This window comes from Aulonocara stuartgranti (genome assembly GCF_965226115.1).
Source record: "Aulonocara stuartgranti genome assembly, chromosome: 14".
NCBI classification, from domain to species: Eukaryota; Metazoa; Chordata; class Actinopteri; order Cichliformes; family Cichlidae; genus Aulonocara; species Aulonocara stuartgranti.
Window position 1 is genome coordinate 9,817,263 of NC_138950.1, and position 60,948 is coordinate 9,878,210.

General features: G+C 40.6%; 5 protein-coding genes, 1 long non-coding RNA gene and 1 pseudogene across 7 annotated transcripts; all 7 read right to left on the reverse strand.

Annotated features, from left to right (window-relative positions):
- Nucleotides 1-3,820: 3,820 nt before the first annotated feature.
- LOC309688420 (olfactory receptor 52E8-like) lies at nucleotides 3,821-5,046 on the reverse strand (the record flags this gene model as incomplete). The annotated part of the gene is made up of 1 exon (XM_082504135.1): nucleotides 3,821-5,046. The coding sequence occupies exon 1, from the start codon at nucleotides 4,784-4,786 to the stop codon at nucleotides 3,821-3,823; it is 966 nt and encodes a 321-aa protein (XP_082360261.1). The 5' UTR covers nucleotides 4,787-5,046.
- A 2,038-nt stretch (nucleotides 5,047-7,084) lies between these two features.
- On the reverse strand, nucleotides 7,085-8,401 carry LOC309687797 (olfactory receptor 52E8-like). The gene has a single exon (XM_082502999.1). It carries the CDS (start codon nucleotides 8,398-8,400, stop codon nucleotides 7,435-7,437), a length of 966 nt encoding a protein of 321 aa, XP_082359125.1. The 5' UTR covers nucleotide 8,401; the 3' UTR covers nucleotides 7,085-7,434.
- A 4,237-nt stretch (nucleotides 8,402-12,638) lies between these two features.
- On the reverse strand, nucleotides 12,639-15,043 carry LOC309687806. Its single transcript, XR_014270867.1, has 3 exons — nucleotides 14,965-15,043; nucleotides 12,866-14,219; nucleotides 12,639-12,724 (listed from the first exon to the last, which is right to left on the reverse strand). It is a non-coding gene; the product is annotated as an uncharacterized lncRNA (long non-coding RNA).
- A 1,210-nt stretch (nucleotides 15,044-16,253) lies between these two features.
- Nucleotides 16,254-17,354, reverse strand: LOC309686964 (olfactory receptor 2AT4-like; the record flags this gene model as incomplete). The annotated part of the gene is made up of 1 exon (XM_082501635.1): nucleotides 16,254-17,354. Exon 1 carries the CDS (start codon nucleotides 17,244-17,246, stop codon nucleotides 16,254-16,256), a length of 993 nt encoding a protein of 330 aa, XP_082357761.1. The 5' UTR covers nucleotides 17,247-17,354.
- Nucleotides 17,355-21,925: 4,571 nt separating this feature from the next.
- On the reverse strand, nucleotides 21,926-24,155 carry LOC309686965 (olfactory receptor 2AT4-like; annotated as a pseudogene). Its single transcript has 2 exons — nucleotides 24,122-24,155; nucleotides 21,926-22,868 (listed from the first exon to the last, which is right to left on the reverse strand). The product of its transcript is annotated as an olfactory receptor 2AT4-like (transcript).
- A 1,769-nt stretch (nucleotides 24,156-25,924) lies between these two features.
- LOC309686966 (olfactory receptor 2AT4-like) lies at nucleotides 25,925-26,951 on the reverse strand (the record flags this gene model as incomplete). Its single annotated transcript, XM_082501636.1, has 1 exon — nucleotides 25,925-26,951. Exon 1 carries the CDS (start codon nucleotides 26,909-26,911, stop codon nucleotides 25,925-25,927), a length of 987 nt encoding a protein of 328 aa, XP_082357762.1. The 5' UTR covers nucleotides 26,912-26,951.
- A 3,641-nt stretch (nucleotides 26,952-30,592) lies between these two features.
- On the reverse strand, nucleotides 30,593-31,912 carry LOC309686967 (olfactory receptor 2AT4-like; the record flags this gene model as incomplete). The annotated part of the gene is made up of 2 exons (XM_082501637.1): nucleotides 31,879-31,912; nucleotides 30,593-31,596 (listed from the first exon to the last, which is right to left on the reverse strand). Exon 2 carries the CDS (start codon nucleotides 31,568-31,570, stop codon nucleotides 30,593-30,595), a length of 978 nt encoding a protein of 325 aa, XP_082357763.1. The 5' UTR covers nucleotides 31,571-31,596; nucleotides 31,879-31,912.
- Nucleotides 31,913-60,948: the final 29,036 nt, after the last annotated feature.

Here is a 60,948-nt window from a genome sequence, read left to right on the forward strand (position 1 = left end):
CAAATTCCAGGACCACTCTTACTTACCTATTCCTTACATGCAGTCAGTACACACAGGGTAGTAATGGCGTGGACACATCGGTCGACGGCAGACATGGCACCTGTATCGCGTCTTCCTGTCCAAGCCTGTGGGGCAGTGTTACGAGTTCAAATTGGGGATGGACACAAGAGAAAAACCACAATAACAACACTGGTCCGGCCGGGTTGAGTCAAACGATGATTTTAATGCACACACGCGTGGGAGATGGACACTGTATGCAGACAGCCTCAGATCTCAAAATGGTGGAGCATTACTCAAACTCTTATAGCCTCTGGTGCCTCCACCTTATCATAAAAAGCCTAAACATTCACACTCAAAAGCCTAAACACTCACATGCTTTTCTCTCACACGACGCCTAAGCTACAACCTTGGCTCCCTGTTTATCTGCTCCTGCTGAGATGGGGCAGAAAACTCCAGTATACTCTCTCTTCTAATCAGACAAACAAGGCGATGACTTTCTGCGAACAGTATTTCTTATAACTCAGCAGTATAATGCATCATAAAACAATATCATTCATTCACAATAAATCAGCAGTCTACTTTAATGCAAATCAGTTTAACTAATGCAATAGTTGTCAGCTTCTTCTAATTCAGGAGAATAATGCAAACTAAAACTACATAATAATTCACAATCTTTAATTAGGGGTATAACATGGCATAAAATAATATTATAATCTAACAGCAGTCAGCACACCTCACTAAGGGACCACTGCTTTCTGCTGCCACTGGTCCTGCCTCACCTTCAAGAGTGCCAGGGGTAGGGATGTCGAGCACGCTACAGATCAGGACTCTGAGTTGACGTGACAGATTTGAAGAGGGGAACCTCTGCTCTGCCCATGGTTTGATGAGTGCCAATGCCAAAGCCTCCTCTGCATTTGGTTTTCACCTGTCTTCATTGCATTCTCATTGTGAATGATCCATGAGTTTATCACACCAGCATTGATCATGCCATAGAACAAAGGGGCCATCTCTTGGTTTTTCTTCCATAACCATAGTGAGCGCACATCTGGTCAAAAGTATCGACACCTCCCTTTGTTTTGTTGTAAAATTCAATCACTTCGGGCTTACGAGTGGGTCTTATGCTTGGTTGTGTATGCATGGATGACAGGAGCAGTACAACCTTCTTTTTTGAAGCTTTGTCAGGGAGGAAGGACACCAAGGTTAGTTCTTTGGTAAAAAGAAATGCACTGGAGCCTGGCACGTGATTTTCTTTAACTTTCATCACTTGTGGGATCTCCCTTTTGTTTGCTTTTATTGTTCCCACTAAGGTCATGCCACAGTTCTGCAGCAGATCAATCGCCAGTGGCACAGAAGTGAACCAATTATCAGTGGTCACATTCCTGTTTGTATGGTGATATTGTTTGGTCAGCTCCTTGGTGAAATGCTGGCCAAGACTTTGTCCATCCTGTCGTTGTGTTACAAGTTTCCCCAGGTATGGTATTCCTGTCAGCAGGTACTTGCTTTGGGAATCATTGGCAAGGACAAGCTTGATACCATATTTGGCAGGTTTGTTGGGGATGCACATTCTAAATGGACACCTCCCTCTAAATCCAAGCAACTGTTCATCTACAGTTATGTTTTGACTGGGCACATATAAGTTTTTACAGTTGTCAATGAATATTTGCCATATATTTCTAATGGGAGCAAATTTATCCATGGCCTGTCTTTCTTGCCGTGTGTCAGGGTCATCAAATCGGAGACAGCTAAGGAGGAATGAAAAGCGGCCCTCAGACATAGCAGCACGGTACACAGGTGCAGCAGTAGCAGGGTTCCACATTTCTTTAGTAGACAAATGGTTGTCCATCTGGCAACCACTAAAGATACAAATCCCTAGCATTGCACGCACCTCTGCTGGGGTTGTTCTCTGGAAAGTACCTGTTATCTTCCGATACTTCACAACTTCAGCATCAATACGGATGTTCGTCCATGTCACAATTTCGTCGATGATTTGCTCCTCAAAAAATAATGTGAAACACTTCTCAGGGGTGTCAGCATTTGATGCTTCTGGTGTTGGTCCTGGTGTAAAAGCAGGCATCGTGCAGCTGTCCTGGTAGCTGCCAATGTCTGAGGCCGAGAACTCCCCTGGAAACCAGAAGTACTCCTGTAAGACTTGTTTTGGAGTCTCACAATATAGGCCATGTCATCATTCACATGGCGGTGTCCTCTCCCCCTGTGACCCACATCAGGCGTGGCAGGGACCGCATCAGGCGTGGCAAGAACCACATCAGGTGTGGCAGGGGAAGTAAGATGGGCAGTAACCCTAGAGGCAAAAGGTCCTGAGGTGGGAATTTGCCTGGTGGTCAGTCTACTTGAATCACGATGTCGCATTTTTTTTCTCCGATGACTTGAAGTGCTAGGCTCAAAGCCATCACTATCACTGTCATCATCACCCGGTTTTGGAATGTAGTCCACGTCACTTTCGCTGTCATACATCTCTTCTGCTTCCACATGATCAACATCTTCATCACTGCTTTCCCTGAATAGAATCTCTTCTATTTCTTTTTGGGTGAAGTACTTCAGTGGTTTCCTTTTTGGCATTTTTTTCCCTAGAGGACTGCTAGAACTTCACCAGCTAGCTATCTTGCTAGGTATTTGCTGAAAGAAATAATGTGCACAGTTATCTAGCTAGCTTTTAGAAAAGAAAAAGAAATCTAATCAGCTAACAATTGCCAAGTTAAACAAACCTTACCTATGTGTTACTCACTAGCTGGGATGCCAGAAACACTAAACCTGCAACAGGGTGACAGCTGTAGTTGAAGAGGGACAGTAAATATGGTGAGCCTGAATGTTGTCACCCTTGAAATGCGGCAAGCTCGCCTGATTTTATACACTAACACTATCACCGGGTGAAATCCACCCAAAACCTACTTTATCCTCTATCACTATTGCCGGGTGAAATTCACCCAAACACATGCCTGTAGGAAAAAGCGGGATTTGGGGCAGGGAAACACCCACGCCTTCAAAGACAATGCTGAAACTACCCAGAGACCCACCACACTCAGACAAACGCAACATATTGAAAATTATGTAAATACATTTGCTCGGGTGAAAATCACCCAGCGATAGTGTTCTAGGGTTAAAAATGATAAACCCTGTCCAGCATGTTACTTAAAGAATATGGAATCATAACAGAGACGCTGTACACATATGTCTGTATTTAATTCTTTGTATGTCTACCTAAATACACAGTGACACATCATAAACATATACAGCAATAGTTTAATAAGTTTCAACAATATACTGAGTCTATGTCTATAACATCACATACTATTTTATAATCATTACATCTTTATAATGAAAGCAAAAATTTAATTAGATTTTGCACATCTTAAAAATTAGATGACAGGATACTAATGAAGGCTTGACTTGAAAAACAAAACAAAGACAAGTTAAAAAATGTGTCTTGCCTACATGCAAATGTGTAACTGTGGTTACGGGTTCAAGGCAACAGCTTCAACAAAAACCATCCTGATATGTCTAATTACTAATATGTACTAAAGTAGGAATATGTATGTATTTTCAATGATAGCAAAATTTGATTGATTTCATACAACCTATGTTTAATATTGTGGGTAAACAGCATACTTTTACACTTTTACAGATTTTGAGCATTACACCTTAAAAGAGAAGTAACATTTTTCAGTACAATTCGCCATAATTATGTACAAAATATATGTACATAAAATAACATTGTGAAAAGCGAGTAGTCTACTTTCATAAAAGTGTCTGAGAAAGAGATATCCTGATTTTGGCTTATCGACTTATTTCTCAGAGTTACATATTAAAGGGCAAGCTTTATCTCTAATCCGATTTTAGTTTTCTTCAGCCTCTTCATCAGCATGTGTTTAATGTCGCGAGTCTTGAAACAGTATATGACTGGATTAACAGCAGCAGGAAAAAGACTGTACAGCAATATCAACCCAATGCGGACATCTAAACTGAAAGAAAATCCAAAAGCATTAGCCACATAAACAAAACATCTGGGTAGATAAAAAAGACATGTGATAAATATTTGTGAAGTACAAGTGGATAAGGTTCTTTTGCGCCCTGCAGAACTGGACATTTTCATAATAACCACAATAATAGAAATGTAGGAAAACAAAATGAATGCAAGAGGAAGCAAAAGACAAAACATGGCTAAACAGAGTGAAGTGACTACAACAATTCTAACATCGTCTCCACAAGCCTGGCTTACTATGGATATGTGGTCACAGTAGCACTGAACAATGATGTTTGATTTACAGAAAGGTAAAGTTAGGGCATGGAGTACAACAGCTATCATCAAAGGCAGAGGTATGAACCAAGCAAACCCACACAACACAGATATGACACTGTTTGTAATTAGAACAGGGTAACGAAGAGGAATACATATTGCAACAAATCGATCAAGAGCCATTACCAGCAAGATGAAAGATGTTACTGATCCCAAATAATGAACAAAGAACATTTGCGTAAAACAGCCATAAAATGAAATAACACTATTGTCAAACCAATATTTTGACATGATTTTTGGCAGTGTCACAGTGCCAAATGTCAAGTCATTCAGGGCCAGGTGACAAAAGACCAGATATGTTGGCTTTTGCAGGGACTTTTCATAGGCAACAAATGATAAAATGAAAATGTTCCCCAATGCAATTGCTAGGTAAACAAAAAAAAGAAAAGTTGATATGGGTCCATAATACTGTGGTGAAAGTCCAGGAAATCCAAGGATGAAGAAGCTTTTCATCCTTGTTACATTGGTGATCATAATTTCAGTAACAAATTTGATTAGAGCTTTGAAATATTGATATGAGAATATACTACTAACATGCACTATAACATTTATACATTAATCATTTTTCAGAAATCATTAAAAAAAAACCTATTTAAAAGGTGGTCTTAGAAAAAAGCAATTAATTAGATGATCTCTGTTACATACTTTGAGTATGGCTTTTGCTTCTGATTGCAGCTCTATATTCAAAAGAGTGTCTGGGTGGTAGGCAGCATCCATCTTTTATGAGGTCTGACCTGTTGTATCCTCAATGGACACCCTTCAGCACATCCTTCTCTCTTCCTGCTAAGCTAGCTTGTAATAAATTATTCTTGGTCAAAAAGTGCTGTTCCCTGAAGATTTGGCAGTGCATTGGCTGCAAAATTCCATGCCAATAACTGAAGTCTGGAGAAACGAGTACTAAACAAGAGTGTACATAAGTAAAGTAAGTCAGTAAAATTTTATTTATATAGCACCTTTCAAGATAAAATCACAAAGTGCTTCACCAAAGCTAAAACATAAAAACAAAAATCAGCCAAAGGCAAGTTTAAAAAGATGAGTTTTTAGCTGTTTTTTAAAAGAGGTGAGTGAGTCCACAGATCTCAAACTCAATAGGAGAGAGTTCCAAAGTCTGGGGGCCATAGTTACAAAAGCTCTGTCACCTTTTGTTTTCAGCCTCGTGTGCTGGACAACAAGCAAGCCCTCATCACATGACCTCAGGGGCCTGCTGGGGATGTAAGGATGTAAAAGATCACTGACGTATTTTGGTGCTTGTCCATGCAGAGTCCTGAATGTCAAAATCATAATCTTAAAGTGGACTCTGAATTTTATGGGGAGCCAGTGCAGCTGGATCAGCAGGGGTGGGGCATGGGAGTACTTGATAGACTTGGTCAAAGCCTTGCGGCAGCATTCTGAACATCCTGCTGATGTTCCAAGGAGGTATTACATAAACAGGTGAACAAGGAATTACAAGAGTCCAAATGAGAGGAAACAAATGCATGAATGATCATTTTCAGTTCAAAGCATGAAACAATAGGACTCAGCTTCGCAATGTTTCTTAAATGGTAAAAACAGGAGCGGACCAGAGATTTAACATGAGCGTCCAATGTCAGAGCTGGGTCAAAAGTAACACCAAGATTCCTAATAGAAGATTTTGCAAATAAACCAAGAGAGCCTAAAGATAGAAAGACGATGATTATTAAAAAGGTTTTATAATAAATCAACATTGTTATAGGAATGTAAAAATAAATTAACAACATCAGAAAATCAAAAAATCACCTTCCATGGCTCTAAAACATTGGAAGCATCAGTGCCTATCAGTAGCTCCACCTCTGCATCAATGTCGTGAAGTTTAACAGGTTTAAGATGAGGCCACTGATCAATGTTGCCTTGCTGGGGAATATTGACTGTAGAAACTGGCATGGTCTTTTGAGTCAAAACATCTGGCAGCGGCATGAAATCATTTGCTTCCAAACCAGACAGAACTTGTGCACTAACAATCCTATCTTGACTCATTATTCTCAAAAGGATATTGGTCTTTTTACCTTTTAGATTCAGTCTTTTTGCCAGGGTTTCTGTACAGAATGTACCTGAACTTCAAGGATCCAGGATTTCTTTTGTTTGACAGACCAAACATCCCACAATTAAAAGTCCACAAGCCACTGCTGCACTGAGATAATATTTCGTACGCAGGCAAAAGAAGTCCACTGTCCAAACTTGAAAGTTGCGTTTTTATGATTTATTTTATCCAGTTTGGCAAGCAATAACAAGATCCATTTTTGTTACTTCCTGCTGCTTCTCCTGCTCTGGTAAAAAAAAAATACATAGGCCCACCCCAGTGCATGCTGGTCCTATACCTGTCTCTTTATTTATAGAAACAAAATGGCCCTAGAGCTCTTAGTGTCCAGTCCAGCATGTTACTTAAAGAATATGGATTCATAACAGAGACGCTGTACACATATGTCTGTATTTAATTCTTTGTATGCCTACTTAAATACACAGTGACACATCATAAACATATACACCAATAGTTTGATCAGTTTCAACAATATGCTGAGTCTATGTCTGTAACATCACATACTATTTTATAATCATTACATCTTTATAATGAAAGCAAAAATTTAATTAGATTTTGCACATCTTAAAAATTAGATGACAGGATACTAATGAAGGCTTGACTTGAAAAACAAAACAAAGACAAGTTAAAAAATGTGTCTTGCCTACATGCAAATGTGTAACTGTGGTTACGGGTTCAAGGCAACAGCTTCAACAAAAACCATCCTGATATGTCTAATTACTAATATGTACTAAAGTAGGAATATGTATGTATTTTCAATGATAGCAAAATTTGATTGATTTCATACAACCTATGTTTAATATTGTGGGTAAACAGCATACTTTTACACTTTTACAGATTTTGAGCATTACACCTTACAAGAGAAGTAACATTTTTCAGTACAATTTGCCATAATATGTATGAAATATACACATAAATTAAAAAAAAAACAAGAGTGGAATCCATGTTTGGGAGGAAAAATACTGAAAAGGGGCTACATTGTGAAAATCATCACGTCTTTACTCTCATAAGTGTCTGAGAAAGAGATATCCTGCTTCTGACTTAACGATTCACTTTTCAGAGTTACATATTAAGGTGAAAGCTTTATCTCTAATTCAATTTTAGTTTTCTTCAGCCTCTTCATCAGCATGTGTTTAATGTCGCGAGTCTTGAAACAGTATATGACTGGATTAACAGCAGCAGGAAAAAGACTGTACAGCAATATCAACCCAATGCGGACATCTAAACTGAAAGAAAATCCAACAGCATAAGTCACATAAACAAAACATCTGGGTAGATAAAAAAGACATGTGATAAATATTTGTGAAGTACAAGTGGATAAGGTTCTTTTGCACCCTGCAGAACTGGACATTTTCATAATAACCACAATAATAGAAATGTAGGAAAACAAAATGAATGCAAGAGGAAGCAAAAGACAAAACATGGCTAAACAGAGTGAAGTGACTACAAAAATTCTAACATCGTCTCCACAAGCCTGGCTTATTATGGATATGTTGTCACAGTAGCACTGAACAATGATGTTTGATTTGCAGAAAGGTAAAGTTAGGGCATGGAGTACAACAGCTATCATCAAAGGCAGAGGTATGAACCAAGCAAACCCACACAACACAGATATGACACTGTTTGTAATTAGAACAGGGTAACGAAGAGGAATACATATTGCAACAAATCGATCAAGAGCCATTACCAGCAAGATGAAAGATGTTACTGATCCCAAATAATGAACAAAGAACATTTGCGTAAAACAGCCATAAAATGAAATAACACTATTGTCAAACCAATATTTTGACATGATTTTTGGCAGTGTCACAGTGCCAAATGTCAAGTCATTCAGGGCCAGGTGACAAAAGACCAGATATGTTGGCTTTTGCAGGGACTTTTCATAGGCAACAAATGATAAAATGAAAATGTTCCCCAATGCAATTGCTAGGTAAACAAAAAAAAGAAAAGTTGATATGGGTCCATAATACTGTGGTGAAAGTCCAGGAAATCCAAGGATGAAGAAGCTTTTCATCCTTGTTACATTGGTGATCATAATTTCAGTAACAAATTTGATTAGAGCTTTGAAATATTGATATGAGAATATACTACTAACATGCACTATAACATTTATACATTAATCATTTTCCAGAAATCATTAAAAAAAGCTATTTAAAAGGTGGTCTTAGAAAAAAGCAATTAATTAGATGATCTCTGTTACATACTTTGAGTATGGCTTTTGCTTCTGATTGCAGCTCTATATTCAAAAGAGTGTCTGGGTGGTAGGCAGCATCCATCTTTTATGAGGTCTGACCTGTTGTATCCTCAATGGACACCCTTTAGCACACCCTTCTCTCTTCCTGCTAAGCTAGCTTGTGATAAATTATTCTTGGTCAAAAAGTGCTGTTCCCTGAAGATTTGGCAGTGCATTGGCTGCAAAATTCCATGCCAATAACTGAAGTCTGGAGAAACGAGTACTAAACAAGAGTGTACATAAGTAAAGTAAGTCAGTAAAATTTTATTTATATAGCACCTTTCAAGATAAAATCACAAAGTGCTTCACCAAAGCTAAAACATAAAAACAAAAATCAGCCAAAGGCAAGTTTAAAAAGATGAGTTTTTAGCTGTTTTTTAAAAGAGGTGAGTGAGTCCACAGATCTCAAACTCAATAGGAGAGAGTTCCAAAGTCTGGGGGCCATAGTTACAAAAGCTCTGTCACCTTTTGTTTTCAGCCTCGTGTGCTGGACAACAAGCAAGCCCTCATCACATGACCTCAGGGGCCTGCTGGGGATGTAAGGATGTAAAAGATCACTGATGTCCTCAGAACTAATAAAATCACTGGTTAATCCTTGTCAGGGTTTCTGGGTCGTTGACCCAGTATTTTCAGTTCATGTTCACTGTTTATCTACTGCCTGTTCCACTTCCTGTTTTATTGTGTTAGCCTTGGTCTGTGTGCATTATGTTCAGTCCTCTTCCCATTTATCATTAGTTCATTATGTTCAGCTGTGTACTCACTGGTCTCTCATTATCATCATTATCATCAGTCTGTGTATTTAAGCCCTCTGTTTCTACTCGTTCACTGTCGTGTCATTGATGTTGATGTTATGTTGTCCTTCCCGTGTGTTCCCTCAGTTCAGTCAGCCATTCAGTTGTCCAGCCAGTCAGTGTCCGTTCACCCTCTGTTCATCCACTCCTTAAAATAAACCTTCACCAGTCTTCACCTACCTGCGAGTCCTGCATTTGGGTTCCTTCTTCCTCACCTCCACACAACACCTGACAATCCTAAGGTAAAAACAAGGTCCAGTGTGTGTCCTTTGGTGTGTGTAGGGCCAGACACATTCTGTGTAAAATGAAAATAATCCATGACGCCAAGGAAACTTCTGGCAAAGAGGTCAGAGTCATCCTCAATGTGTATATTAAAATCCCTGACTATAACCAGTTTGGACAGCTTCAAAGTGGAGGATAAAAAGTCAATGAACTCCTTTAAAAATTGACCATTTATGCCAGGTGAGCACTACAGTGTCCTCTCTCGAGAGCGGGAGAGGGATAGGCCCTGACCGTCGACACTCCCGGCCCCTGGGCCAGGGACAGGGAGGTGTCAGAAGAGGTGGGTCCAGGTGCTGCCTACATGTCCAGCAGCAACCATGGAGCTTGTCTGGGGTCCACCCATGTGGCATGTGACAGTGACGCAGCAATCACGGCCGTGAATCTAAAAGAAGTCCTGGTTTTCATTGACGATCTCATTGTTTTTGCACCAACTCTTGAGGAACATGAAGCTCGCCTGATGAAAGTTCTCACCAGACTCAAAGATTTTGGCTTGAAGCTTTCACTTGAGAAATGCGTGTTCTTCCAGACATCTGTGAAGTATCTGGGCCATGTAGTGTCCCAGGCTGGTGTTGAAACTGATCCGGACAAGATTTCCACACTCACTTCTTGGCCAGTGCCAAAAAACTTGAAGGAATTAAGATCTTTCCTTGTTTTTGCTGGGTACTACAGACGTTTTGTCCAGGGATATTCAGCCATTGTCAAGCCGTTGCATGATCTCACTGCTGGTTATCCACCTTCCCAGAGGAAACTGAGACAAACTGTAAAGCCAGAGAATTACCTCAACCCCAAAGAGCCATTTGGAGGACGATGGACGCAAATGTGTCAACAAGCTTTTGAGTCCATTATTGACAAACTCACTTCTGCCCCAGTTCTGGCATTTGCTGATCCCAGAAAACCATACACACTCCACACTGATGCCAGTGCCACAGATCTTGGTGCGGTGCTGTATCAAGAGCAGGATGGAAAAAACAGAGTCGTAGCATATGCCAGCAGAGGTCTTTCCCGGAGTGAGTCAAAGTATCCCGCCCACAAATTGGAGTTTCTTGCTTTGAAATGGGCGGTGACTGAAAAATTCCACGACTATCTTTATGGTGCTCAGTTTACAGTTGTGACAGACAGCAACCCATTAACATACCTCTTATCATCAGCAAAACTTGACGCTACCGGTTACAGATGGCTTTCAGCGTTGTCCACTTTCACCTTCAAATTAATCTACAGAGCAGGAAAGCAGAACGCGGATGCTGATGGTTTGTCTCGCCGACCTCATGGTGAACTGTCTGATGATCCTCTGTCACAGAAAGAACGTGAGCGAATCTGGAGATTTGCATGGCAACATCTCAATGAACCAGATCATGTCTCTATTGACCAGCATACCATCAAAGCAGTTTGTGACCGTCATCTGGTGTACAGTTCAAGCACTGATCCTGATCTTGCTCTGGTGTTATCCATGTCTGTCAATGTCAACAGTCTGCCTGACAGTTTCACGGACGACATCCAGTTCACCTCCATGGTACTCCCCCAAATCTCAACAGCTGACCTTGCAGCCAAACAACGCCTTGACCCTGTCATCCGGCATGTCATAGCTCAGGTTGAGCGAGGAGAGTCCCCACCGCCATTCCTGAGGGAAGAACTTCCCGATTTACCTCTATTACTGCGAGAAGTAAATAAACTGGAGCTCCATAACACCCTTCTCGTCAGGAAGAGACAAGTGGGAAGTGACTTCACATACCAGCTAGTGCTACCTGAGGAATATCGACCAGTTGTACTACACCACCTACATGATCAAATGGGTCACATGGGAATTGACAGAACGCTGGACTTGGTCCGTTCCCGGTTTTATTGGCCTAAGATGACGAGTGATGTGGTCAATAAAATAAGACACTGCGAAAGATGCGTGAGACGCAAATCTCCATCTGAACGAGCCACACCTCTGGTCAATATCAAAACCTCTCATCCCATGGAACTGGTGTGTATGGATTTTCTCTCTGTGGAACCAGATCGTGGAGTCAAAGTCATAACTGACCATTTCACAAAATATGCCATTGCTGTGCCAACACCAAACCAGAAAGCCAGGACTGTTGCCAAATGTTTATGGGACAACTTTCTTGTGCATTATGGTATCCCAGAACGCTTGCACAGTGACCAAGGCCCTGACTTTGAATCCAGAATCATCCGAGAGCTTTGTGAAATGGCTGGGATCCACAAAATAAGAACCACTCCATACCATCCAAGAAGCAATCCTGTTGAACGGTTTAACCGAACATTACTGGATATGCTAGGAACACTCACAGCTCAACAGAAATCCCATTGGAAAGATTTTGTAAAACCCCTGGTGCATGCATACAATTGCACAAGAAATGATGTTACAGGTTTTTCACCATATGAGCTTATGTTTGGCCGCCAACCTCGCTTACCGGTCGACTTGGCCTTTGGACTACCCCTTGCCAAAGAAGGATCAACATCCCACACACAATATGTGGAAAAACTAAAGTCCCACCTAGAAGAAAGTTACAAGCTGGCCATCGAAAGCTCAGAAAAGGTGATGAAACGTAACAAAAACAGATTTGATAAAAATGTCACTGCATCACAGCTGAATGTTGGAGACAGAGTTCTTGTGAGGAACGTGTGGCTAAGAGGCAAACACAAGCTTGCAGATAAATGGGAGTCATCTGTGTACATTGTAGTGAAGAAAGCCGGCACTCTTCCTGTGTATACAGTTCGACCCGAAGGCCAAGACAAGCCCCTGAGAACTTTACATCGAGACCTCCTACTGCCCTGTGGGTATTTACCACCTGAAAAGGAAAGGCTTACTAAGCAGAAGAGAAAAATGCCTGTCTTACCCATGTCTCCTGTATGTGCTGATGCTGATGACAATGACGAAGAGGAACTCGTCTCATACCTACCTATTCCTTTCTCTGCTGAACCAGTCACCTTCACAACAACCATTGACTTACCCAATACTGCGCAACCTGTTCCACTTATCAACCAGCCAGATGTCCCTGTAGTATTGGCTACAGAGGAAGAGAATGCTATTCTCTCAGAGGAACCTGTACCTATTGAAGAGGAACAAGTTATTGCTAACGGAACCTTGGAAGCTGGCTTTGAGCCAGTTGACCTTGCAGAAACTTCACACGATGAAGAAAGTCTGTCTTGTGATTCAGAAGCATCCAGAAATAACTTGTCACAACACTCACCTACTGAATCATAGCCTCTCAGTCCTGAGGCAGAACCACCCTTGAGGCATTCAACCCGCACCAGGAATCCTCCTGATCGGCTGCAATACATCAAGCCTGGTAAGCCTCTGTTAAAGAGCGTTCAGACCTTTCTCCATGGGTTAAGTTCTGTCTTCTCCTTCGCTCTTCAAGATGATGAAGAAGAGGAGACAATGCCTTCACACCTCAGCCAACCAGTCATTCGCTGCCAGCCTAGTCCATGTACGAGGACGTCCATGAGATTAGGGGGGGAGAGTGTAACCACGGTAACTTCTGACCCCACTTCCGCCAGTCCCTTTATTGTGGCGGGAATGAACCCTGTATAAGTTCCGGGTCAATCAGCTGCATGTCCCTGCTCCTCTGGCTGCTGTTGTCCCTGTGGTTGGCGTACTTGTCAGATATCGACAAATTTTACACTAGACCAGTTGACAGCGTGCAATAACCCGGCCGATTCATTCATCTTTACACTACCTCACAATCGACTCAACGGTGAGTTATTTGTTTGTTTTGTTTTGTCACAATTAATGAAAATGCGGAGCCGCGATCGCACATCCGAAATCGCCGGTAAGCTAATGCTAGGCTAGCAACAGTAAGTGCAATTACTAGTTTTATTTATTGAATATTGTTGTTTTTGTTTATTCCATTATGGCCGAATGTTGACTTAATGTATCTAGAGTTAACGAGTGATTTAATTTTTGTAGTTTTGTCCGTTTTGGATGTTTTTTGTTACTTTTCTGATGAAATGCCAAAATGGCCTATGAGATTTTGCATGGAGTTAAATTCCATTGAGATTATTGAATCTGTTGTGCAACACCTGTGATTAAATGAGTTTTGTAAATATATGTGAGTAACTTTGGATAATATTTATTAGCTTTATTGCTGATATACTTTGATGGGACCCATGAGAATGTTTTTCTATAATAGTATTTTGAATGAAATTCATTATAAGAGATGATGGTTTGTTGATTGTTGTATGAAACGTGGCATTACTTGTCTTTGTTATTTATGGATTTATGTATTTATTTTGTCACAGCAGTATAAAGAACTCTGCAACTGAGTTTTGAACAAACTGCAGCATGTCCAGGGCTTTAATAGGCAGACAAAACTGGACAGCTTTGCAGGAGTCCATGCTGGAGGTATAAGGCTGGAGTCTCAAGATGTTATTTAGATGAGAGTGGACAGTTGTAGAGAGAGATATTTAATATGAAATGCGAATTAATTCAGTGGTTATAATGGCTGTAGGATGTGATAGTGAGTGTTTGATTGTCTGTCTCTCTGTTATCCCTGTGATGGAGCGATGCCCTCTGCAGGGGTTGCTGCTATTTGCCTAGCGTCCCTGCAATGGTAAATTTGATGTGGTTAAAAAAATGTTAATAGAGCCCAAGTTCATGTTCTTATTCTGATTGAGGATTGATTTAAGACTTTCCCATAATGAAAGTGATACAAGTGCTAATAGAAGACAAACAATTCACAGCAGAAAAAGTCTGTGGAGGTGTCTGAAATTTATGGTGCTTTGGAATTAAAAACAAAGTCAGAATAACATTTACTAATCTATAATATGCCAATTTGCTTATCAGATAAAGAGAGACATGTATGATGCAAAGCTCTTTTCCTCAAATAACATATATGAACACTATATACTTTCCTTAAAGTTGCTTCAGGAATTTGTTTTGTTTTATTTTGTTTGTTTGTTTTTTCTGAAAGGGTTGAATTATGAATTCCTGACTGAGAGAGGTAATGCTGCACTAATGAATTAGACTAACTATTCACTTTAGCTAAAGTTATTAAGTTAGCTAAAGAGTTGGGATGCTGTAAGACATAAATAAAGCTAAACTACAAAGGTTTGGACACTGTTTTGCATGTTTCCCTACTGTAGGGGTCTCTGCAAGCATACAGGGCTCTAAGAGGGTACAAGATGACAACTTTGGAATTCTACTAGAAACAGTCGAGCATATTTGTTTGTCAAAGCTGAATCCAGGGCGTATTTAGCTAAAAGCTACAATAAGCATAAAAGTTACTGTATGGCTATCATTTGTTAACATGACGCTCGTTCTTATACATGTAATACATTTATTACCAACCTGAGAGTTTATCCGCTGGTCATTCGACATGACTTCTGAAGTCTTAATTCAGCTCAAGATGCTGTAGATTCCCATCAGTGACACTTTCGGTCCGCTAGTAAAACGTAGTTCTATTAATCTGCGCTCTGGTTCCGGTTCATACTCTTGAACCGGAACCGGATGCAAGTCACAGAGAACGGAATTTTGGAAATGAAATTGAATTGTAGAACTGAAACTGAATGGTGAGAAGTGAATCTGAAATTATTCGAGAACTAAATTTTTAAAGGATAAAATACAGTTTCAAAGCAAATGAATTCATTTTCAAACTATAAAATTGAAGTTCAATTTAGTGATGATAATTTTCAAACCAATAAATTGAATTTCAAATTAGGCTAATTCAAATTTAGTTTTTAAAAGCTTTTATTCAAGCTACAATTCAGATTCAGTCCGAATAATTCAAATTTAACTTATTCAAATTCAGTTTCTGATGGCACAGATTTCTGCCCATATAAATGACCGTCTTTCAGATGCTGTAGTTACCTCCACAGAGTCACCACCAGACTGGTGTTTGAAACTCCTTACGCAATTTCAAACACTTCAATTCAAGATTCCAAGAACACTGTGTTGATTTCTACTCTCAGAAGTCCTCACTTTATCTCAACTGTAGGTGTAAAAGGGATGGTGCTAAAGGGGGAATTTTAAATTTAATTGAAATTCAAATTTGAAATCATACACACATACATATATTAGCAAAATTTGTTATAAATGATGATTAAGCTGCATCATTATTTAAAACATAAAACATAAAAATATCGCAGTAAATAATAGAAATGATGCATTTTCCCCCTCTAATTTATTCAGTTGCATACCTGTTTAAAATGATTTAACAGACACTACAATTAATCCCTTCTATAATTACATTCCAATACAATTTCTCCTTAAAAAAATTATAAACAAAGTGAAGCATCCCAAAAACAGAAAAAGTAAAACATACACCTTAATATTATACAGCAAAGCTCTTGTTATTGTGGGGTTTTTAAATTAAAAAGCAAAACTAAAGAACTAAATGTTAAACAGCCAATTTGATTAACATAGAACTACTTTGTGCTCTGAGATTATTTTCTAGATTCAGTAGAAGCAATAAATAATTTAAGTCACATGCCAGGAAGTGTCGACTCTGTACCCTGCGAGAGATACCACTGAAAATCAACTATATAAAACTTTTCTATACACTAACCAAGCAAAAGACTCCTTAATGAAATACAAGAATCACTTTGGCTCCCCATTAGAATAGGATAATTTAAAGCATGTTAAGGTGATGTTTTTAACGAGTTACTAATAGCTGCAACCTGAGCTTTTTCTGGAACGATTCTTCTGCAGAATTGCTTCAACAAGCTTTCTCTCATGTCTTTTGCTCTTAAGCAGTATATGAGTGGATTGATCATTGGTGGGGCAAGGCTGTACAGCATGATGATCACTATTCGCACATCAGCACTAAATGTAATGCCAACATTTTGGGCTAAATATACAAAACATCTGGGTAAAAAATAAAGGGAGATTATAATCAGCTGAGTACTACAAGTGGACAATGATTTCATGCGGCTTTGCACATTTGCTATCTTATACACTGCTATAAGAATAGAGCCGTATGAGAAAATGATGAATGCCAGAGGCCCCAGTAGCACAACCATTGCAAATACAAAAGCAGGGATGGCATAAGGGGTCCTGTCAGTGCACGCAAGGACTGTTATACCAATATGGTCACAGAAGCAGTGAGTGATTATGTTTGAGGCACAGTAAGGAAGAGGATATGCTCTAATGACCATCATTAAAGGGGATGCCTTGGCAATAATCCATGCAGTAATACTAAGAATTAAAATATTCGATTTTGTAAGAATATGTGAATATCTGAGAGGATGGCAGATAGCCAAATATCTATCTAAAGCCATCTGAAAGAGAATGTATGCAACAGCTGTGCCAAAATAATGGACAAAGTACATTTGGATAAAACAGGCAGTAAATGAAATGCTTCCTGACTGAAACCAATATCTGCTTATGATCTTAGGTAAAGTGGTTGTGCTAAAGAGAATATCACATACACTCAGATTTAAAATGATAAAATACATTGGCTTATGGAGGCTGTGGTTGGTTGCAAATAAAAAAATAACCGTAGCATTTGCTATCAGAGTTATCAAATACACAAAAAACAATACAGCTGAGACAAGACCATAGTACTCTTGATGAAGTCCAGGGAATCCGGTAAGGACAAACTCCGTCACACTGCTATGATTTTCCACAGGCATGATGGAGGGGAGACGTCCTTAAAACACTAGTAAATATAATACTTTAGATAAAACACTTAAGGCTCATCATTTACATGATGACATTCAAACTCACAATAAAGTACAGCATCAAACCAATTCATTTAGATTCTTTTCACTGTACTGTTAACCCTATTGTACCATTTAATGCATTTATATTGCTAAGATTATAAATTATTGTTTTAATCCTTTTTGATTACTTATTTCTTTTAACAAAGGATTTCGATCCATGAATGTTTGTATACAACCAAAGCTTTTTTGTGTTAAATTTTAACAATATAAATTAACATAGTAATGATTTAGACTTTAATTAGCTCAGTTTATATATACCTTTCTCATACAGCCTTGGGGTAGACTCTGCTGACTTGTCTCCTGGTTCTCTGCTTAAAAAGACTTCTTGCACTATATGGCCTTGTGATGAAGGTGTGCTATTGGCCATTTTTCTATTCTCTGTGGATCAGTCAGTGCTCAATATTCAGTCAGTACATGAGAGCATCATTAATGGTATTTTTTAGTAAAGGAAAAAGTCCTTTACTACGGAGCCCCACAAGGGACATGGGAGAAAAAAAAATTATGATGAACTTTTGCGAGATCTCGCAAAACAAACTCGGGATCTTGTAAAAGTTTTGCAAGATCCCGAGTTTGTTTTGCGAGATCTCGCAAAAGTCAGTCTTAATTTTTTTTTTCTCCCATGTCCCTTGTGGGGCTCCGTACTTTACCAGTTACTCTTAAGATTAATTAAAAACTGTATACATGCTCAAAGTACTAATTGTGTGACATGCTTAAGTAAAAAAACGTATATTTTAGGTATTTATATGTGTATCTATTTACATTTGGTGTCATTCAGCTTTTTGGACTTCAATAAAGATTATGCATAATTATTTAGTAGAAGTTGTCATGGTCCTGGGTCTGTGATCTGGGGATCATGTGTTATTTTTTTGAGTTTAATGAATATTATGAGTTTTATTCGTCTTTCTTAATCATTTATGGTTGTGGTGTGATCTGCTCCTGGTTCCTCGTTTCCCTGTGTGTTGTCGTGTCAGTTTTGCTGCCCGATCAGGACTGGAGAGTCCCTGCCTTGGAGCCAGCCACACCTGCAATAATCACTCACCTGTTGCTGATCTGCCTAATCAAGGGGCTCTACTTAAGAGAGCAGTGGAGCAGCAGTTGGCATGGGATTGTTAAACTAGAAATACAGTTAGTGTGGAGCTTGTGTTTTCAATACTCTCTTGTTGGAATGGTTAACGTGTTTAGTTGGCCGGTGGATGGGACAGTACTCATTGTGGCATCTCTTGTTTCCAGGTTGATTACGGAAACGTGTGCAGGGAGCAGTACACAGTTGAACACAAGCACCAGGGAGGACGAAGCACTACCACGCATCACGGAGAGGAATCACCGCACGGGGAATTGGAAAAGCCCACACTGTGGATTGTTGGCACTTTTTTCTGTGTAAATAAACAAACTTTCTCCATTCTAAAAGTCCAGCATTTGGGTTCTCCTTCAGCCAACCTTGACAGAAATGAGCTAAATTTAGTCGTAAATAAGCTGAAAGCCATCTAGGATTGTTTTTGTTGTTGTTAGAAAATGATATTTCTTGCTTTGAAAGCACAGCGTTTGTTTACAGTGTTGGTCAAGTTAGTTGAAAAAAGTAATCAGTAACTAATTGCTAATTACTCCTCCAAAAAAGTACCCCATCACTTTACTGATTACTTATTTTCAAAAGTTCTTAGCTACTTAATTACATTTTAAAAACATGATACAAAACCTGATTACGTAATAAAGCAATAGAACTTTTAGCCCAGACCTTTCTACTTATTCTGCATAATCTATCATATAAAATGTAATCAAATGAAAAAGTCTCTTTTTAAAACTTGTTTTATTAGTTTTAATCTTTTAACGTTATGCACATTGCATCAAGCAAAAGTTATATGCAACAGTCTTTGACTTGAAGAAATTTGTTTAACATTTAAACCTATTTTCTGCATATTCCAGCATATAAAATAACATTTTTTGTTTTTACACTCACTCTTTCAAATAGATGCAAGTAAAACACAGCAGAAAATAAATAAAATCAAAGACTTAGTGGCACTAAGTCCTGTTGCTCATAATTCTATTTTCACCTGTTTAGCAGGAGTGGGGCATGTGGAGGTTTGCCCTGGTGCAGGTTTTTTTTTTTTTTTTTTGCTAACTTGTTGCCTTACAAAACATGTGATTTATTGCCTGTACTGTTTGGCAGTGTAGCAATCAGAACAGTTGTTTGAAGGTCAGAAAAAATGATCAACAGATTTATTTTCCCAACTGCACCATTACGGCTTTTACTATACTGGTCAACTTGACACAGTATTAATGATACACGCCATGTTTCGAGGCAGCAGTAAACTAATATAGTGTGCATTTGTAAGTACCTGTTTGTACACATGTGTGAAAACTTGTACGCTTGTGTGCACACCTGTGTGTGTGAGCTTGTGCTCATAAGATTTCTCCATTTAAGTATCTAATAGTAGGTTTGGGGAGCCACAGCCTTGACCCCATTTCATAAAGCAGGCATGGAGGAGACCCAGGCCCCAGACATCCATAGCCCCCCTAGAGTACAAGAGCAATCACAGCACCCACCTAGAAAAGTGTTAAGGAGAGCCCTTGACAGGGATCACCCAGGGGCCATGGTGCAGAAGCCACAGGAGGCCTCAGCGGCGAGCCTGCGGGCTCCACAGGCAATCTGGCTAGCAGACTGTGTACCGGGCCCAGAGACCCCCAGCAGGGGCCCAATAGAGCCAGGCCCCACCAAGCAGCCACCAGGAGTGAGCCACTAAACAGCCAAACACCCACCCAGAGACACAGAGAACCACCAATGCACCGGTGTGTGTTGGCACCAGCAACTGGCAGTGAGTGTGGTGGGGGGAAATAGGCCATCACACCTGAGGGAGCCTAAGATGTTCTGAGAGAGTGAGAGTGTAAGACCTGACCTGACACATAGACATATACAATCAGAATCAGAATACTTTATTAACCCCTAGGAAATTATGTCACAAGCATGCATTTCCAGCCTCATGCACACACATACAAATACTCACATGCTCGTCCAACATGGAGACACACAAAAATGTTGTTTGCTTTTTCCCCCATTGAACAGCAATTTTAGCTTTTTTTTTAATGTGAATTTTCACTGGTGCTATAAGTTAAATATAACACTATTCTAAATGTTGTCCTTTAAATTCAATAATAAATAGGTTAAAATCATGTTTAAAAAAAAAAAAAAAAAATTTATTAACTGCATATTTTTTTTACAGCCAGCAGAATTAATTCATTCCACAGTTACAGTGAAAAGATTTTCTTCTTTAAAAAAAAAAAAAAAAAAAACTCAACAAAAATTAAAGCCACAGAATGAAGCAAAAACAGGAAAAAACAAATGGATACCTTGTTACAAGGGCAGTCAGAAAACATTTTAAACTTGTGAAACAGTATAGATATTTGATAGATGTCTTTCATCATTCTGTTTACCGCTGTTAGTGTCCTTACTGATTTACTCTGAAGGAGGCTGTCAGTGCGCAATGCTGTTTTTGTTGCTGTTATCTGCTGTTAGCCAGCATTAGTGAAGCTTCCTTTGAAGTCGATCAAACATTGTTGCACTTGGAAACTTAGTGAATAAACTCTCATGTGATGTGAGAATACAGTCAAACTGCTTATCAGAGGGAAAAATGTGAATTTAGTACACTCGCAGCTAAGCTGTTCTTGTTGGTTAGTCAGCCATTTTCAGCTGTCAGGAAACTGGAGAGTCGCGTGTGTAATCTGATGACAATAAATAATTGCGATTGGGAATATGGAGGATAAATAAGCATGTTTATGGCCATTTTTTGAGTCCAGACTTTAGTTCAGAAGATGAAGCTTAAAGTGAGGAGAAAGTGGATGAAGTGGAAATAAGGCAGGAGAGAGCGCATGGTGAAAGGCATTATGAGAAAGATGCATATGAAGTGATCACATATAGTTTGAAAAACATATTTGGTATCCTAAAATTAAAAGTTACAACTTTTAAAAACTTACAAAGAGTACTGCGTATGTGCCTGGTCTCTAGCAACATACATAAAAATGTTATTAGGTAGAATGTCTTGGCCACTGTATTCAAGATGGTGGGGAAACTTCCACAAACCAGCACCTGCTCCTCTATATTTCCAAATAAATAATTGGGTGGTGTAATTACACATTAATTAAAGTATATTTATCAGGAAACTATTATTTTTTATATTAGATAACCTTAAGAAATTACTTAGTATAACTTTAAATTAAAAAAAAATGGACATAAAAAACTACTCGATTTTAATAACAAAGAGTAGGTAAGAAGAATTTTAAATTTGGTGAGGGCATAAACACATGAAAAAAAGCACGTGAGAAGTTCAAAGCCTGGTTTGTTTTATCAGTAGAAAAACGGGGTCAATAGAAGCAATAAACATATTCTGTCACATTCCAGGAAGTGCTTACAAATGTTTTTTTTAACGTTTGTTCCCCTGTTTAGCAATACCAACAGACACCACTGAACATCAACTACAGCAACTTTTTTTTACATAAATCCAGAAATATTTTCTTCATAAATGCAGTACAACAAGACAATCTATTTGCCTTCCCTTTAGAATGATTTACATTAAGGCCTGTTTGAAAGATATGTTAACTTATGAGTTACTAATAGCTGCAACCTGAGCTTTTCGTGGAACAAGTCTTTTGCAAAATTGCTTCAACAAGCTTTCTCTCATGTCTTTTGCTCTTAAGCAATATATGAGTGGATTGATCATTGGTGGGGCAAGGCTGTACAGCATGATGATCACTATTCGCACATCAGCACTAAATGTAATGCCAACATTTTGGGCTAAATATACAAAACATCTGGGTAAATAATAAAGGGAGATTATAATCAGCTGAGTACTACAAGTGGACAATGATTTCAGGCGGCCTTGCACATTTGCTATCTTATACACTGCTATAAGAATAGAGCAGTATGAGAAAATGATGAATGCCAGAGGCCCCAGTAGCACAACCATTGCAAATACAAAAGCAGGGATGGCATAAGGGGTCCTGTCAGTGCACGCAAGGACTGTTATACCAATATGGTCACAGTAGCAGTGAGTGATTATATTTGAGGCACAGTAAGGAAGAGCATATGCTCTAATAACTGACATTAAAGGGGATGCCTTGGAAATAATCCATGCAGTAATACTAAGAATTAAAATATTAGATTTTGTAAGAATATGTGAATATCTGAGAGGATAGCAAATAGCCAAATATCTATCTAAAGCCATCTGAAAGAGAATAAACGAATTGACTGAACCAAGATAGTGAACAAAGTACATTTGGATAAAACAGGCAGTAAATGAAATGCTTCCTACTGAAGGCAATATCTGCTTATGATCTTAGGTAAAGTGGTTGTGCTAAAGAGAATATCACATACACTCAGATTTAAAATGATATAATACATTGGCTTATGGAGGCTGCGGTTGGTTGCAAATAAAAAAATAACTGTAGCATTTGCTATCAGAGTTACCAAATATACAAAAAACAATACAGCTGAGACAAGACCATAGTACTCTTGATGAAGGCCAGGGAATCCAGTAAGGATGACTAGTTAGAACACTATGATTTCTCTCAGCATGATGAAACAGAAATTTGTTTAAAACACTGGTAAACATACAATGCTTGAGAAACCACCGTTAAGCCTTATCAATTACACAATCTTAAATTTACAATACAGTATAGTATTAACTCAAAATTTAATCCGACTAATTGTTATTGTTATTATTTTTCAATTCTTTTTCTTTATCAAAGCCTTTTGATCTAATCATGTTTCATGTGAAAAATAAACATTCCGTTTTATTGTAAATCTTTAACTATGCACATAAACATAAGGATGAGAAAGACTTTAATTAGCTCAGTTTATATGTACCTTTCTCATACAGGATGAAGAGAAGGCTCCGCTGTGTTGCCTGCTGATTCACTGCTTAAAACAGTCTTGCAGTGTGGTATCATGATGGTGGTGTTAGGTTCACTTTATATTCTCTGTGGATCAAGCCAAGCCTACTTTATTTATAAAGCACTCTAACTGAACACTGACCAGAGTGCTGAAAATAAAACAATAAAAAATAAAAATACATAAATCAAAAACAGTGACAGTAAACAATATACAACACCAACATCAGAAAGACATTAAAATCCAAATAAAATTGGCCTTTCTATACAGTGTTAAAAGCCAAACCAAGAGGTTACATCTTCAGACCAAAATGAAAGATATCAAATTGGAAAGACTTTGTAATTTGTAATGGCAGTGCATTCCAGAATTTGGGAGCCGCAATTGCAAAAGCCCGATCTGAGAGACCGACGAGGGGTGTGAAGGTGCAGTACTTAAGAGAGGTAGTGTGGGGCAAGACCATTTAAGGCTTTTGAAACCAAATTAAAGAATTATTAATTGAACCCTAAAATGCAAGCTTAGCCAGTGTAGTGAGCATAAAACAATAGTAATATGCTCCCTCCCTTCTCCGTTTACCAGTTAAAAACCGTGCAGCAGCATTTTGCACCAGTTGAAGACATGACAAGGGTGCCTGGCTACTACCAAGGTACAACAAGTTACAGTAATGCAGCTGAGTTGTAATAAAATAATGGATTACTGTTCTAAAATCAGCTATCTTGGAAAACCAAGATAACATGACTACCTAAAGTTGTAGCCAGGAGGGTGTCTTTAGAACTCTCTTACAACACACCGCATGGACAATGAAATGTCAAATAACAAGCTTATGATCTGAAACACGGCATCTAAAATCATGAAGTTAAGAAACAGGCCGATGATGGGATAAACAACATACAATGTAATATCCACATACTTGTGTAGGTCCAGTCACTAGGACCAGGCATCATAGCGGCTAAGATGAACAGGGATATGACTCAAAACATGAGTGAGGCACAGTAACAGAATCGGCAGGAATAACAGAGGGGGTGAACACCAGCTCCTGGTAGACAGAACAGTCTCGAGATTGCAAGACTAGAGTGACCAAACTTTGTACTGCCTGGATTGACTACAAGAAAGCCTATAACTCAGTGGCCCACACATGGATCCTGGAATGCCTAGAACAATAAAAGATCAACAGGACCCTAAGAGCCTTCATCGGGCATTTTTATGGGATATGGCGAACAATAGTAGAGGTCAATTTCAGACATCAAGGACAACTGCAATTACTTGGGAATCCCAAAGACATGTCCTGAGTAGTCAGCTGAATGGTAAGAACAAGATCCCTGCAATCAACACCTACGCCCTGCCAATGATCAGGTATCCTGCCGGTGATTAGATTCCATGCTGGAGTACAAACTGCCCAAAGAAGAAGGAGATCAAAGCCACTGACATCAAGACAAGGAAGCTTGGATTTTAACCCAAATGCACCACCACGAGACTGTGGGGACTGTACGTGAAGCAGAAGGAAGGAGGCCAAGGACTGGATGTTAAAACCACTATCCATGATCACATGATGACAACAAACATCCATGAGTACATCAGGAAGATGGCCACAACTGACCATGTATGTACTAAATACCTCAGGCAGCAGAAACCTGAGAAAGAAGAGGATCAATGAGAAGAACCATTGTAGAAGGACAGGCCCCTGTACTGTATGTACCACGGGGAGGTATAAGACGTGGCTGACATCAAGAAATCCTACCAAGTGGCTGAACAAATCTGGACTGAAAGACAGCACAGAGGCACTAATAATGGCAGCACAGGAACAGGCTCTTAGCACAAGATCGATAGAGGCAGGGGTTTAACACACCAGGCAATACCTTAGGTGCAGGCTGTATAAAGATGCCCCTGAGACAATCCAGCACAACAGCAGGGTACAAAATGATAGCAGTCAGGGCATACATGGAATACCATAAGCACGTGGCTGGCATAGTATGGAACATCTGTGCCGAGTACGGCCTGGAATTCCCAGATACAGGCAGACAAACTGGTGGTGGCTAACCAACCTGACATAGCAGTGGTGGACAAGCAGAGGAAGACAGCAAAATTTAAAATTATTTTATTTATTTATTTATTTCTACACACAACACAATAAATTTATTCTATAGTTACACATCAAGTGATTGTCTCATTAAGAAAAAACAAAGAATCCCCCCCCCCCCCCTTCCTGGGACAGTACAAATGTTGTGGTATGTTTTGACATTTACAAAAGAAAATTCTGCCCTCAGGTCAAAAATGAAATGTACATTATCTAAGTAACAATTTGATTCAATTTAATTTATATAGTGCTAAATCACAACTGGTGCCTAAAGGCTCTTTAACAAGTGGGTAAGACAAAATTTGAATCTATTCAGGTCACAAATACATGAAATGGAAAGCTGTGTGAGACACTGTGAGTGTGAAGCTCAGCCTGTTTTTTGAATATCGAACTCTGTTTGTGCTCCCTTAAAAACTTGACAGAACTCTGCATACATATCTGGGGTCAAGAGAACATATAAAGATACCGGGTTACAAGTAAGGAAATGCTTGCTAATGGTTTTATTTCATCTGTAACCTGCAACAAATAGCACTGGATCTCAAGTATATGTAATTTTTATATGTAATTTTTCTCCAACAACTCATGGACTTTTTCATGCAATACAAGAATCCCAATGACTTAAACTGTTTAAAAGATCTGTTATTTGTGATTTATGATATTAATAACTGCAACCTGTGCTTTTTGTGGAATGGTTCTTCTGCAAAATACCTTCAACAAGCTTTCTCTCATGTCTTTTGCTCTTAAGCAGTATATGAGTGGATTGATCATTGGTGGGGCAAGGCTGTACAGCATGATGATCACTATTCGCACATCAGCACTAAATGTAATGCCAACATTTTGGGCTAAATATACAAAACATCTGGGTAAAAAGTAGAGGGATATTATTATCAGCTGAGTACTACAAGTGGACAATGATTTCAGGCGACCTTGCACACTTGCTATTTTATGTACTGCTATAAGAATAGAGCAGTATGAGAAAATGATAAATGCCAGAGGCCCCAGTAGTGTAACCATTGCAAATACTAAAGCAGGGATGGCATAAGGGGTCCTGTCAGTGCACGCAAGGACTGTTATACCAATATGGTCACAGAAGCAGTGAGTGATTATGTTTGAGGCACAGTAAGGAAGAGGATATGCTCTAATGACCATCATTAAAGGGGATGCCTTGGCAACAGTCCATGCAGTAATACTAAGAATTAAAATATTCGATTTTGTGAGAATACGTGAATATTTGAGAGGATGGCAGATAGCCAAGTACCTATCTAAAGCCATCTGAAAGAGAATGTATGCAACAGCTGTGCCAAAATAATGGACAAAGTACATTTGGATAAAACAGGCAGTAAATGAAATGCTTCCTGACTGAAACCAATATCTGCTTATGATCTTAGGTAAAGTGGTTGTGCTAAAGAGAATATCACATACACTCAGATTTAAAATGATATAATACATTGGCTTATGGAGGCTGTGGTTGGTTGCAAATAAAAAAATAACCGTAGCATTTGCTATCAGAGTTATCAAATATACAAAAAACAATACAGCTGAGACAAGACCATAGTACTCTTGATGAAGTCCAGGGAATCCGGTAAGGACAAACTCCGTCACACTGCTATGATTTTCCACAGGCATGATGGAGGGGAGACGTCCTTAAAACACTAGTAAATATAATACTTTAGATAAAACACTTAAGGCTCATCATTTACATGATGACATTCAAACTCACAATAAAGTACAGCATCAAACCAATTCATTTAGATTCTTTTCACTGTACTGTTAACCCTATTGTACCATTTAATGCATTTATATTGCTAAGATTATAAATTATTGTTTTTAATCCTTTTTGATTACTTATTTCTTTTAACAAAGGATTTCGATCCATGAATGTTTGTATACAACCAAAGCTTTTTTGTGTTAAATTTTAACAATATAAATTAACATAGTAATGATTTAGACTTTAATTAGCTCAGTTTATATATACCTTTCTCATACAGCCTTGGGGTAGACTCTGCTGACTTGTCTCCTGGTTCTCTGCTTAAAAAGACTTCTTGCACTATATGGCCTTGTGATGAAGGTGTGCTATTGGCCATTTTTCTATTCTCTGTGGATCAGTCAGTGCTCAATATTCAGTCAGTACATGAGAGCATCATTAATGGTATTTTTTAGGAAAAAGTCCTTTACTACTACTAAATTTAGTCGTAAATAAGCTGAAAGCCATCTAGGATTGTTTTTGTTGTTGTTAGAAAATGATATTTCTTGCTTTGAAAGCACAGCGTTTGTTTACAGTGTTGGTCAAGTTAGTTGAAAAAAGTAATCAGTAACTAATTGCTAATTACTCCTCCAAAAAAGTACCCCATCACTTTACTGATCACTTATTTTCAAAAGTTCTTAGCTACTTAATTACATTTTAAAAATATGATACAAAACCTGATTACGTAATAAAGCAATAGAACTTTTAGCCCAGACCTTTCTACTTATTCTGCATAATCTATCATATAAAATGTAATCAAATGAAAAAGTCTCTTTTTAAAACTTGTTTTATTAGTTTTAATCTTTTAACGTTATGCACATTGCATCAAGCAAAAGTTATATGCAACAGTCTTTGACTTGAAGAAATTTGTTTAACATTTAAACCTATTTTCTGCATATTCCAGCATATAAAATAACATTTTTTGTTTTTACACTCACTCTTTCAAATAGATGCAAGTAAAACACAGCAGAAAATAAATAAAATCAAAGACTTAGTGGCACTAAGTCCTGTTGCTCATAATTCTATTTTCACCTGTTTAGCAGGAGTGGGGCATGTGGAGGTTTGCCCTGGTGCAGGTTTTTTTTTTTTTTTTGCTAACTTGTTGCCTTACAAAACATGTGATTTATTGCCTGTACTGTTTGGCAGTGTAGCAATCAGAACAGTTGTTTGAAGGTCAGAAAAAATGATCAACAGATTTATTTTCCCAACTGCACCATTACGGCTTTTACTATACTGGTCAACTTGACACAGTATTAATGATACACGCCATGTTTTGAGGCAGCAGTAAACTAATATAGTGTGCATTTGTAAGTACCTGTTTGTACACATGTGTGAAAACTTGTACGCTTGTGTGCACACCTGTGTGTGTGAGCTTGTGCTCATAAGATTTCTCCATTTAAGTATCTAATAGTAGGTTTGGGGAGCCACAGCCTTGACCCCATTTCATAAAGCAGGCATGGAGGAGACCCAGGCCCCAGACATCCATAGCCCCCCTAGAGTACAAGAGCAATCACAGCACCCACCTAGAAAAGTGTTAAGGAGAGCCCTTGACAGGGATCACCCAGGGGCCATGGTGCAGAAGCCACAGGAGGCCTCAGCGGCGAGCCTGCGGGCTCCACAGGCAATCTGGCTAGCAGACTGTGTACCGGGCCCAGAGACCCCCAGCAGGGGCCCAATAGAGCCAGGCCCCACCAAGCAGCCACCAGGAGTGAGCCACTAAACAGCCAAACACCCACCCAGAGACACAGAGAACCACCAATGCACCGGTGTGTGTTGGCACCAGCAACTGGCAGTGAGTGTGGTGGGGGGAAATAGGCCATCACACCTGAGGGAGCCTAAGATGTTCTGAGAGAGTGAGAGTGTAAGACCTGACCTGACACATAGACATATACAATCAGAATCAGAATACTTTATTAACCCCTAGGAAATTATGTCACAAGCATGCATTTCCAGCCTCATGCACACACATACAAATACTCACATGCTCGTCCAACATGGAGACACACAAAAATGTTGTTTGCTTTTTCCCCCATTGAACAGCAATTTTAGCTTTTTTTTAATGTGAATTTTCACTGGTGCTATAAGTTAAATATAACACTATTCTAAATGTTGTCCTTTAAATTCAATAATAAATAGGTTAAAATCATGTTTAAAAAAAAAAAAAAATTTATTAACTGCATATTTTTTTTACAGCCAGCAGAATTAATTCATTCCACAGTTACAGTGAAAAGATTTTCTTCTTAAAAAAAAAAAAAAAAAAACTCAACAAAAATTAAAGCCACAGAATGAAGCAAAAACAGGAAAAAACAAATGGATACCTTGTTACAAGGGCAGTCAGAAAACATTTTAAACTTGTGAAACAGTATAGATATTTGATAGATGTCTTTCATCATTCTGTTTACCGCTGTTAGTGTCCTTACTGATTTACTCTGAAGGAGGCTGTCAGTGCGCAATGCTGTTTTTGTTGCTGTTATCTGCTGTTAGCCAGCATTAGTGAAGCTTCCTTTGAAGTCGATCAAACATTGTTGCACTTGGAAACTTAGTGAATAAACTCTCATGTGATGTGAGAATACAGTCAAACTGCTTATCAGAGGGAAAAATGTGAATTTAGTACACTCGCAGCTAAGCTGTTCTTGTTGGTTAGTCAGCCATTTTCAGCTGTCAGGAAACTGGAGAGTCGCGTGTGTAATCTGATGACAATAAATAATTGCGATTGGGAATATGGAGGATAAATAAGCATGTTTATGGCCATTTTTTGAGTCCAGACTTTAGTTCAGAAGATGAAGCTTAAAGTGAGGAGAAAGTGGATGAAGTGGAAATAAGGCAGGAGAGAGCGCATGGTGAAAGGCATTATGAGAAAGATGCATATGAAGTGATCACATATAGTTTGAAAAACATATTTGGTATCCTAAAATTAAAAGTTACAACTTTTAAAAACTTACAAAGAGTACTGCGTATGTGCCTGGTCTCTAGCAACATACATAAAAATGTTATTAGGTAGAATGTCTTGGCCACTGTATTCAAGATGGTGGGGAAACTTCCACAAACCAGCACCTGCTCCTCTATATTTCCAAATGAATAATTGGGTGGTGTAATTACACATTAATTAAAGTATATTTATCAGGAAACTATTATTTTTTATATTAGATAACCTTAAGAAATTACTTAGTATAACTTTAAATTAAAAAAAAATGGACATAAAAAAACTACTCGATTTTAATAACAAAGAGTAGGTAAGAAGAATTTTAAATTTGGTGAGGGCATAAACACATGAAAAAAAGCACGTGAGAAGTTCAAAGCCTGGTTTGTTTTATCAGTAGAAAAACGGGGTCAATAGAAGCAATAAACATATTCTGTCACATTCCAGGAAGTGCTTACAAATGTTTTTTTTAACGTTTGTTCCCCTGTTTCCTGCAACAGACACCACTGAACATCAACTACAGCAACTTTTTTTTACATAAATCCAGCAAAGGTTTCTTTCATAAATGCAGTACAACAAGACAATCTATTTGCCTTCCCTTTAGAATGATTTACATTAAGGCCTGTTTGAAAGATATGTTAACTTATGAGTTACTAATAGCTGCAACCTGAGCTTTTCGTGGAACAATTCTTTTGCAAAATTGCTTCAACAAGCTTTCTCTCATGTCTTTTGCTCTTAAGCAATATATGAGTGGATTGATCATTGGTGGGGCAAGGCTGTACAGCATGATGATCACTATTCGCACATCAGCACTAAATGTAATGCCAACATTTTGGGCTAAATATACAAAACATCTGGGTAAATAATAAAGGGAGATTATAATCAGCTGAGTACTACAAGTGGACAATGATTTCAGGCGGCCTTGCACATTTGCTATCTTATACACTGCTATAAGAATAGAGCAGTATGAGAAAATGATAAACGCCAGAGGCCCCAGTAGTGTAACCATTGCTGCTGTAAAGGCAAGAGTGGCATAAGGGGTCCTGTCAGTGCACGCCAGGACTGTTATACCAATATGGTCACAGAAACAGTGAGTGATTATATTTGAGGCACAGTAAGGAAGAGGATATGCTCTAATAACCATCATTAGAGGGAATGCCTTGGAAATAATCCATGCAGTAATACTGAGAATTAAAATATTAGATTTTGTAAGAACAAGTGAATATCTGAAAGGATAGCAAATAGCCAAATATCTATCTAAAGCCATCTGAAAGAGAATAAACGAATTGACTGAACCAAGATAGTGAACAAAGTACATTTGGATAAAACAGGCAGTAAATGAAATGCTTCCTGATCGAAACCAATATCTGCTTATGATCTTAGGTAAAGTGGTTGTGCTAAAGAGAATATCACATACACTCAGATTTAAAATGATATAATACATTGGCTTATGGAGGCTGCGGTTGGTTGCAAATAAAAAAATAACTTTAGCATTTGCTATCAGAGTTATCAAATATACAAAAAACAATACAGCTGAGACAAGACCATAGTATTCTTGATGAAGGCCAGCGAATCCAGTAAGGATGAACTCAGTCACACTGCTATGATTTCTCTCAGGCATGACAGAGCAGAAATTTCCTGAGAACACTGGAAAACCCACAATGTTAAGATAAATGGTAACATTTAAATTTATAATACCTTGAAATCATTGTGCTTTAAAGTAATTTTTGGTACTTTGTGCATATTGTTAAGAATATTTTAGTAAGTTTTAGTTCTCATTTGTTTTTCCTTTAGGTCTGGGAATTTATGTTACAACTAAACATGTTCCTGACTGCATAACATACATGACATAATCTTTTTTATGGGATGAATAACACATAACATAACATAATAATGACTCAGACTTCCTTTCGCTCACTTTACACTTACCTTTCTCATACACCGTGGCAGCATAATCTGCTGAGTTGCCCGCTGGTTCTCTTTTTAAAAAACTTCTCGCAGTATGTTTTTGTGATGAAGGTGTGCTATAGGCCATTGTTATATTCTCTGTGGATCAGTCAGTGCTCAATATACAGTCAATCAGACCCAGATTAATGATTTTTTTTTCTAGGAAACAAAAAAGATCTTCAACAATAAGTCAGAAGATTAGGAAAAAGAATAGTTGTGTATTTGCTGAAGATTGTATGACTCGATCATATTATATAAAGTGCAGTTTTTGTTTGAGCTGGATTTAAGTTAAAGCACCTTCTTTGTTTTTTAAAGATCCTTGCTGAGGACCAGTGAGGCCCCAGTTTGTCAAACTAGAGATTCATGAACTTGTCCTGCATTTTGGAAAATTAAAAGTTAAAATCTTATTTTATGACATCTTAAAGTTTGTGGGTTTTTTATTGATTCTTTTGCCCATGGAACAGTCTTTATTTTTCAGAAAGAGATGGGTTTTCTGACTATTATTGTAGGGTCTTTACCTTACAGTATAGGGTGCCATGGGGGGTCAGTTGTGATTTAGTATTATATAATTCAAATGGAATTGAATTGAACTTAAAATCAACTGTACAACGGCTGATTATGCTCAACTCGCTACTTGAGCAAAACGGGTAAGGATAAGTAACAAAGTGCAATGGTCATATTACTTGTTGTGATTTATAATAGGGAAAAAAAAAGACACAGACAGTCTAAGGAGGAAAACTTTACCCTACCGCTTATTAGCTCTGAAGCTAATGGATTATAAATCCCACAGGAGTAAACAACTGCACCTTAATGAAACCCCAATGTGCACCTAAATTGATACTGTGGTAGAAGTGCTGAAACCCCTTTGTGTTTAATGATGCTCTCTAATCACACATCTTAGATTGCTTCACAACATAAGGCCCAAGGTCATAAGCACATAACATGCACAAAATTGTAAGCCCGCGTAAGGGGCGCGAAACACACAATAATGTGTCTCCTTGTGTTCTTTCATTTAATACGATTAAAATTTATTGTAATTGCTTAGAAGATGAGTAGGCCCCGCAACAAAAATGATGAGGTTTTTTGCCCTAACACTGTTTCAAATTTTTTTAAATAAAGCTGAAAAACAGCAACACCTCTCAGTAAAAATGGTCTTTAAGAAACCTGCTGTTTAATATTTTGTGCTTTAATATTTTTTTTGACTTGAAAAAGGGTAAGAAAGCCAATTTTTTCTTTTTTCTATGTGTGTGTGTGTGTGTGTGTGTGTGTGGTCTCGGTTCATTTGTTTTTGGCACTTTACAGCATTCATATTTCAACTTTTCTGTTGAACTTAACTAAAAGGTGAGCTAATGTTTATAGTTCTTAGATACTTTCAAATGCTAAACTTAAAAATAACCACGGCTGTTCAGGTGAAAACAACATTGCATAAGAGTGTTTTGAGAATAGAACACGGTGAGGAGCAAAGACAAATATAGAAGACACACACTTTAATTACACACATGAGACCACTGTTGCCATAAGATGGTAATTAGCTCCCTTGTGTAGCTCATTTGTGTTGTTGCTTCTGAGTATCTGTAGACTGAGGCAACATGTTTCTTTGCCCCAAAGACAAAACTTTTTTGATTGTTAACCAGCAGCTGAACACAACAACAGTTAATTGTATATTACACCTATAGCATTCACATAACCTAAAAAATGAGAAACCTAAAGAAAGTTTTCTTACTAAAAGTATCATATCAGTGATATATAATATCATTAGAGTGGACTAGATAACAGTGATCGACTTTTGAAAGTGATGTGCTGTTGTGATTTGCTGCTATATAAATAAAATGTGCCATTTATGATGGCAAGGTATTACATGTTACTGTAATCACATTATATTTTTCAGTAATGCAGTAATTTTAGATGTTACTGTACTACATTAAACAAATACATTAGAGTTACAATCATGTCATTATGTATTGCTGCAAAGGTTCTTTGGTTCTTTGGCTGCTAACACAACTTTGGCTGCACAGACGGCATGCTAACATAAAGCTAGCCAAAAACCAACAGTGAAGTTAAAGTTGAGTGCATGCTGACCACAGCCCAGCAGTCAGATTCTGAACTTCAACAGGTAGAACCGGTAATGATAAGTAGTCAGGCCTGCAAAATTGTAGCCTCAATTTGTACCTGTTTTTGTTTCTACAGTCTATCCCTTTAAGGTCTCTTTGGGATAGTTTTCAGCTTTGTTTTGCCTTGTATTGCCTTTTATGCTCATGTATAAAAAAGAAAGAGCCAGTGTGTTTTTGACTGACCACTGGAGAAGCTCAAAGAAAAGTGACTATTGCTTTGAGCACGTGAAAAATCCGCTGCTGTTTATAAGTGGATATGATATTTAATTCTCAAATTCTTTTACTTTGTCTGATAAAGTAAATGGCCTGATTGCGAATATCCTTGGGCCATCTGTTGTAAATCCTTTTGTGTACTGCCTTAGGACAAAAGAAATAAAAAAATAAAATCTATATGATATTCAAAAAATTATTTATTCAGTTTTGTTAACCTTTAACTCTTAACTGGTAACTTTTTTTTCTTCTTATCAGAATTGTAAAGCACTGAGTCCCAAACAGTTGAGAATCAACAAATCATTAAATGCATTAATCATTTTAAACAGTCGACATCTGCAGAGTATGTACAGTGAATATACTGAGCAAAGGACATTGGTGGAGTTACTAGGCAGGAGGAAAAGATGACAGCCTCAAAGCAGGTTCATGGATGAAGTGAACAAGGACAGGCATATGGTTAGTGTGACAGAGGAGAAGGACCTAAAATGCAGGACTCGCGGAAGCGAAAGTGAATTAAGAAAAACCGGCTTTATTGCAGTGGTGACTGAACAGAAAACTAACTATACCGGAAAATAACTAAACTGGCATGCAGGTAAACAGAACACACAGGGAGGTAAGAGGGAGAACAGACGTTAACAATGTGACACCGAGTAGGGGAAGACACAGGCTGTGTCCCAATTCAGGGTCTGCACGCTTGAAGTACGCATTTTAAGTGCGGTTACGTCACCTCCACGCGACGATAGCTGTCCCAATTTGAAGTGTACTTCAAATGCATACTCCAAATGCGCCGTCGATTTCCCCAAATAGCGTGGTCCGGTGCACGCTTCGTGGTCCCATATATCCCACAATGCATAGCGCGGCGGTGGGTGTGGATAATTTTGCCGCAAAATACGGCAGAAGGGAGCGGCCGAAGAGGGTTTTTTTTTCTTTTCAAAACTTTATTGAAATTATAAAGCGAACAGTCAGTCATTCCAGTTCAGTTTGTACAGTAGACATACAAGGCAAATAAGAGTAACAATATACAGTACAATGAAATAAGAAGGATAAATAAATAAAGGATACAAAAGAAAAAAAAAAAAGGGGGGAAATGTGACAGACTTCATAACAACTTTGTACTTGAAAGTTGTGACAGCTCATTTGTTAAACATTTCTGAATGAATTTCAATCAATGATAAACCTTTTTTTATTGGAAGTTAATTTAAGAGAGTTTAAGTAATATTCAACTTCAATCAAAAACAAATTAAATGATGGGGTTGAGTTTTGAAATTGACATTTATGTATGTGGAATTTTCCTAATAAGATGGAGCGGCCAAAGAGTGAACTGTCAAAAGTACTGAATATGACGTCACTTATTTATGTGCGAATGTTTAATAATTAAAGTCAGTCATATATCCACAAACACAACAAGCTGAAAGTCAGTGATTTTATTTATATATATATATATATACACACAACACACCCAGCGCGCCCCTGCGGGCGGTTTATCCTTCAAGCTCGGGTCCTCTACCAGAGGCCTGGGAGCTTGAGGGTCCTGCGCAGTATCTTAGCTGTTCCCAGGACTGCGCTCTTCTGGACAGAGATCTCCGATGTTATTCCCGGGATCTACTGGAGCCACTCGCCTAGCTTGGGAGTCACCGCACCTAGTGCTCCGATTACCACGGGGACCACCGTTACCTTCACCCTCCACATCCTCTCGAGCTCTTCTCTGAGCCCTTGGTATTTCTCCAGCTTCTCGTGTTCCTTCTTCCTGATATTGCTGTCATTCGGAACCGCTACATCGATCACTACGGCCGTCTTCTTCTGTTTGTCTACCACCACTATGTCCGGTTGGTTAGCCACCACCATTTTGTCCGTCTGTATCTGGAAGTCCCACAGGATCTTAGCTCGGTCATTCTCCACCACCCTTGGGGGCATCTCCCATTTTGACCTCGGGACTTCCAGGTTATACTCGGCACAGATGTTCCTGTACACTATGCCGGCCACTTGGTTATGGCGTTCCATGTATGCCTTGCCTGCTAGCATCTTGCACCCTGCTGTTATGTGCTGGATTGTCTCTGGGGCATCTTTACACAGCCTACACCTGGGGTCTTGCCTGGTGTGATAGACCCCAGCCTCTATGGATCTTGTGCTCAGAGCTTGTTCCTGTGCTGCCATGATTAGTGCCTCTGTGCTGTCTTTCAGTCCAGCTTTGTCCAGCCACTGGTAGGATTTCTGGATATCAGCCACCTCCTCTATCTGCCGGTGGTACATACCGTGCAGGGGCCTGTCTTTCCATGATGGTTCCTCGTCTCCCTCCTCTTTCTTGGGTTTCTGCTGCCTGAAGTATTCACTGAGCACTCGGTCAGTTGGGGCCATCTTCCCAATGTATTCTTGGATGTTCGTTGTCTCATCCTGGACTGTGGTGCTGACACTCACCAGTCCCCGGCCCCCTTCCTTCCGCTTAGCGTACAGCCTCAGGGTGCTGGACTTGGGGTGAAACCCTCCATGCATGGTAAGGAGCTTTCTTGTCTTTATGTCAGTGGCTTCTATCTCCTCCTTTGGCCAGCCTATTACCCCAGCAGGGTACCTGATCACGGGCAGGGCGTACGTGTTGATGGCCCGGATCTTATTCTTACCATTCAGCTGACTCCTCAGGACTTGCCTGACCCTCTGCAGGTACTTGGTGGTTGCAGCTTTTCTAGCGGCCTCTTCATGGTTCCCATTCGCCTGTGGGATCCCCAGGTACTTGTAACTGTCCTCTATGTCTGCAATGTTGCCTTCTGGTAGTTCAATCCCCTCAGTTCTGACTACCTTCCCTCTCTTTGTTACCATCCGACTACACTTCTCCAGTCCGAACGACATTCCAATGTCATTGCTGTATAGCCTGGTAGTGTGGATCAGTGAATCGATGTCTCGTTCACTCTTGGCATACAGCTTGATGTCATCCATGTACAGGAGGTGGCTGACAACTGCTCCGTTCCGTAGTCGGTATCCGTAGCCAGTCTTGTTAATGATCTCACTGAGGGGGTTCAGGCCTATGCAGAACAGCAGTGGGGACAGAGCATCTCCTATGGGCTATGGGCTTGGAGTTGGCCTCTAGTGTTGTACGCCACATCCCCATTGAGTTCCTGATGAAGGCTCTTAGGGTCCCATTGATCTTGTACAATTCTAGGCATTCCAGTATCCAGCTGTGGGGCACTGAGTCATAGGCCTTCTTGTAATCAATCCAGGCAGTGCACAGGTTGGTCAGTCTGGTCTTGCAGTCTCGGCTGATTGTTCTGTCTACCAGTAGCTGGTGTTTTGCGCCTCTGGCATTCTTGCCAATTCCTTTCTGTGTCCCGCTCATGTATTGACCCATGTGCCTGTTCATCTTAGCCGATATGATGCCTGAAAGGAGCTTCCATGTAGTACTGAGGCAGGTTATTGGTCGGTAGTTGGAGGGGACCGGTCCCTTCTTGGGGTCCTTGGGGATCAGGACCGTCCGGCCTTCAGTTAGCCATTCCGGGTGTCTCTCGTTAACTAGCAGCTGGTTCATTTGTGCTGCCAAACGCTCGTGGAGTGCAGTCAGCTTCTTCAGCCAGTAGGCGTGAACCATGTCGGGCCCTGGTGCTGTCCAACTCTTCATACTGGAGACCCTTTCTTGGATATCTGCCACTGTGATGGTTACTGGACCCTGTTCAGGGAGGTCGCTGTGGTCTGCCCTCAGATCCTCTAGCCACTGAGCATTGCCGTTATGGGTTGCATCCTTCTCCCATATGCTCTTCCAGTATTGCTCCGTCTCCAGCCTTGGTGGTGCTGTTCTCTTATTGTTCCCTTGCCACTGAGAGTACACCTTTGCTGGTTCTGTGGAGAACAGCTGGTTTATTCTCCTGCCTTCTATCTCTCTGGTGTACCTCCTCAAGCGGCTGGCCAAGGCTGTGAGTCTTTGCTTGGCAGTTTCCAAGGCCTCAGGTATGGACAGCTTGCTGTATTTCTTAGGCACCTTATTTGTCGCACCTTTCTGCAACTCCGTTAGTTGGCTAACCTCCCTCCGTGCTACTTTGATCTTGCCCTCTAGCCTCCTTCTCCATGGAGGGTACTGCCCCTTGTCGCTGTTCAACTTGTAGCCAAGCATCTCACTGATCACTGCTGCCGTATTGTAGATCAGCTTGTTAGTGTCGGTAATCGTGGTTGTAGGTATTGTCCGTAGTGCTGCATTAACATCATCTAGCAGACCTTCTGAGGGAACTTCACGTAATCTTGGTAACCGGCTACGGGGGATCCAGGTTTCAAGCTTGGCCATGATCCTATTTTTCAGGTCAGTTCCTCTCGCACTCAACGATCCTTCTCCTATCGCACTTGGGGCTATGTACCCAATCTCGGGTGGGGGTGATGATATCGCCCCCCTGACCTGGCGTCCTGACTCCTCCTTGCCGTAGCATTTGTGTTGTACCTCGTCAATCTCTAGCTGTGAGAGCAGTGATTGGGAGTTATTGCCCTTTCCCACTATGAGCTACTCGGCTTTACTTGACGCGGCTCGACTAAAAACTGAGTAGGTGCTAGTGGAAAGGGGCTATTAGTGCAGTGTAGAGATGTCTTAGTATCATTTCCAGTTATAATGAACACAGTCCTCCGTATGTAAGGAACACTAAGTCAGAAAAAAGCTGAATCCCTTTTTCAGCACATTTGATTCATCATCAACCCCTCTCCCATGTTTGTCCCCACTGTTGCACCTACAGCTACTGCCATCATAACATGGCGCCCCTGGGGAGCGCCCCAGCTCTACTCCCACCTCAGCTCCTCTTTGCACTTCCACTACATTCCCAGTGTGCTGCCCCTCCCCCTCAACCATGACTTTCAATAGAGATTGAAAATGTGACGTCACTCAGGGGTAAAACCGCAAAGAATTCTGGGAACTCGTGGCAAGCGGTACTAGCGCACGCAGGCTTTCAATTGAAATCAGTTATACAGCGATAAAAAGAAACACAAAAAATGGCAAGAAGCTGTTGCATTATTAACTGAAATAGCCGGTCGCATGACAGCCACAGGAAGCCGACGGGTAAAGAGATCGGTTGTTATCGGATTACGTCGTTGAAGAGAAATTGTTCGAGCCATGTTTCCGAAGTAACAAAGAGGCGACTTGATTGCAGCCATTCAAAGATCAAATATAACGTCCCAGAACACTCCAGCTCACAGGTTAGTCTGCTCCAAGCATTCCCACAAAGGTCAGTCTGCTGTTGTAGTTAATGCGTCATTTTTCTTAACATAATTAGTGATATAGGTTACAAGCAAGTCTGGCGCTGAACAGAAATTGTCGCGCTATGCTCCTTTGTTTATTGTGCATAAATAGTGAATTGTCCTGACACAATATTGTGTTTCGCTTCTGTTATTACCATGGTACATTGACAAAAACATATACTTTTATTCACAGGATAAAACAGTTGTTTTGTATCACTAATTGCCCAGTGCAATTACAGCATACAATATTATTGTCACTGCTACATTTCTGTAATGCGTACCAGAAATTATTTCCACTACTAATTAATTACCATTGAGCTCAAAGGTCCTATTAATAAACGGTTAACGAATGTGTATTTATGAAGACGATTTGTGAGACTGGTAAACTTATGATATGTAAGGGTCTGACCCTTTCACTGGTTTGATTTTTTTTTTCCTCGTGTCTTTTCTTTGACTTTTCATCAAGTCTGTCTTTGTACGGACCGGCATTGTTCTCCTTCGTTTTGTACATACCTTTTTGGGGGGCAAAGAAAAAGCAAGAATTTATTGGAACCGAAGAATGAATGTTTTGCGGTGCTGCAAATGCTTGCATTTGATGCGGTACTTGGATTGTTTTGCCACGAGTTCACGGCATGCAATGCGCGAAAGTCACGTGGTCTGTCAATCTCTATACACAGTTGCTCCCAGTTCCAACATGCAACCCGCAATAAACGAGGTAAAGTGTAAACTCAGGAGGATCAAAACAAGGATAGCAACAGATCCAGATGGCATCAGCTCTGAGGGGAATGGACATCAAGATCGTGAACGCAAATAAGTACCTGAATGTTCATCTGACCAATAAACTTGACTGGATTAACAACACAAATGCCATTTACAATGAAAAAAACTGAGCAGGCTGTATGTGCTATGGAGTCTTGGGCCATTTTTTAGTGCATGGTGAACTTCAGAGTTGGCAAAAGTACAGACAATCTGTGCTTAAGTAAAAGTACAGATACTATTGTTAAAAAATCCTAAAAAGTCGAAGTACTGATTCAACTTCTTTATTTAATTAAAAAAAAGTACAGGCACTGAAATCTACTCAAAGTAAGAAAGTAAAAAAGTATCTCTTTGGAGGATGTCTATGCTGTCCTCGCCCTGAGTCTCTTGGTTTCACCAGCTAGACAGCGAGATAACGATGCTCCAATAACCAGACTTATTTTCCTTTTTGCGCTGATTTATTGAAGAATGGCCTCTGACCATTGTCTTCTCTTTGACCATCGTAAAACTGAAAGTACAAAATACTGTATTAGCTAACTAACATTGTAAACTAGCTTGTTACACTCTTACTGCAAGCTAACAAGATAAAACTTTCAAATGTACAAATTATCGTACCATTTTTACACAAAACAAAAGATAATAATTATTTTATCGACACTCATACTTACAGACATATCTTGTCTAAGTCAACAACATTTTAAGGTCCGTATCAGCTTAGAACAATAACATTATGGTATCACTTTCCGCCATCTTTTATTTCTTCTTCACGTTCTCATTTTTTTCCTTTCCCAAAGTAACCGAACCCATATTACAAAGCAGCCACTAGAGGGCGCTCTAGGGCAGTTTATAACTATAATATCCAATTTAAGTTATAAAAGGCAGAACAATGTCTCTATTTTTATGCAATGAATCTGAAGAAAATGAAGGAAAATAAAACATATTTCCTGTTCCCTACATTGTAGAGAGTGGCTTTTCAGTAGTATACAGGCTGTTCTCTGTGGTTTTTGCTCCTCTTCAGTAGCACTAGTAAGATGCTCAAGTACCGTTGTGCCAAAAAAAAACAAACCAAAACACAACAATGAAAAAATGGCCCACACGTTAACCCCTAACTTTGGTTTGAAAGGGTGGTATTTAGAATACAGTTACTTTGTTGAAATAAAGGGATTACACGGCGGTCTTTTCCTGTTTCATATGTTAGGCTATGCCGTCTCTATTTTTAATTTCAAACAAAACACACATTAAGAGGCTCAAATGCCTGTTTCTCAATCTCGCTTCTCATAATGACATGAAGAAACATTTTTTAAATGATTTAATATGAAGGCAATAGAAGAGTGTTACAGGCATTGCCCTAAAGAATGTACCCTCAAGGGCAGTGTAGTCCGTGCTGCAGGGAGAATGGACTGCCATACCCGTTATGTGTCTGTGAGAGCAAGGGAGGTTGAAAAGGGAGAGTGGAAAAGTACGACTTGTCACCGACCAGAAACGGGAGCTGGAAGCATGTAAATATAATAACCACTGCAGCCAAAAAGAGTGCCTGACGAACCCAGTTGAAAGGAAAGCTATTAAGACTCGACTGTACACTGTGTTCCTGTTTTGCTCTGAAACAATAAATTCCGCTGGAGCAGCCTTTAAATGCCTCTCTCTGTCTCTCGCTAGCAAAGTTGACCCAGACAACAAAGTAAAGCTAGTTTTTGGCTACGAGCCTGACACGGAACCCAACGTACTAGCCAAAGGTCCCTTTACTACGGTTCGGAGCTGCGGGCCTGTTTTATATACGCGCGGAATAGTTTTCTATATGAGATGACTGCAAAAAGTGCAGCCTTGCGTAATGTCCACCCTACTGTTACTCATTTTATATTAAGGTTTTAAAATCTAGTTGCTATTGGTATGGCGAGTAGCCTTCAGTAATAGTACTAAATCACACAGCAATAGGACATTCATTGGTTGTAAAAAAGCATGATAATATATTAAGTAATCCAAAGTATTCAGAATACGTTACTCTCATTGACTAACAGAACGGAATACATTACAAAATACATTTTGGGTAATGTATTCTGTAATCTATAGTGGAATAGATTTTAAAAGTAACCTTCCCAACACTGTTTACAGCAGGGATCAGCTGTTAGCCCTCAGGGCCTCCGCTGAGCAAGCCAACATTCCCTGCGAGGTGAGGAGGAAGAGACGCGGTACTCGGGCTGGGATCGGGTGTCGCAGTAAAGTTAGGAGGTACTGGCCAGCAATTCCATCTATTATTATGGGGAATGTGAGATCTCTCCCCAACAAAGTAGACGAGCTGGCAGCTCTTACCCGAATTCAGAGGAGCTACAGGGAGTGCAGCCTGATGTGCTTCACAGAGTCGTGGTTAACTGCGCTAACTCCGGACTCACACATAACCATTAGGGGTGCAACAATATTCATATCGATATTGAACCGTTCGATACAGTGCTTTCGGTTCGGTACGCATATGTATCGAACAATACAAAATGTTTAATTTATTTTATCAACTTTTCTTCTGACGATGCTGACTGTGTTGAGAGCTCAGTGTTCGACTACTCCGCCTAGGCTGCACTGTCGAGTGCAGATCCACTGAGCGCAGCGCAAGCTAGCGAGACAGAAGTTGAGCTCGTTGCAACATGGCAACTTCCTCAACGCTACCCAAAATTGAACCTCCCCCACACTCATTCAGATCTGGCGTTTGGAACTATTTTGGTTTTCTTGTGAAGCATGACCCTGATGGTAAGTGTGTCATGGACAAAAGTAAAACCGTATGTCGGATGTGCCACGCAATGCTCAATTGGTGGGAACTAGTGCGTTAGTGCAGTTAGCTCGTTAACATGTTGACGCCGTCCAGCCCCACGCACGGGGCGATCCGCAGTAACTCGTTAAAGGAGATTTGCGGCGTTAAGGCGTTAATGATATTTTAACGAGATTAACGCTGATAGCACTAGTGGGAACACAACGAATATGACTACACATTTACGCCGACATCATCCTAGTGCAAACACAAGTGGAAGCAGACAAAAACAACAAGCACGCATGATACAAACTTTACCCCAGTCATTTAGACAGCCGTTAGCGCAGCCATTGACATGTCGAAGAGGTTAACACGTGAGGAGCGGATCGAAATTGTGTTGATATCTGGTGAACGCAGTAACTGGATCATTGCAGCAGATTCCAATGCAAGACACCCTACGAGACCACTCATCTCCCATGCAAACTGCTTGCTAAGTTTCGTGAAACTGGTTCAGTGTTGTGGATGCAAGAAAACTGTCACTAATGAAGAAACATCAGTGGCTGTCCTAGCTTCATTCAGCAAGAGCCCTCAGCGTAGCACTCGCCGCATGTCACTGGAGAGTGGCATTAGTTGAACATCCCTTCGGCAGATATTAGCTACTCATAAATTGCACCCTTACAAACTCCAGCTACTCCAGCATCTCAACGAGGATGACCCAGATCGGCGCACAGAATTTGCAGAATGGGCACAACAAAAATTGGAACAGGACCCTCAATTAATGCAGAAGATTTTGTTCAGTGGCAAACTTTTATGTGAATGGTGAAGTTAACAATCAAAACCATCGCTATTGGTCTGACACTAACCCACATTGGATGGAGCCCTCCAAGACTGTTGGAACAACAAAAGTGATGGTTTGGTGTGGTATATGGGGTACAACGATAGTGGGTCCATTCTTCATCAATGGTAACCTCAAGGCCACTGGATATTTGAAATTGCTACATGATGATGTGTTTCCTCTTTATGCACTGAAGCTGGCACGTTCCCTGAGTTTTTCCAGCAGGATGGTGCACCACCACATTATTGGTGCCAGGTCCGAGCATTCCTAGATGAACAGTTTCCTGGAAAGTGGATTGGTCATCGTGGGCCAGTTGAATGGCCCCCAAGGTCTCCCGATCTGACCCCCTTAGACTTTTATCTTTGGGGTCATCTGAAGGCAATTGTCTATGGTGTGAAGATACGAGATGTGCAGCACCTGAAACTATGGATACTGGATGCCTGTGCTAGCATTTCTTCTGCGGTGTTGCTATCAGTGTGTGAAGAGTGGGAGAAGAGGGTTACATTGACAATCCAACACAAAGGGCAGCACACTGAACACATTTTATAAATGGTCAGAAACTTGTAAATAACTCATGAAAGAATAAAGTTATGTTGAAACCAAGCACACCATTGTTTTTCTTGTGACATTACCAATAAGTTTGATGTGTCACATGACCCTCTTCCTATTGAAAAAACAAAAGTTGTATCTAAGATGGCTGACTTCTAAATGGCCCACCCTGTATTCTATATCATCTTTTTGCAATATCTGATGCAATATAGACTAATTTGACTGGAAGAGGGAGCTCTCCAATCAAAACTTACTGTTCTTCCAAAGCCTTAAGATGAGAAGTTTAAATGTTGCCCAGTAAAAGCAAAGGTGTTTGACTGAGCTCAGAGGTGTCTGTGAAGTCTGATAAAGAAGATTTACCACGTATTTTATCCAGATTTGCTTTCCTTTTTTCCCTTCTTCTTCTTAAACCTCCAAACAGAATATGTCTTTACAGAATGCTTCAATCAATGTAACACACTTTATTATAGGTGGTTTTGACACACTCAGTAGACCTATTGCTGTTGGTGTGGTTATATTAATAGTCTATCTTCTTGCTGTTCTTGCCAATATGATAAATATCATGTTTATTATTTCTGACAAGAGATTACATAAACCGATGTATCTTCTGATTTGCAACCTTGCTGTTGTTGATATAATGTACACCTCCAGTTGCAGTCCAACAATGATTGGGGTTCTACTCGCAGGTGTTAATACTATATCCTATGTGGAGTGTTTAATTCAAATGTGTGTTGGCGCTTTGGGAACATCAATGGAGTCATTTGTTTTAGCAGTTATGGCATTGGATAGATTCATTGCAATAATTTATCCTTTCCAGTATCAAAGTTATTTAACAAACACACGTGTTCTTGTTCTTACATTTATCGTGTGGTTCGTTGCCTGGTGTTTTGTGTTTTATATGCCTGCAACTGTTGTCCTCCTCCCACACTGCAGCTCCAGGCTCAGGTACACTTTCTGTGACTTTGCTGCTGTATTAAGAACAACCTGTGTTAACCCAGAAAAATATTTCAATGAAGTTGCCATTGTCTCATTTTTTATTTTCTTTTTCACTTTCATTTTCATTTGTCTTTCATATTGTGGAATATTACTTTTTGTAAAATTATCTTCAAATAATGAAAAAAAGAAAATGGGGAGCACTCTTGTGAGTCACTTAATTTGTGTATTTGTTCATTACTGTCCTGCGTTTGTGCGCATTATCTTCACCAGGTTTGGTGTGGTACTAACTCTTGAGGAACGCCAAGGTTTATTAATTGGTGCAGTCCTCGGTCCATGTCTTGTAAATCCTTTTGTGTACTCTCTTAGAACAAAAGAAATTAAACAAAAGTTCTATAAGATTTTCAAAAAGTTTCATACATCTGACTAAAGTCTTGTGAACAGAGTGTGACTTTTTTTTTTTTTTTTGTTAAGATGAATACAGTAGTAGTCTTAATTGATGTTGGTGTAAATTTTCTGAACATTTTATCACAAAATGTTTGAAACACCAACCATTTACTTTGATTCTGGCACAGAAGTGAGAATTACTCTACTTTGTGGGTTTTACACAAGATATTTGCACCTTAACTTTTCAATAAAAAAATACAAAATTTAGAAACAAAGGTTTTGATTTTTTTTTTAAATTTACTGAAACTGTTTTTGTGTTTGTGAGCAACAGTATGTTTTTTCCTGCTACGCTGTAAATAATCATATTTTATTCAACAAAAATTAATCAGCTTTAGCAATTATTTATTTGAACTGCCTCAATAATTCTTTTGCTTGTTTCCAGACCTTCAGTTGTGTCTGATCATGTGTTTTTGGAAACCAGCAATGAGTTTTTATTGCATTTCAAAAATGATCAAAATGAATGAATGTCTCCAAAAACAGCCTAACATAGTTGACATGGCTGCTACATTTTGACAGACATTTCAGTTTGGTCTGTTAAATGATTATACATCAGAGAGACGTAAAATAAACAAACAAATAAAGCTACTTTGTGAGGACACATCTGGAAAAAGTGACACGAGTAACTTGGCAAGATCCTTGCTCGTACTGATAACATCACCCTCTCTGCCAAATAGCTTAGCACTGCTAGCAGCAACTCTTACATCTGCATTGACAAAATAAGAGACACGTTTTTGGTAATATATTCAGCTTAATATGCATTAAATTGCTTCTTCAAAAAAAATCATTCCTCTAACAAATGGTCATTTGGCTCTTTTAAAACTACTCTTTGAAGAATTGTTTACATAAAATAAAGTTGTAAATTGAAATATAATTAGCTAAGGTAGCTGGGTCAAGTGATGGCTTTTTGATTAATGTTTTAATTACTGCTACCTTGAAGCCTGTGGCACATAGACCATTAATAGAGATGGCCCTATTATTTGGAATGGAACAATATTTAATGGTAGGTCTTTGAATCTAATCGAATCGTATAGACACATTGATGGTTTAAGGAAGTGTTTACTGAACAAGCATCAATCAGAGATTAAGACTATATAAATATCAATAGTAATGGAAGTTGCTGGACGTAATGATACATCTGTGAGACAGTTATTAGAATTTTTTTAAAATTTAGTGAAGAAACTAACAAAATCATTACTAGCTACGGTTAAAAGAATATTTGGTTAACACAGCTTACTCTTTTCAGTTTGGGTGCAGTGCTGAAGAGAAACCAAGTGCAGTTCTTATTTTCTTTAATATGATGAATAATAAGCATGCCTTAGCTTTACAAATGGCTTTGTTATAGATCTGCTATCTGCTACAGCTATGCATTTCATAGTTATACGAGGGAGTCAAGTACTTCTGATTTAAGACTTTGTTTTTCACAGTATCCAGAGCAGGGGTCTCAAACTCACGGCCCGCGGGCCATTTGCGGCCCATGTCACCTCTACTTGCGGCCGCATAATGACGTGAAGAAATATTTTTAAAAATTATTCACAAAAATGATTTAATATAAAGGCAATAGGCAGAGTGTTACAGGCATAGCCCTAAAAAATGTAGCCTCCGGCAGTGTAGTCCATGCTACATGGAGACTGGACTGCCATATCCGTTATGTGTCTGTGAGCGAGGGAGGGAGAAAATGAGTCGAAAAGTAAGAGATGTCACCAACCAGAAACGGGAGATGGAAGCATGTGTGTATATGTATGTATATATATATATGTATGTATATATATATATATATATATATATATATATATATATATATGTATATATATATATATGTATATATATATATATATGTATGTATGTATATATATGTATGTATGTATATATGCTTAATACAAATTAAGTGACTCTTGTGAGTCACTTAATTTGTGTAATCGTTTATTACTGTCCTGCATTTGTTCGCAATATCTTCACCAGGTTTGGCGTGGTACTAACTCTTGAGGAACGCCAAGGTTTATTAATTGGTGCAGTCCTCGGTCCATGTCTTGTAAATCCTTTTGTGTACTGTCTTAGAACAAAAGAAATTAAACAAAAGTTCTATAAGATTTTCAAAAAGTTTCACACATCTGACTAAAGTCTTGTGAACAGAGTGTGACTTTTTTTTTTTTTTTAAGATGAATACAGTGATAGCCCATTCTGAACATTTTGTCACAAAATGAAACACAAACCATTCACCTCGATTCTGGCACACCTTGATTGGCACAGAAGTGCAAATTATTCTACTTTGTGGGTTTTACCCAAGATATTTTCCTTACCTTAACTATTCAATTCAATTCATAAAAAATTTAGAATGAAAGGTTTTGATTGTCTTTTTTCCATTTTGTGAAACTGTGTCTGTGAGCAACAGTATGTTTTTTCCTCCTATGCTGTAAATATTTTAATCAACAAAAACTTTAGTAATGATTTATTTGAACTGCTTCAATAATTCTTTTGTTTGTTTCCAGACCTTCAGTAATGTCTGATCAGGTGTTTGGAATACAAGGATAGTATTCAATACCTGAAAGCAGCAACACATTTTTATTACATTTCAAAAATGATGAAAATGAAAGAATTGCTCCAACATCGACCTAACATAGTTGAGATAGCTATAAATAACAATAAAAATTGCTCACTGTAGGCACACCTGGAAAAAATGACATAAGTAACTTGATACCTTGTAAGAGAAGATGCATGTATGTCTTGGTATCACCTCCCTCTCATGCCAGATATCTGAGCACTGCTAGCAGAAACTCTTACGGCTACATGTGCAAAATAAGACACATGTTTTTGTTGATAAATTCAGCCTAATATGCATCAAATTGCCTGGCACAGACTTTAGTAATTCATGTTTCTATACAGCCTCCTCCCATAATTTTGCAATTTGAAAAGGAAACTTCTACACATAGATATGCAATAAGGTCAGACACAAAGACACCTTTGTGACAGATTTTTAAAGCCTCATACACAGCCTCTCTTATACACATGACTGACTTTTGAAAATGCATGATTGAAATTGTGAAATGTTTTTGTTTTTTTTGTTTTTTTAACAAATTTGTTAATTACTTGAAATCTGTTTACAGAAGTAGCTGTTGTTGAGGAATCATTGAGGATCTGGACTTGGGCACTGCTAACAATCACACTATATAAATTCCATACCCGAAACTTACTTAACTGTGCCTAATCCCACTTCTTTAAGACGTGGTTTACTTGTTATGTAGTTATTACTCATCTCCAGCTGAACCCCTTAGGTCACAACTTGCACGATCATATGTGGCAACTTTTTTGATTAATGGGGTTTACTCTCATGGCAATTTTTAGTTTTATTTAAAATACCTCTAAATGAACTTAAAATAATCATAGAAAGGATTTCCACATTGATAAATGCCTTTGTTTTAGCATTAAGTTTTTTTCTTAGACTAACGTAATTTTGTATGGGTTGGATGGAGTGAATTAAATTAAACTGCACTCAACTGCAATAAATAAGTTGATATGTCATCAATTATTTAAGTTTGTCCAACTCAATTACCGTTTTTATCCTGTTACAGTCTTTATCCATAAGTTGTTATATATTAAAGATGTAATTGATTTCTTATTGAATTGAATTGAATTTTATTTTTATAGCATCATATGACCCCCTATGAGCAAGCACTTTGGTGACAGTGAGGAGGAAAAACTCCCTTTTAACAGAAAGACACCTCTAGCAGAACTAGACTCAGGGAGGGGCAGCCATCTGCTGCGACTGGTTTGGGTGAGAGAAGGAAAACAGGATAAAGACATGCTGTGGACCAACGACAGAGATTAATGACAGGTACGATTCAATGCAGAGAGGTCTATTAACACATAGTGAGTGAGAAAGGTGACTGGAAAGGAAAAACTCAATGCATCCTGGGAATCCCCCCAGCTGTCTACATCAATTGCAGCATAACTAAGGGAGGATTCAGGGTCAGCCCTAACTATATGCTTTAGTAAAAAGGAACGTTTTAAGCCTAAACTTTACTGTCTCTCTCCCAAATCCAAACTGGGAGCCTGAAGGCTCTCCCTCCCATTCTACTTTTAAATACTCTAGGAACAACAAGTAAGCATGCAATGTGAGAGCGAAGGTTATTAAGATAAGATGGGGCCTGATTATTTAAGATCTTGTATGTGAGGAGCAGGATTTTGAATTCAATTCTGGATTTAACAGGACGCCAATACAGGAGAAATATTCTATCTCTTTCTACTCCCTGTCAGTACTCTTGCTGCAGCATTTTGGATTAACTGAAGGCTTTTCATGGAGTTTTTAGGACAGCCTGATAATAATGAATTACAGTAGTCCAGCCTGGAAGTAATAAATGCATGCCTTATTGGGTTTAAGGGACAACAATTCCTCCCACGGTTGGACATTTGGATGAAGAGGGTAGGAGGGGAAGAGAGCAGAAGTACAATGCTGTGCTTGAAAGTAACGAAATAGATGGGTAGCCATCTACCCATCTCTGTTTTCAGACCTGAACAAAGTTCTGAAATGTTTCCCTCCCCACAAAAATAATATCACTACCTGATCTAACTTTTTGAAAAAAGTACAAAATACAGGAATACTCCATCCATCCATCTTCATCCGCTTTATCCGGGACCGGGTCGCGGGGGCAGCAGCCTAAGCAAAGAGGCCCAGACCTCCCTCTCCCCAGCCACCTCCTCCAGCTTATCCGGGGGAATACCAAGGTGTTCCCAGGCCAGCCGAGAGATATAATCTCTCCAGCGTGTCCTGGGTCTGCCCCGGGGCCTCCTCCCGGTGGGACATGCCTGGAACACCTCACCCAGGAGGCGCCCAGGGGGCATCCTTGTCAGATGCCCGAACCACCTCAGCTGGCTCCTTTCGATGTGGAGCAGCAGCTGCTCTACTCTGAGCCCCTCCCGGATGGCCGAACTTCTCACCCTATCTCTAAGGGAGAGGCCAGCCACCCTTCGGAGGAAGCTCATTTCTGCCGCTTGTATCCGCGATCTCGTTCTTTCGGTCACTACCCACAGCTTGTGGCCATAGGTGAGGGTAGGGACGTAGATCGACCGGTAAATTGAGAGCTTCGCTTTTACACTCAGCTCCCTCTTCACCACGACGGACCGGTGCAGCGTCCGCATTACTGCAGCTGCAGCCCCAATCCGTCTGTCGATCTCCGGCCTCAGACCATGGCCTCAGATTTGAGGCCATGGTTCTCAGCTACAGGAATACTCTGAAACAAAAACGCTTTTAAATTAACATAGGGTTTAGAGATCAGGCACCTGTCCGGGACAGAAACAGGTTAACTGGTTAGCAAGGTTGGACATGGACAAATAAGATTTTAAAGTTGTCGAAATTGTGTAGGGATGACTGGTACCAGTGGAGGATTACGTAAAGTGTGTCATGGAAACGTTGAATAATGTGTCTTGGCATTTGGTGTCTTTTGTTATACGTATAAATGTGTGAATATATAGTGAAGTTTAAATTGTCCTTTGGATGCATGGGCAGAAGTGCATATTGTTTTGAAGGTGTGACATAGAATGGTGTGATAAGGGTGAGAAGAGCTACTAAAAGACCTGAGTGAATTGTGCTAAAATGGTGCTGAAAGTATTGTGTGAATTGTGCTGCAGAGCTGAGCTAAAAGAATTTTGATGTGAGTTGAAAAACGGTGTTAATTTTGCTGAAGATTTGTGCCAAAGGAATTCTGCTAACCACGCTGAGGACTTTAATGTGAAGGATTTCTTTTTGTGAATGCTTGCAAGTGTAAAGACCTGAGTATATACTTGTGTGAAACTTTTCAGTTTTCTGTGTGTGGCTGAGGGTGCATTCTTTTTATATTAAAAGTGAGTAGAATTACAGAGGGTACAGTATACAGAGTGTGAACATAGAACAAGAGTTCGATTAGGCTGTAGAAACTGATCAAATTCAGTGAAGTGAAGAGGGTGTGTATGAAAACCGCTGTGTGTGTGTGTGAGACTGAGGGACCCACTGCTGCACATCATCTCTGAGGCTTTGCACCCCTGATGATCCACCAGGACAAACTCAGCAGTGTGGAAGGAAGAGGAGGAGGAACAGCCAGCAGCAGCTGACAGATGGAGAGAATAGACAGACTTTCCCCTGTTTGTGAAGGACTGCTAGGAAAGTTTAAAAGAACTAATTGTATGTCCTGAATCAGTCTTATTAGGTAATGTTCAAATAATTTTATCATTCCAGTGTTTTCAGTGTGGGAGAAAGTACTCAGGGCCTTCAAGTTAAACACTATGAAAGGCAGTAACAAGTTTAATATTCAGAAACCTAAAGTATATATCGGCAGCAGAATGGATCTAAAAATAAATGTTTGTTTCAGTTCTATGAAGCTTTGAGTATTTTGGATTTGCAGTACTGCTGTGTTTGTTGCATCATATTGCTGTAATTGTTTATATGCTTTATATATTCTGAGATATAGTGTTACATCATATTCTATAAGGATGTTATGTGTTTGTATACTTTCTGCCCAGTTTGACCCATTTAGCAGAAGTTAGCCTGTTTAAGGCTCTGATATCTATTCTGTATGACTTAAAGCAGTTATGAGATGGTATGATTTTCTCACCCAATAAAGGAATATTTAATATATCAGTCTACTTTTCATTGTATCAGCAACAGTTATCACAGCCAGGGTTTTAATAGTTTTGCAATTATCATTAGTTTTTATTTTTATTTAGATTTGACTTCAGATTTTCAATTTTATATCAGTTTTAATTAGTTTTTACCAATTGTTTGCTAGTTTAGTTTAGTTTTTATTTTTTTTGAAAATCCTTAGTTTCAGTTTAGTTTTGATTAGTTTCAGTTATAGGTTTAGTTGTGTTTGCAATAATTAAGTGTAACAAAATCCCAGTTTCATCATATCAGTCATTCTCTTCTGCTTATCCTTGGGTATGTTGCTATTCCAGCTACCATACCCTGCACCCTGGACAGGTCGCCTGTCTGTTGCAGGGCTAACATGCCGAGACAGACAACTCACATTCCCAGCTATGGGTTCTTTAAATAAATAAATAAATAAAGGCAGATGAACAACCATTGATACCAGGCAACTTTAAAATGTATATCTTGGCCCCAATGAGACTATTAACTCTTGCAGCACCGGTGTTCGTAATTTTGGTTCAAGTGAATTGATAAACTTTTTGAAAGCAATTGACTCACACAGTTGTGTAGATATCCCAGTCCTGTTGTCTCGGGATGCATCACGCTGCCTTGCCTGGGGTTAGCTTCTGTTTTCTGGGGATGAGGGTTGAGTGTGCTCCCTTACCTTCTCAAGGTAAGCTAGGTTAGCCTTCTTGTGTGAGCTTTTCAAGTGCACTTTAAGGTTTGTGGGATTTTTTTCCCTTTAGAAATGTCCCTCATAATTTGTCTCTTTCCACTACAAGACACTTGCTTTATCCAAAACACAATCATATTCAAAGTAATCCCAAATTGGACTCTGGCGCTTTCTCCCGACTTTTCCTGACACGATTCTGCGCGTGGACGGAGCAGCAACACAGACGACTCGACTAACGTACTTGCCACCTGCTGGCATAATTAGACAGCAAGAAAAAAATCTGGAAACTAAACTTCATTTTCACCCTTGACTATTGTATGACACGCACACATGAATGAAAACTAAACACATTTTTGCTATAAATTCATTTAATTTTAGTTAGTTTTGTGAACATTCATTACAGTTTTAGTTAGTTTTCCTTTTTTTGTTTTTATTTTTATTTCCGCTAACGAAAATTTTTTTTTACTTCTAGTTTTCGTTATTTCGTTAGTTTTCGTCAAGGATAATAACCTTGATCACAGCTCATACATTTTGTTTTTACACATATGTAAGCACTAGGGGTGCAACGATACACAAAATTCACAGTTCGGTTCGATACTTTGGAGTCACGGTTCGATATTTTTTCGATACAAAAAAATGTTCATGCCTTTTTAATTTCTCATTTATTAAAATTATAAATATATATTTTAACTCAAAAGTACGTTTTTTTTAAATGTAATGTTGCTAAAACAACAAAATTTTAAAAAAAAATCTATCTGATTGAGAAATCACTCATCTTTGGAAAAGAGAGTTTATTACAGAGAAATGGCTCTTTCCAAAATAAAAGCTATACTATACGCTTCTTCTGGGTTATATTCTGAGCAGCATATTAAACATATCAGGTCCCCATAAGGAGAATCATGTGCTAACGGCTGTCTAAATGACTCGGGTAAAGTTTGTAGCATGCGTGCTTGTTGTTTTTGTCTGCTTCCACTTGTCTTTGCACTAGGATGATGTCGGTGTAAATGTGCAGTGATATTCGTTGTGTTCACACTAGTGCTGTCAGCGTTAATCTCGTTAAAATGACATTAACGCCATAACATAGCAAATCTCCTTTAACGAGTTACTGTGGATCGCCCCGTGCGTGGGGCTGGACAGCGTCAACACATTAACAAACTAACTGCGCTAACGCACTATTTCCCACCAATTGAGCATTGCGTGGCACATCCGACATACGGTTTTACTTTTGTCCATGACGCGCTTACCATCAGGGTCATGCGTCACATGAAAACCAAGATAGTTCCAAACGCCAGATCTGAATGAGGGTGGGGGAGGTTCAATTTCGAGCTTAGCTTCTGTCTTGCTAGCTTGCGCTGCGCTCAGTGGATCTGCACTCGACAGTGCAGCCTAGGCGGAGTAGTCAAACGCAGATTCACTGAGCAGTCAACACAGACAGCATCGTCAGAAGAAGAGTTGATAAAATAAATAAAATTTTTTGTATTGTTCGATACATATGCGTACCGAACCGAAAGCACTGTATCGAACGGTTCAATACTGATACGAGTATTGTTGCACCCCTAGTAAGCACTGAGCCAAATTTAGTAATGCCAAAATTTGTCTCTTATATATGATACATCTATACATACACTGTCAAAGATACTTGACTTTGAGTGAAGATTTAAGGTGATAGGAAATATAAATAACTGCAATCTAATTGAATAATAATTGAATCTTTGACACGGAGTTCAAGCTCACTGCTGTAATAACCAATAATGACTAATATAATAACTTTAACCCTCTGGGGTCGCCGGATGCGCTGGCGCATCAAAATCACATGACCAATTTAAGACGACACAGCTACAAAATGCAGCGATTCGGAGTCTCTATTTCAACTTGGGTCGAAAGTGCCGACTTCAAACTACATAGCAGTTTTTGAATTGTGTCGATGGGCCACGTAAAACCAGAGTTATGATAAAAAATACACGCAATGTTTTTTTTCTGAACAAAACAGTGGTGTTTACAGCGGGAAGAACGGTAAAAACAGCGTTTTCTACAGACAGCGCTAGCAAACACTCTCCCTCTGCTAGTGAAAAAAGAAAAAGAAAAAACACCCCTTCCCTATTGGTGTTAGACTTTACCATGTCAGCCAATCAAAAAAATGATAAGGCAACATGTGGCACTTGGTTGTTTAGGGAGAAGGAGAAGTTTTTCGGAGTGACACCTGCGACGGAAAGCGGTCAAGCGAAAGAAAGAGAGCGAGCGAGTTTTCATATGTGAGACATTAGTGACGTTTAGCGTGTTTGGAGGCTATAGTTAGTTTGTTGTGTAATTATTGTTTCGTATTGTGTGTCAGTTATACTGCTGAATTTCACATTTTCTCCAAAAAAAAGCCGTCAAAGACAGATTCCAGTGTAAACGCTGTTCCCACATGAAAAACTGGACTGATGCACCTCCTGCTGTCAGACCTGCAGGATTTAGGCCTTTGGTGTTCTCCTCTGTCTTATACTGAACACAAACTACATTTTTTGGACTGGCACAAATAATTTGTGTGCCTTCTTATTTGATGCAGCACACCTGATTGTTCTGTAAATAGATTTAAATGGTTATATCACAACGCCTGAGGCCTTGGCTGCATTTTTAGGTAAATAGTACCATATAACTTTGTTGTTTGCAAAACTTTGTATATTTCTAAAAATTATGCACATTTCTATTTGCATTTCAAATTATGAAAATGATTCGTTAAACATGTTTGTGGGTTTTACAGTAAGAAATATAACTTTTTTCTACTTTGATTTTAAATTTTTTGTCTTAATTTAGATCAACTGTGGCAATATAGTATACCAAAATGAAAAAATAACTCAAATTTCAGACATTTGAGGTTGTGCTGAAAAAAATGGTACCAAACAAGGCAAGAAAAACATATTTTAAAGGTGAAATATAGAGGTAAAATCAAAAGTAGTCAAAAACGGCCAATTATACCCTGGATCCCAGAGGGTTAATATTGGCCATATTATATTTATATTACCAAAGTGAGATGACTTAAGTCTCATGAACAATATTAGCTAATTGTTATTTACTAGCTAATCTTAAAATGACTGTTCGGTACAGAAATGAAGCCCAACAATCATGTTTTTACAGTCCTGTGGTCTCAGCCTTAGATACTTATCAAATCACACAAAGCTCATGTAGAAACAAACAAACAAATTAACAAAATATTGTGGCATGCAGAGGAATCTTAACAAAGAAGCTCACAGAGAGAGATTGAGCTTGTTATTCAACCCCAAGCTGGTAGGGGGAGCTCTTTATTAAAACACTTGCCGGTGCTACAATGTGCCTCAAGGTTCAACAACAGCACAACAGAAGTCACTCATGGTACAGCACTCTCTCTACAAAACAACAACTGTCAGTGACTCTGCACCACAGCGTAAACACAACATTCAAGATAACAGTTAAAAGTAACGTAACCATAAACAATAAAACAAGAACATCTAAACAGCAGCACATGTCCCAAGGCATGATGGGAGAGAACTAGCTGCTCCCCCAACACGCCACACAGCCCCCACCTGAGTGGTTAGCTGTCCCCAGCAACCGGCATGTCCATAGCAAAGTCTCTGAGGTGTTGGGGAAGGCGACGGCGTCGTTGAGGACGTTCCGTGGGTCCCCCAGCCGCCTCTCAGGCCAGGTTGGGGGCCTGCAGTTGAAGCTGGGACCCTGACTCCTCCCTGGAAGGACTCAAGAGCTGATAGGGTGCCAGGCGATCACGATGGAGTACGACCACCCTGTTCCGTTTGACCAACCGCACCCTGTAGACCACGTCGGACAGCCTTTCGAGAACGGTGCAGGGTCCAACCCACTGGGTCATCAGTTTGGGAGAGAGCCCTTTCTTCCTCTCTGGGCTGTAGACCCACACATGCTGACCTGGCGAGAATCCTTCCCCCTTGCAGCGGGTATCATAAGCTCGCTTCTGCCGGGAGCCTGCATCTCGGAGAGCCTGCCTGGTCAACTGGTGCACCTCCCGTAGCCGGGCGAGGAGTTTGTGGAGGTAGTCCAACCCGGGGTCCCCGCACACTTCCGGCCCGGGGGGAGATCCAAACACCAAGTCCACTGGGGTACGAAGCTCATGACCAAACATCAAGGCCGCTGGAGTGCACTTAGTGGATTACTGGACTGCAGAACAGTAGGCCATTAGGACCAAGGGAAGGTGTTGATCCCAGTCACGCTGCTGGCGGGAGGTCAGGATAGCAAGCTGGGTGGCCAGGGTGTGGTTGAAGCGTTCCACCAACTCATCGCTTTGGGGGTGCAGTGGCATCGCCCGGGTCTTCCTGATACACAGCCGCTGACAGACCTCCATGAACACCGCAGCCTCAAAATTCCGGCCCTGGTCGCTGTGCAGTTCCTCTGGTACCCCGAACCGGCAGAACATCTCGTTGACCAGAAGCTCAGCAGTGGTAACAGCACTCTGGTCAGGGACTGCATAGGCCTTAGGCCACTTAGTGAAGTAGTCCATGGCAACCAGGACGTAGCGGTTCCCCTGGTCAGTGGTGGGGAAGGGTCCCAGGATGTCCACACCAACCCGCTCCATGGGAGCCCTCACCTGATACTGCTGCAAGGGGGCATGAGAGCGTTGGGAAGGCCCTTTCTGAGCCGTGCAGGCATTGCACCGATGGACATGGAGCTCTACGTCCTGGCGACACCCGGGCCAGTAGAACCGAGACCGAAGTCGCCGCAGAGTCTTGGTAACTCCAAAGTGTCCTGCCCCCACCGCACCATGGACTAGCTGGAGGACCCTGGAACGCAACTGTTGAGGTACCACGAGCTGGAAAACCTCACGGTGACCCCCGGGAGCCTGCCAGCGGCGATAGAGGAGGCCGTTTCGGTTTGTGAGTTTGGCCCATTGGGAGTAGAGAGCCTTGGTCTCGATGTCCAGTGCAGATACTTCTGACCATTATGGTCTCTAACCGGCTTCAATCCAACATTGAACCTGGGAAAGGGCAGGGTCTTGGTTCTGGTCGCGTTGCAGCTGCTGGGGATCCATGGACTCCAGATCCTCGGTATCCCCTGCGGCGGACTGGACCTGAAGTCTGCTACAATGCCCACCCGGAACAGAGTCATTCTCAGGGCCGCCCTGTGGTGACGCGATGACTGAAGACATGCCCTCCCGGTCCTCCAAGCGTTGGCAGTACCTGCACTGTTTTTCCTCACAAGGGCGTCGGGAGAGGGCATCTGCATTGGTGTGGAGACGTCCCACCCGGTGACGAACCTCAAAGTGGTAATCTTGCAATGTCTCCAACCACCGGGCTAGCTGTCCCTCCGGTTCTTTAAAGCTGAGCAGCCAAGTGAGGGACGCATGGTCTGTGCGCAGGAGGAACTTCTTCCCGTAGAGGTAGGGTCCGAAATGGCGGAGACCCAGGATGATGGCCAGCAGCTCTCAACGGGTGACAAAACAGTTCCTCTCCGGTCTGCTGAGGGAATGGCTGTAGTAGGAGATGACCCGCTCCCCCTCAGGGCCTTCCTGCGACAGTACAGCCCCCACACCCGTGTTGCTGGCATCGGTGTCTACGACAAAAGGAAGCTGAAGGTCTGGGTAGGCTAGCACCGGTTCCTCAACCAGTGAAGATCGGAGCCGATCAAATGTCACGGCACAGTCCTCACTCCAGTGGAACTCCCGGCCCTTCTGTGTGAGCCAGTGCAGGGGCTTGCAATGGTAGCAAAGTCCTTGACAAAACACTGGTAGTATGATGCCAGGCCAAGGAAGCTCCGAAACTCAGCAGTGTTGCCCGGAATGGGCCAGTCCTTCACAGCAGCCACATTCGCCGGGTCAGTGGAAACCCCTGCTCCGCTGACAACGTGACCCAAGAAGGTCGTCTCCTTTCGGAAGAGGTAGCACTTTTTGGGGTGGAGATGAAGGCCAGCCTGGCGGATAGCATGGAAAACAGCAGTCAGGTTAGCCAAGGCTTTCTTGAAGTCTGTCGCGTGAACGAGGTGGTCATCCAGGTAGACCACATAGCGGTCGCCGGGAATGTCAGCCAGAACCCTCTCCATTAGGCGCTCGAATGTGGCTGGGGCATTGCAGAGGCCGAAGGGCATCACCTTAAACTGCCACAGTCCCTGGCCAATGGAGAAAGCAGTCTTTGGGCGGGCCTCTGGTGTCAGCTCCACCTGCCAGTAGCCACTGTGCAAATCGAGGGAACTGAACCAGCAGGACCCAGCAATGTCGTCGAGGGCATCAGCAATGGGTAGGAGTCCTTGTGTGTGATGCTGTTGAGTAGACAATAGACGATAGTCCGCCAGGTACCATCCTTTTTCCGAACCAGTACAGCCGGGGCTTCCCAGGGGCTGTTTGAGGGTTCGATGATGCCATTTCCCTGATCTTCTGCTCTGCTGCAGCACGCTTGGCAAGGGTGGAGGCGGATGGGCGGAGAGGCCCCTTCCACTGCCAGCGGCGACAGGTCCTCAGGCTTCCTGACGCTGGCTGAAAAAGTGGAGGCAGGCAGCGGGACTTCCTTGGTGGTGTGGAGCTTCAGAGCCTCCGTGCCCAGGTAAAGGATTGCTCGGGACATGTCCACTGTGGCCTCCCATTTGGCTAGCAGGTCCAGACCAATGATGCATTGGTCCTGGATGCTGGCTAGCCAGAACTGGTGGTCCACGGTGCAGTTAGCAACAGTCACCGGGAGGGATCTTTCCCCCTTAACTTTGGCACGCTCCCCTGTGACTGTGGTGATGTGGAGCTGAGTAGGCTGCCAACCCTGCGGTCTTGGGCCGTCAGTACCAGGGAGGACTCCGGCCTGTACCAAGGAAAGCGTGGATCCAGTGTCTACCAGGGCTCTACAGGTGGTGCCGGCAAGGTCACAGTCCAGATACAGTCCCCGTGTCTGGCCCAGCCGGCCAACCCGCAAGTGTGATTCGGAGGACAGAGTGGTAGGGGTGGCAGTTCCTCCATTGTGCCACCCCGCCTTAGTTTAACGGCAGCTGGGGTGCCAGGCTTCATGGGCTTGGTGCTGGACAGTAGCGTGCGATGTGGCCTGGTTCTCCGCACCGATGGCAGTTGCCCCTGGATTGGCCTCCTGCTTGTCTATTCCCTCGCCGAGATCGCCAGGGTGGTGTGATGGTGGTTTGGAGGGCCTCCTCCTCCTGGTTGCTCCTTTCGTAGTCCGTTTAGCGCACTCGGTGACTTGTGCCAGGGCTGCATGCACCTGGGCTGAGCACATGCTCCACTTTTTCGGCCTCAGTTAGAGCGGCTGCCAGGGTTTCTGGTGCATGCAGACGGATGTGCTCTTGTAGTCGTTTTGGCTGGAGACCCCGGACGAAAGCCTGGAGAGCAAGCTCTTCTTGTGCTGCAGCATCAAAAGCAGGGTACCCTCTTCGTGCATAAAGACGTAGGTCGGCAGCATAGGCACCCAGACTCTCCTGTTGTCTCTGTGGGCGGCTAGCAAGTTTATCTCGGGCATCATCTGCATGTGTACGGAGGCCAAACCTGCTCTGCATCACTCTGGGAACAGCAGGTCAACTTAAACGCTCTTCTGGCTGAAGCTCTGTGAGGATCTGCAGGGCCCTGCCTTCCAAGGCGAGGGCGACTTGGACAGCTGTCTCTTCTGTTGACCATCCGTTTAGCTGAGCAGCCAGCTGTACCTGGATAAGGTAGGTCTCTGGAGGTGCCTCCCCATTATAGCGTGGCAGCTTCATGCTCCCCTGGACAGGAGCCCCTGATGGCAGCGGCGGCTGCTTGGTCCAGGAGGCAGTTGGCGTTGTCCCCCTCGGCTGCCAGTAATGACGGTGTGCTGCTCCCAGGCATCACAATGAGTGGAGGCTGGCTGGCTGCTCGTGGTCTTGGAGCCTGCAGCATGCCTTGGCGGCTCCGACAGCTTCCAAGTGGGTGGGGGTGTGAGGCTCCATCTGGTAAGCCCAACAGATCTTCCCCTGGTTGGCTTGCTGCTGCCCAGGGCTCTACCTGCTTCTCGCGGTGTGCTCCATTCACCACTTCCAGGCGAGTGATAAGCTCCTCTTAACAAAGAAGCT

Excerpts from the sequence above, each read along its gene's own strand:
- LOC309687797 (XM_082502999.1), bottom strand. The coding sequence starts at position 8,400 with ATGATCACCAATGTAACAAGGATGAAAAGCTTCTTCATCCTTGGATTT.